Genomic DNA, 71,054 nt, shown 5'->3' on the forward strand with positions numbered 1-71,054 from the left:
CGACCGGGAGACTCATGGCCGGCGCACAATTGGCCCAGCGTCGTCCAGGGTAGGGGAGGGAATGGCCGGCAGGGATGTAGCTCAGTTGATAGAGCATGGCGTTTCCCACGGGGGGCCAGTAAAAAAAATATATGTATTCACTAACTGTAAGTCGCTCTGGATAAGAGCGTCTGCTAAATGACTAAAATGTAAATGTAAAATGTATGTAAACGGAGCTCAATTGATTCCATTGTTACTGCCAATGACTACTATAATTTACATTTTAGTCATTTAGCAGACGCTCTTATCCAGAGCGACTGGATCCCTCATGATCTTATTTTACTACATGTAATAGTGCCGCGCTATAATAACTTGTACACCCATCCCCCACGTCGACATACTTCGCCCGCATTCCTCTCTGCAATGGGGCCTAGACTGGGCATGCGTTGATTTTCCAGTCGTTCATGGGGGATGAACGTGTAGAGGGGGGCGCTCTTGTATCACTGTTGCTGTAGTGAAGGCCGTTCCTTGGCGATACAATCACACGAGAAGGGAGGGGGGGGCGGTGAGAGGAAAAAAAGCTAACAGGCTAGGTCGCTCTTTGTTTCTGGCTAGCTTTGTAAATCGAAAGGACCTACCGGCGAAGGGTGATTTCAATGTGAGTCAGATTCAACAGTTTTATTTTTAAGACTTCGTCGATGGTATCCTTATTAAGATTATTGATAAGTAATTTCAGTTTCTAATACCTTTCGTTTATCGTTGGGTTGGAAGGAACAGTAGTCAGGACCGACATTATCAGTCTGTCTGCAGACAGTGGCGGCAGAGTGAAATGAATGAATTGTGTTTTTGGTAAATGTATCTATCTAGCTAGAGCGGGGGTACGGGATGCAGGTTGGATCAATCAACTAAATGATTATTTAACTTTTACTCTCTCGCTGCATTTCCCAAGTCAGCAAAATAACCAAATTCTCACCATACATTTTGTTACGACAGCATGGTCGGCTAGTAGAGACCGTACCATTAGCGAACGTTAGCCAACTGTCTGGCAGTGTTTCTTTGTGTTTTAGTTTTCATTGTATACCCATTTTTTTATGTTGCTAGAAAACAATGTATGAAATGTAGCCCATCACATGAGTGAATGGTTTCTGACCTATGTTGTAAACGGAACTAACGGAGGTTGTTTTACTACTAGCTAGCTTTCTAGCCAAGTCAAGCGATGCTAACTACACTGTACATCACATTAGCTTAGCATCCGTTAACTGCTGGTTGTTTTTTTTACGCTGGTTAATTAGCTAGCTTCTATATATACATATATTTAGCAAGTAGTTTCTTTATTTGTAACTACCTAACGAAGTTTTTAATTAACTAACGTTACCCAGTTAGCTACCGTAATTAAATTGCTACGATAACCAACTGCAACCGGCAACTACGTCTCGCTAGTTAGCTAAATATCCGTGTTTTGCTTCAGCTAGCTTAAGCCAAGTCGCCGGTTGCGTGTTTATAGTACCAAGCTACTGTCTCACCAAAGAGCATGCATCACTCCTTGGACATGACTGTTCAAACTCTAGTGAGGAGGAACGACAATAGATCCACTCTCAATCATTGAAATAGCTAGCTATAACGTTACTCTCACTAACATGAATGTCCTGGCCAAGTCGACAGCTGCGGTCATGATGTTGACAACTTTACCCACACATCATGGTTGATGTTTACCTTAAAGTTGTTTCCTCTGTCGGGAGTGTATGGTATAATAATATAATGTATGGTGGTTCTTTGTATGCATGCAGCATCATCTGAATTACCTCGTCTGTGTAAGGTTTCCAAGCAAGAACTCTCCTCATTCTGTCAATCACCACACACTGGCAAAATATATTTAGTCATTAGAGCATATTTCTGTCAAACATCTATGTGCAATTATTAATCATATTAAATATATAATTTATTTGTGATATGGGTTGTATTATCAAAGGCAGACCACTCTTTATGTAATCATCGAGAGGTCTTTAGGTAGGCCTGTACCAACTGAAGATAAACAGAACATTGGTGTCTTTAAACAAAGCAAATGCTTCGTAACGAACAGGTGTAGACTAACAGTGAAATGCTTAATTATGGGCCCTTCCCAACAATGCATAGAGAAAAAATAATAAAAATAATAACATGAGGAATAGCCTAAATACACAATGAGTAAGGATAACTTGGCTATATACATGGGGTACCAGTACCGAGTCGACATGCAGGGGTACGAGGAAATTGAGGTAGATGGCTATGTACATATAGGTAGGGGTAAAGTGACTAGGCAACAGGATAGATGATAAGCAGCAGTTTATGTGATGAGTCAAAAGAGTTAGTGCTAAAAGGGGTCAATGCAGATAGTCTGTGTAGCTATTTGGTTAACTATTTAGCAGTCTTATGGCTTGTAGGTATAGAGGTCCTGGAATTCCGGGAGGTCGGTCCCAATTATGTAATACTGGGCCGTACATACTACCCTATGTAGCACCTTGCATTTGGATGCCAAGCGATGATGCAGCCAGTCAAGATGCTCTCAATGGTGCAGCTGTATAACTTTTTGAGGATCTGAGGGCCCTTGCCAAATCTTTTCAGCCTCCTGAGGGGGAAGAGGCGTTGTCGTGCCTTCTTCGGGACTGTGTTGATGTGTTAGGACCATGTTAATTATGGAGTTGTGCACGGCTGAACAGTGAGTACAGAAGGGGACTAAGCACTCACCCCTGAGGGGCCCCGTGTTGAGTCAGCGTGGCGGATGTGTTGTTGCCTACGCTCACACTTTTGTGTTACGTTGAGAATGCTTGGGCTAATAACTTGACAAAATGAGCCACCTTGTGACTGAAGCAGAAACTGGCTTTCAAATCAACTAACTCAGGAGATGTGTGGGCTGTGTTTTCAGGTAATACCAGTCTAGTGTCTTATTTTCTACTTATTGTCTATTCCTACTTGTGTATATTTGTGCCAGTCATGCATATTAAAGCAAAAACATACAATCAAATAACTACAAAAAGGCTACCATCTTGAGAATTTGATCTTGTTATTGGGTCATTTGGGCACATCCGAGAACCCAAAGCTCAGAGAACACAGTCAATTTTTGGATGATGGCTACATAGAGATTGTCTGGTACGCACTTGGGCTGGGAATTGTCAGGGACCTCACGATACTTAGTTGCCGATACAATATTTATTGTGATTCTATAGACCCTTTTACAGTACACGACATACTGGCGTTACGCACAGATGCGCGCAACTCTTGGTGGCAGTAAGAAAACCAGCGCCATTTGCACCCATTCAACATAGCTGAGATTTACTTTTTTATTACTTCTGGGAAAAAATACTTTTTGTGGTTCTCATACGCTTACAATTATGTTTTGATTCTTGGTTGAACTGTCGCTAATGTTATATTTGATTGTGGTCTTTGCAAAATAACTATTTTGGATGCATCAGTTGTTAGCTAGAATGCTAACGCTCATTGGTAAATGCTGTAGCAAAAGCTAGCCAAAGAGCCATTTTACTGCTTGACGTTGAAATGTTTAAGTATAATGCAGTTGATTTCCGATAATGACACAAACATTATATTGAGAAGGATATTCATACGAGCCTTAAAATCCAATTATAATCCAAAAGTAGTGTGAAATGCACTCATAAGCAACATGTAAATAGAGGCTTTTTTGCTGGCATTCTATAAGAAATCCCCCTTGTTCTGCCACCAACTTGCGCACATCGACCTTGTGCGGCAATGTTTGCGATTCGATTTTCCAAACATATTGCTCACCATATGTCTGCTGCAGAGGGACAAGAGTCATGAGAAAACACCTTTTTTGGTCGGTCATGCGAATAAAAGTGCTGAAAACAAATTGGCTCCCTATTTAAAAAGATAATGGAGAACAAGCTATGAAGGAAAAATACTGGAGTTTTGGTGCAGGTACAGCCAACTAAAGCAAAAAATATTGCGATATTGTCAAAACAATACGACCCCCCCTTCACCCCAATCACTAGTAGCACTCAATTTTACTCCTCACTGCTGGGTTGGTTTGTTGTAAGTACTGGTCACTAACCCATCTGTCATTTGTCCTCTCTGCAGAGTGGAGCTTGGTGCTTTCACGTTCTCAGACTCAGCTGAGAGATGTCCACCCCGGACCCCCCCATGGGAGGGACGCCCCGGCCGGGCCCCTCCCCAGGACCAGGGCCTTCTCCAGGAGCCATGATGGGCCCCAGCCCTTCCCCGGGCTCTGCTCATAGCATGATGGGACCCAGCCCAGGTCCCCCAGCCTCTGGACACCCCCACCCTCAACAGGGGCCCTCAGGATATCCTCAGGAGAACATGCACCAGATGCACAAAGTAAGACAGAAAATGGGCATATCCATAACTGTAATGTATATAAAATGTCTGCAATGGTCTGCTGTACCATTTTATGATAATTGTATTGCATTATTCTATTCTTCCTTTACTGTACATAAGAAATGTATGTGCTATCTAAGTAGGACATGCTTATGTCAATGTGTTGATGTGTGTTGTCTTTTCGCAGCCTATGGAAGGCATGCATGAGAAGGGCATGCCTGACGACCCTCGCTACGGACCGATGAAGGGCATGGGAATGAGACCAGGTGGAGGCCACATCGGAATGGGACCCCCTCCTAGCCCCATGGACCAACATTCCCAAGGTACCATACCATGGTGTACTGAATAGATTAGATTGCATGGAGGATAGAGGAAACATTGACTCGGTTATTGAAGGAGCTTAACACAAAAGGTTAACTTATTAGCTTTCCATATGATCTTAAAATTGTGATTATGATTTTAGGCTTAAGCACAATTGTCTTTAAAGCCAATTCCCCGAAAAGAGGAACTGTGAACGCTAACTTGTGTATACGCATGTGCACTTGCACTTGTACTTGTACTGTGAACTCAACCAGCCACTTTCTCCTCTTTCGCTTCTGTTGTTTTGTTGGGTAGCGTGAGCAGCAGACGCTCAGTGGAGGGGCGGGGCATGAAGCTTCCTCTTTCAGACAATGAAGGTGGCAGCTGTCTGCTACAAAAACAGTCAGCCACCAAGGAGAGAGAGACAGAGGGGCTGTTGAAATACTGTAACACAGGGGAGGGTGTTTTTCTGTTGACTCTTCTATCCTGTATTGACTGGTGACAGAGGGCGAGGCTCAGCTGTAATGTGTGCATGTCTGTTAGAGACTGTGATTTGTAAAGTGTTTGTATCGCCAGTCCAGCTCATAATCATAATACCAGTCTGCATTTTGGTTTTGGCTAATATTTGGCAATTTGGCTAACATTTCTTCTGGTCTATTAGCATCCATTTTCAATGTATCTAGCCATTTTATTAGTCATTCAAATCAGTTTCCCACTGTTCTCAATTAAAGGGACAGTCATGCCCTACCATTCCCAGGGAAGAAGACTTTTCTCACCTGTGCTGTTGTCTCTCCTTCCTAGGCTACCCCTCTCCACTGGGGGGTTCTGAGCACTCTCCCAGCCCTGTGCCAGCCAATGGCCCTCCCCCCGGCCCCATGATGCCCTCCGGCCCAGGAGGTGTCCCCATGGAGGGCAGTGACCCCCAGGCCATGGGCCAGCAGAACCGCGGTGGTGTCCCAGGTCCGAGTGGTGTTTCTGGGCCAGGCGGGGTTGGTCCGGGTGGACCCACCCCCTTCAACCAAAACCAGCTGCACCAGCTCAGGGCCCAGATCATGGCCTACAAGATGCTGGCTCGCAGCCAGCCCCTGCCAGACCACCTGCAGATGGCCGTGCAGGGCAAGAGGCCCATGCCAGGGATGCAGCAGCCAGGGATGCCCAATATGCCCCCTTCCTCTGGGCCCGGAGCAGGGCCTGGGGCGGGGCCCGGACAGCCACCAGCACACTACAACAGACCTCTTGGTGAGTGGGGTGGGCACATGCAAGGTTATGCTACACTGCCTGTCAATGAGTTTTGCAACCCTATGAATTATACATAAATGCACATAATTACGGTCAATCACACACAAATGCTGTCCTTCTCAAACAAATAAAATAAATAATTTGAATGCTGAACAGGGACCCCTGGTGGTGAAACTTGAACACATGCTCTCGGTTCAGGCACCATTTTCTACATTAACTAGACTTCAGTAGACATGAATGGCCAGGCAGTGTCTGATCATATCTAATGTCCCCTGTCATCTTGCAGGAATGGTAGGCCCCAACATGCCTCCTCCAGGACCCTCAGGTGTTCCCCCTGGTATGCAGGGCCAGCCCACCAACGGACCCCCTAAACAATGGCCCGAAGGTGAGCCTCATCTTGACCCCTGGGCAGTGATTCACCTGTGTGTGAGAGGGCACTAGTCTGTAGTGTTTCTAGCCATGTTCTTCTCTTTCCTGTGCTGATAATTTCACCAGACCTATCACAAGAAATACACACACATTAGACAGATAATCAGTACACCAAAACACTGTGGAATGGTAGAACTAATAACTCCTTCAATGCCATATGTTCTAGGGCCCATGGTGAATGCTGCTGCTCCATCCAGTGCCCCCCAGAAGCTGATTCCCCCTCAGCCCACTGGCAGACCCTCCCCTGCTCCCCCCTCCGTGCCCCCGGCTGCCTCCCCGGTCATGCCCCCTCAGACCCAGTCCCCTGGGCAGCCCTCCCAGCCCCCACCCATGGTGCTGCACCAGAAACAGAACCGCATCACACCCATCCAGAAGCCCCGTGGCCTGGACCCAGTGGAGATCCTCCAGGAGAGAGAGTACAGGCTGCAGGCTCGTATCACCCACCGTATCCAGGAGCTGGAGCATCTACCAGGGTCTCTGGCCGGAGACCTGCGCACCAAAGCCAACATCGAGCTCAAAGCCTTGAGGCTGCTAAATTTCCAGAGACAGCTGCGTCAGGAGGTGGTGGTTTGTATGCGTCGTGACACGGCCCTGGAGACAGCCCTCAACGCTAAGGCCTACAAGCGCAGCAAGCGCCAGTCCCTCCGCGAGGCCCGCATCACAGAGAAACTGGAGAAGCAACAGAAGATCGAACAGGAGCGCAAACGACGACAGAAACACCAGGTACACAGAGGGGTCGGGACTAAAATTCAACACCTAGATGTCAGGTGATCCTCACATCCTTGTAAGACCTCCAGTGCTTTGCGTTGTATTGTATAGACACTCATATTCTGATGTTTTTGTATAGGAATACCTTAACAGCATCCTGCAGCATGCTAAAGACTTCAAGGAGTACCACCGCTCCATCACAGCCAAGCTCCAGAAGGCCACCAAAGCCGTGGCCACATACCACGCCAACACTGAGCGCGAGCAGAAGAAAGAGAACGAGCGCATTGAGAAGGAGAGGATGAGGAGGCTGATGGTGAGGGACTACACAGCTGCACGGTTACACATGCACTGTTAAATAGCCGTATATCTAGTCTCACACCCAGTGCCTCTAACACCTGTCGTCAATGTGTGTGTCCTTCCCTAGGCTGAAGATGAGGAGGGCTACCGTAAACTCATTGACCAGAAGAAAGACAAGCGTCTGGCCTACCTTCTGCAGCAGACGGACGAGTATGTGGCCAACCTCACCGATCTGGTCAGAGCCCACAAGGCTGATCAGGCCCTCAAGGACAAGAAGAAAAAGAAGAAGAAGAAGAAAAAGAAGAAGGTGAAGAATGAGGCCAAGGACAAATGTTGAAAGTGCATCTTTCTGAAGTTCCATTTGTTGTATTGTGTTACCTTGTTTTTTACTGCGATATGCAGCCCCTTGTTGAGCCTATGATGCAATATGATAAACTGATGTCCATGTTCCCTAGAAGCCAGAGAGTGCAGAGGGCCAGCCTCCTGCCCTGGGACCCGATGGAGAGGTGAGTTGTTGCTCAGAACTGGGTTTGGGATAGAAACAATATTTTGAGATCAGTGACAGATTTGGTCTGATAAAATCCATACAATAATTTCCCCCCAAACGTTCTTACAAAGTCACCTTCTCTGCCATTAGTTCATGAAGAACAGTACAATGAACGAATGTAAGCCCCATCACCTCAACATTTAGCTAATAGGACCTTCGTTTTAATGTCCGGTAAAAGGCCATTTGCCTCATGATGTGTTGATAAGAAACTGAAAGGTATCATTGTTTCCAGGCTCCCTGCAGCAGGGTTGTACTGTTTTTCACAAGGCCACAGGAATACTTGTTTAATTGACCATGAAATGGTCATATTGGCAGGTAGTATATCACACAGTTTCCAGTCAATTTCTCACTCACTCCCTCTTCCACTCTCAGCCTCTGGATGAGACCAGTCAGATGAGTGACCTACCTGTGAAGGTGATCCATGTAGACAGTGGGAAGATCCTGACGGGTCTGGACGCGCCCCGGGCTGGCCAGCTGGACACCTGGCTGGAGATGAACCCTGGGTCAGTTAAAACACAGCTAGCTAGGAGACACACTTGTTTACCCAGACACCTAGATTGTGGGAATAATGACACGAGAGCCTGATGAATATGAAATACCATTTTCCTTTTGTATAATGTTCATCCTATTCCAATCTAAATGCCTTTCACACTATTGCATAGCCATAAGTACATAAACACTGTCATCTCAAAACAATGGCATCACAACTAATCATTTTAACCTTTCTCCTGCAGGTATGAAGTGGCTCCTCGTTCAGACAGTGAGGACAGTGGCTCAGAGGAAGAGGAGGTATGTGGCTTACAGAGACCACAATGCTCTCTCCTAACCCCCCACTATCCCCTCTAATATATGTATATCGTATTCCTCTAGTCGCTTTAAATAAATGTAAGCAGACCGCCGTGGAAGAGACCTTGCGTGTGGAGTCTGTGTTCAGAGGCGTACCACTCTTGCCTTGGGCTATCAGAAACTAGGCCAATTGCCAAGCTCAAACTAATGTAACCCTTTCTCTGCATTGTGTAATATAAAGCTTATATTAATGTAAATGAAAACATATTGTGCTGTAAATATCTTTACTGAAACAGAGATATTTTCCAGATTAATCTTAATCCTGACCAGTTCATGGGACAAGCCGTGTTCTAGTCTCCATAAAGCATATTTTATTCAGATGAGATAACATGTCTTTTGACTTGACCTTGGCTGAGACAATTTGAGCCAGGCTGTGTGGCGTCTGTATCTGAGTAATCCTCTTGCTCCGTACCCCTCAGGAGGAAGAGGAGGAGCCCCAGCCCTCCCAGGCTCCCACCGAGGAGAAAAAGAAGATACCAGACCCTGACACAGAGGACGTGTCCGAGGTCGACGTCCGCTACATCATCGAGGGAGCCAAGCAGGATGTGGATGATGAGTATAACAGTGCAGAGGCGGCGTTCGCCCGAGGTCTGCAGTCTTACTACGCTGTGGCCCACGCCGTCACTGAGACGGTGGACAAACAGTCCACACTGCTGGTCAACGGGCAGCTCAAACATTACCAGGTACCCAGTCTACCCACATCATCACAATAACATGATTTCCCATACTCGATGCATGCTGTAGTGTTTCATTACCTTTTCACAGTGCTTACAAGAAGTAACGTGTCAAAAAAGAAGATGACGTATTACCAGAGCCATGCACACGTGATAACAATGTGAGACAGTAGAATGACTGGTTTGTGTCCCTTTCTCCTCTAAGATCAAGGGCTTGGAGTGGCTGGTGTCTCTCTACAACAACAACCTGAACGGGATCCTGGCTGATGAGATGGGTCTGGGCAAGACCATCCAGACCATCGGCCTCATCACATACCTCATGGAGCACAAGCGCATCAACGGCCCCTTCCTCATCATCGTGCCCCTTTCGTGAGTGCCTCTCCTTTCCGCTCTAGTCACTTCACAACTCCATTATGGACCTGGACTGCTGCAGCATTTCTGTAGTTTCAATCGAGATGTTCACCTGTGATTTTAAAAGTCTGAAAGGGCTGTTATGGGTATTTTCCACGGTCATGGATATATTTGCCTTGTGCCGTGTCAGTGCGACTTGAGGTGGACAGAGCAAATATATGTTTATCAATTTATCTCCCGTCTTTGTTTTCAGGACTCTGTCCAACTGGGTGTACGAGTTTGATAAGTGGGCTCCAACTGTGGTAAAAGTATCTTACAAAGTGAGTAGCCCCTTTCAAAGCCTCTTCCAGGGTGAAGTTTGTTTGACAATGTCGTAGTAGGTGCTCTGCATGGACGTGAATATTCTTTGATTATAGTGTACTGTAGATGTAAAGTTGATGTGTTTTCTGGTATGTCTCTGTGTAGGGCTCTCCACAAGCTCGCCGCGCATTCCTACCCATCCTGCGCAGCGGCAAGTTCAACGTGCTGCTCACCACCTACGAGTACATCATCAAAGACAAGCAAGTGCTGGCTAAGGTAGGGACCCACTTCTTCAAATCATCCTGAGCAATAGTACACAAATACATTGACTCGTGCCTTAGAAATGGCCCTAGTCAGACAGGTAAACCTATGGAAACCTCAATTTCATCTTCTAACGCCACTGTACTCGTTCCCTCTCAGCTGCGCTGGAAGTACATGATAGTGGACGAGGGCCACCGTATGAAAAACCACCACTGTAAGCTGACTGTGGTTCTGAACACCCACTACCTGGCCCCGCGGCGTCTTCTGCTGACCGGCACCCCGCTGCAGAACAAGCTGCCGGAGCTCTGGGCTCTGCTCAACTTCCTGCTGCCGACCATCTTCAAGTCCTGCACAACCTTCGAGCAGTGGTTCAATGCCCCCTTCGCCATGACCGGAGAGAAGGTGAGTTAGTCAGGGCTCTGGAGTGGTGTGTTTTGGAGACATTGGGGTCATCATGGCTGGACTCTTACCCCGCTCTCTCTCGACCCTAGGTGGATCTGAACGAGGAAGAGACCATCCTGATTATCCGTCGTTTGCACAAAGTGCTCCGCCCCTTCCTGCTGCGCAGACTGAAGAAGGAAGTGGAGTCCCAGCTGCCTGAGAAGGTCTGACTCCTCTCAATCACTTGGACAATAAACATCAATCAATCGATCCTTTCAGTCATTTAAACTCATATCAGTCCAATCAATGCAATGTTTTAACCTGTTCTCTCCCTGTGTGTGTGTTCCCAGGTGGAGTATGTGATCAAGTGTGACATGTCGGCCCTGCAGAGAGTGCTGTACAGACACATGCAGGCTAAGGGAGTGCTGCTCACCGACGGCTCTGAGAAAGACAAGAAGGTAAGGAGGAGTGGAGAACCCCCTCATTGCTCTCCATATGCCCCCTAACAACTGACTGGGGGTCAGTTATACTGGGCTGTTTAGATGGGTACTACAGGATGACTAAGTGCACTTTTATCTTTTATTGTGTGTTTCAGGGTAAAGGAGGCACGAAGACCCTGATGAACACCATCATGCAGCTGAGGAAGATCTGTAACCATCCCTACATGTTCCAGCAGATCGAGGTACAGTGCAAGGCCCTACCTCAACCCTTCCATGAATTGAGAAGAGATGTTGACTGAAGTATAAGATTGTGGTTGAAGCTTTTCATTTTAACCGAATAGTTGTGACTCGTCTGTTCACAGGAGTCCTTCTCTGAGCATTTGGGATTCACTGGAGGCGTAGTGTCGGGGTAAGCAAAGCATCTGCTAATATTACATGTTGATGCTTCACGGTGTTGTGGTTGACCTTACTATGTGTGGTGTGTTTCCTCATCACCCCTCTGTTCTTGTCCCCTGCTCCCTCCAGACCTGACCTGTACCGCGCCGCTGGGAAGTTTGAGCTGCTAGACCGTATCCTGCCCAAGCTGAGGGTCACCAACCACAAGGTCCTGCTCTTCTGTCAGATGACTTCCACCATGACCATCATGGAGGACTACTTTGGCTGGCGCAACTTTAAGTACCTGCGTCTGGACGGTGAGAGGCAGGAACAGGAGAGTTATTTAGCTTGGTGCTGGGAAAATGAATTCAAGACAAATTCCAGAAGTATTTTGTACTATGAGAAATACAGTACTATGTGTAGGATTTGTTTTGTACTTACACTATGCAGTTTACTAGAACACAATGGCTCAACTTTGTGATGTGGGGAGGCTGATGTACGATCACAAGCTGAGCTCATGTTATTTGCATATTTGCAGTATGAAACTGTATGCACTCACTAACTGTAAGTCGCTCTGGATAAGAGCGTCGGCTAAATGACTAAAATGTAAATATCCCTCCTACTGTTGTCCTGTGGAAACTCGTAACTAACACCATTGGTCTTTGTCTCCATAGGAACCACCAAGGCTGAGGATCGTGGGATGCTTTTGAAGACCTTCAATGACCCAGCCTCTCAGTACTTTGTGTTCCTGCTCAGCACCAGGGCCGGAGGGCTGGGCCTCAACCTGCAGTCTGCTGACACCGTGGTCATCTTTGACTCAGACTGGAACCCACATCAGGTACAGCTCATTACCCTCTACTGTTCACTGTAGTATTATGATCTAGAAATCTCACTGGAGTTATTGATATAGATGTACATTTAGAAAACAGCTAGGATTAGTGGCTATTTAGGTGATTTTGTTAGGTAACATAGCCAACTCCCATGTCCTGCCCTCCCCCTAACTCCAGTCTCTCACACCTCTCTTTCTCTCTCCCTCCCCTGTACAGGACCTGCAGGCCCAGGACAGAGCCCACCGTATTGGGCAGCGGAACGAGGTGCGTGTGTTGCGTCTCTGCACCGTTCAAAGTGTGGAGGAGAAGATCCTGGCGGCAGCCAAGTACAAGCTGAACGTGGACCAGAAGGTCATCCAGGCCGGCATGTTCGACCAGAAGTCGTCAAGTCACGAGCGCCGTGCCTTCCTGCAGGCCATCCTGGAGCATGAGGAACAGGACGAGGTCGGGGCCCCGGGGGGCTGGCGCGCTGGGGGGGCGTTGGTGGGTGTGATCATGACCGTCCACCACACTACCAACCACCCACACGCCACCCTACCGTTTAATCTCTTTCTTTACTTTGTTCCCTCCTTCTCCCTACCTTTTACATTTTAGTCATTTAGCAGACGCTCTTATCCAGAGCGACTTACAGTTAGTGAGTGCATACGTTTTTCATACTGGCCCCCCGTGGGAAACGAACACACAACCCTGGCGTTGCAAGCGCCATGCTCTACCAACTGAGCTACAGGGGACTAAAATACCTTCTGGATTTAGGGGCGGTTCCTTTTTTTAGGTTTGCCCTCTTTTTCTCCTTTTCCTGCTTTGTCTTAAAAAAAAAATGTGTAACCATATTTGTTTTATTTAATGAAGCTCCTTTTCAATAACATAGTAGCCTTTTCTGACTTTTTAAACACATTTTCCCCAATACCTAGCTGGATGTCTGTTCTATCTATACTTGACAGTTAGTAGGAGCAGCAGTTTATTGGTATAAGTATGCATCACACCTATTGTAGGATATTCACTCCAATACATGACATCTGCTACATGTTACATTGCACTTTATATGATACTTACGTAACTGATAAGCATTCAAGAATTCTAGTTCAGAGACGTGGCTCTGAGGCACCACTAATAGCCCTCTGCCCTGTGCTCACCCTTTCTATTGTCTACAGGAGGAGGACGAGGTGCCTGATGACGAGACCGTCAACCAGATGATTGCCAGGAGCGAGGAGGAGTTTGACCAGTTCATGGTCAGTCCCAAAATTCTTCAAGATTTACAGTAATGTAGTCTGAGTCTTGCTTGAGGCAACTGGAGGCTTGACTGTCAATCTCCAGACTGAAGACTGCCCTGTAGACTTTGACACAACCTCAACCGTTTTTCTCTTTTCTTACACTGTACCTCCCCCTCTCCCCTCCAGCGAATGGACCTGGACCGGCGCCGTGAGGACGCCCGCAACCCCAAGAGGAAGCCCCGTTTGATGGAGGATGACGAGCTGCCCACCTGGATCATAAAGGATGATGCCGAGGTGGAGAGGCTCACCTGTGAGGAGGAGGAGGAGAAGATATTTGGTCGCGGCTCTCGCCAGCGCAAGGAGGTGGACTACAGCGACTCACTCACAGAGAAGCAGTGGCTCAAGGTCAGCTATCCAACTGTTGTAGTTGTAGCTAATAATTGAATGTCCTATGACTGAAATATATGGTCTATGACCTGTAATGCAGATGTGTGGTTCCCCCTCCCACAGGCCATAGAGGACGGTAATCTGGAGGACCTGGAGGAGGAGGTGCGTCACAAGAAGACGACCCGGAAGCGCAAGCGAGACCGTGACGACATGCCCGGCCCTGCCACACCCAGCTCCAGTGGTGGTGGCGGCGGTCGCAGCCGTGACAAGGACGAAGAGGTCAAGAAGGCCAAGAAACGCGGACGCCCCCCGGCTGAAAAACTGTCCCCTAACCCCCCCTCCCTCACCAAGAAGATGAAGAAGGTGGTGGACACTGTCATCAAGTACAAGGACGGGTGAGTTGGTGGGCTCCTATGTCTGGATGACAACTCAGTGAATGTCAGCACATGCAACATACACAAACACACTGACAACCTACTTTGTCATGTAATGGTCAGAGTAGAGCATGTTGAGGTGGACTAAGCCCTGAGTTTCCCTGTTCCCCTATTTCACAGAAGCAATGGGCGCCAGCTGAGTGAAGTCTTCATCCAGCTGCCCTCCCGCAAGGAGCTGCCCGAGTACTACGAGCTCATCCGCAAGCCTGTTGACTTCAGGAAGATTAAGGTATGGCGCTAACCCATTAATATATCGGTTATAAGACCAGGGTATCGCATTCAGTAAAACTGTGCATATGGGAGGTTAGGGGACTTATAAGTCACATCTAGCTGTCCAGTCCTGATCTTCTCTATCCTGTGTTGTGCTGGTCTGATTTCATATTCTGATGTCCTCTCTTCTGTTCCCCTCCAGGAGAGGATCCGCAACCATAAGTACCGCAGCCTGAATGACCTGGAGAAGGATGTGATGCTGCTTTGTAGCAATGCCCAGACCTTCAACCTGGAGGGCTCTCTGGTGAGTGTCTGGCAACATGGAGAGAGTGAGGGGAGGGGGGACCATTGTTGTTGAGCATGATAAGATAACGCTGTGGGGGGGCTGGAGTATGGAGGGCCTGTTTTACAGATCCGAGGAGACTTGTCACAACCTTTATGGTGAATCGAATGGAACCTCTCATATTCTGAAGAAATGTCACAGTAGCCTGTGCACCTGCTGCTGACATCTTATATATTTCTCTGTGGCGTCGCTCACCCCCCAGATCTATGAGGACTCCATCGTGCTGCAGTCAGTCTTTACCAGCGTCAGGCAGAAGATCGAAAAGGAGAAGGAGGAGGAGAGCGAGGGAGAGGACAGTGAGGAAGATGAGGAGGAGGTGGACGAAGGCTCTGAGTCTGAATGTGAGTGTTACAGTATTTACATATGCACTTAGTGTCATAGTCCACTGTTAAAAGGGCAATCTGCCATTCAAACAACAACGCGTCCCAGCCTCCCCCCGACAGTGTCTGGTAAATAGCTGACTGATGGGGCTGTTGAAACCACTCTCAAGACTGAGCTAAGGATGCAAGGAGTGTTTGTTTACAATCACATTGTTTACAAAGGAGTAAAACAAGATTATATTTTGGGTTCTGGTGGGATGTGACAATTTAACTAAGCTCATGAGGCATTTATAACTTATATTCTTCAAGAATCAATGGGTGTATATCATTAATTTAAAAGTCCAAAAATAGATGTAGCAATCACAGATTGCCCCTTTAAACTATTGAATAATATGTTGAACTAATGTCCTTTTTAAAGAATTGTATACTCATGGATTTCTATCCATGCTTCTCTTTCTTTCTCTCTCTCCCTCTCTTTCAGCTCGTTCAGTGAAGGTGAAGATAAAGCTGGGGAGGAAGGAGAAGGAGGGCAGAGGGAAGGGCCAGCGCCGGAGGGGCCGTGGCTCCCGGGCCAAACCTGTGGTGAGCGATGACGACAGCGAGGAGGAACAGGAAGAGGTAAGACACACACACACACACACATTGAGACACTACTTAAACTGTCAATTTCAGCTTGCATTCAAAGCTGTCTACTGTCCTGACTGAGGTTGTGACCTCTGCTAAGCTCTTTGCACTGAAGGATGTCTAGCAACACTGATTAATGTGTTATGTAACTCAGACCAGCTGTATTTTATTTTAATTGTCTTAAACACTTACAATTTTAATTGGCAGTTTTCAGAAATGTTTTCTTAAGTGTCTACAGTAGACTATACTGGTGATCAACAAGCTGTGTTGTATTGGGTTGAAGGATTAAGTGTTCTGTCTTCGTTCTTCTGTTCCAGGCGGGTTCGGCCAGCGGCAGTGAGGAGGACTGAACTGAACCACTCCTGTTCTGCGAGGACCAACGGCCCACTGAGACCCTCGACTGGAACTTATATATTTTACCTAGATTCTATAGCAGGGTGGCAAGCCAGTGGAGAGGGGCCTACTTTTACCTAGATGAGCTGATTTTTAGTGAGACAAATGTATTCCATAATTAAAATACACCATCAATAAAAAATATAAAAAAGTATTTAAAAAAATTACCACTTACATATTTAAGCAGGCAATCCTAGTATGAATAGCAGGACTGTATGTATTTTTGCCTTGTTGATTTCTCCTGAAAGTGATCAAGGTGGACAGGGTTTGATTAGCAGACTGATCGTGGACCACAGGGAGAGTTTGCAGACTTTTTAAGTGAGTTTGTTTTGTCGTCGTTTCCTTTGAGATGGAGCTGTGTGTGACCGGAGTCGCTGTGGTTTCTAAGTCCCTTGAATGCATGTCGTCTGGTCTGTGGAAATGCACCTGGGTGTGTTGTTCTATTATATCGCTGTTTAATTTAAGAATATAAGTGAGATGACGGTACGTTCCCCCTTAGGCCTTCCTCCGGCTACGAGTGAGAAGGGAAGGGCGGGACTCTCCCGCGTCTGTGTCACTGGATTCCAAAAAGTACAATAAAGGCATCTCGTAATGAAACTTTCCTCACTTATGTTGTCTTTGTTCACATTATGCGCTACACATGATTGATTTCTGTAGCCTAAATGTGCTGAATAGAATGAACTTTTAAGCCATCTTTGACTAATTGTAGTTATCTTGTATATACAGTAGATGGCCCTCTCACCTTGACCAGATGCCAGTACTGAATGCCTCTGGATGAAAAGCCATAGGTTGAAGATTTAGGTGTTTTGTTGATGTTCAGGTTGATGGTTTTGTCCTTGAGTCTGAACTGTAAACATGCTGACCACTAAATGAATGCTGCTTTGCTATGATAAGCTGAATTATATAAATTATATATTTTAGGCTACAGTGGTTTTAAAGGCTTGTAGCACTCAAGGTTGTATTTCAAACAGTGTTACTCTGGGCATGTGTGAGATTCTCCCAGGGCTTCCATGCCTCTGATCTCAGATATACACCACAGTTTCTTCCTCCACAGGTTACTCACTGACCCTGCTGTTTCCGCCTGCTCCCTCTCATACTGCTTTGTTCCAGCCATGGGCTCATGCCATAACACCTGGACAAACAGTGGAACATTTTTGAATGGATCTGCTGTAGACTAATTTTAACTGACTCTAAAGAGCTACCGTCACCCCATTAACCATGATGGCAGAAATTCTGACTGCGCTGAGACCAACCTCTGACTAGCCTTATTTTCATGTGTATATGGGTTAACATGGCCAGTTTTTATTTATTTTATTTTTTACATTGTCATTTAGCAGAAATACATTCAAATAAGAAAGCTTATTTGCTAGGAAGGGTGAAGTCGAGGTGAAATCTGGAAAAGAATGTGAGGGTTGAAACCAGGACAGAACAGATCATTGTCCAGGATTTAATTTACAGCTGGCTCCCCACAGGGGTGGAAGAACCAAGTAACCAATGGAACAGTTCCTCTCACTGCACTGTAGGCAGGCAGGCAGAGGAGATGGTCTGTTATGAACAAGAGTGCACCTCTTATGGATGGGTGTGTCATGGACGTGAGCTGTCTTGAGGGGTTGAGTGGAGGGCAAGGCGGAGGGGCTGCAACCAGTGGTTATATGTTTCAACATGTATTTACACAAGTTGTCTCACATTGTCATATCTCCAAGACTTGTGACATACGAGAGAAAGGTGGATATCAAGTTTCCACAGAAGTGACCTTGAGTGTCAGACATAAACTCTCATTTGAGGACAATGTTGTAATTTTACTGTATATCATTCAGTATCCACCCAACTTATCTCTGCCTTATCCAATTGTCCAAGGGCAGAACATTGTAAAACAATTCTAAAAGAGGTATGCTTCCCTCCCATTAGAAATAAAACCATGTTTTGCATTGAGATATGATTAGAGCCATATGTTTTCTGGTGTTTGACAGTTAAGTCCTGGCAATTAAATAATGGCAGTCCTCCCAGTTGGTTGGTGATGGATTCCCCTGTAGTCCACAGACGGATGTTTTGCTAGGTGAAGGCCTCGACGTGAAACATCAGACTAGGCTACATGCCAAGAATCTAGTGCTGTCCTCATTTTAACTTTATAGTGCAAGACACTCGATGTCTACACGGCATATGCTTTCCAGCTCTGTCAGGATGGATCACTGGGCCAACAGGCTCTACTGCAGCTGGAAGAACCTGATCTCTCATGTCTCCTCTCCTTTGAGGGAGAAAGGACTCTCATTCCCAGCCAACCCACTGGGCACAAACTAGTTGAATCAACATTGTTCCAATGTAATTTGTCAATGTGTTGTGATGTGGAAAATACATTGGATTTGAAAAAGTCATCAAAACTGTTGTTTTGAGGGTGAAATTTCAATCACAGGATTATGTCATCATGGTAACCAAATTCCAACAGACCAACCTTGTATAAAATATGTAGAATACCTTTAAAACAACGTCAGATCTTCAAAGTTATGTCCACTATTAGAAGAAAAAGAAAAAAATAGGCTGGGCAGCACCTCCTACTGGAGAATTTATATATCTACAGTTACCCTTTGGTCTCCCATCCAGGGTTTTAACCAAGCCCTGCTTCGCTATATTATTTATCACTGACTACTACCGATGTGCTATCATGAGAATGATTGTTGAGGGATCTCCACCTGAAAAATGAAATACACTGAACAGAAATATAAATGCAACATGCAACAATTTCTAGGATTTTACAGTTCATATAAGGAAACCAGTCAATTTAAATAAATTAATTAGGCCCTAATCTATAGATTTCACATGACTGGAAATACAGATATGCATCTGTTGGTCACAGATACCTTTAAAAAAAGGTAGGCGCGTGTATCAGAAAACCAGTCAGTATCTGGTGTGACCACCATTTGCCTCATGCAGCGCAACACATCTCCTTCGCATAGAGTTGATCAGGCTGTAGATTGTGGCCTGTGGAATGTTGTCCCACTCCTCTTCAATGGCTGTGCCAAGTTGCTGGATATTGGTGGGAACTGGAACATGCTGTCGTACACGTCGATCCAGAGCATCCTAAACATGCTCAATGGGTGACATGTCTGGTGAGTATGCAGGCCATGGAAGAACTGTGGCATTGTGTTGTGTGACAAAACTGCACATCTTCTGTCAGGTGGAAGGATTATCTTGGCAAAGGAGAAATGCTCACTAACAGGGATGTAAACAAATTTGAGAGAAATAAGCTTTTTGTGTGTATGGAACATTTCTGGGATCTTTTATTTCAGCTCATGAAACATGGGACCAACACTTTACATGTTGCGTTTGTATATTTATTCAGTATAGATTCACTGTTGCTATCGAAGTCATTTCAAAGGGTAGGTTTAACAGAGCAAATTAAATGTGACCATACTTTATCACTCATATAACATCATTGATGCTGTTTAGGCCTATATAGCATTTGCAATGTTATCAACAGTTATTGTTTCAATTCAACCCAGAATTCAACAAAAAATAGACAGTACAATGGGCCTAGGGTTTCAAGCTCTGGTTGATTTCAAATGTAATGATATTTTGTGATATTGAATTGTGTTCGGTTGTCAATGCACTCAAATATCAACATTTGAAGGAGATGTATCTTTTGCTTGGATAGCTCCATCTGTGCCACTGGTTTAGTCTGGCTTTATTTCCAGTTTGTCTGCAAATTAATAATTGATATGTTGGATTCACGTCTCCATCTTAACCAAAAATCTAAGTGTGTGAATCTGACAATTTTCCTGTCCTGCTAAGCATTCAAAATGTAACTAATACATTTTGGGTGTCAGGGAAAATGTATGGAGTAAAAACTACATTATTTTCTTTAGGAATGTAGTGAAGTAAAAGTTGTCAAAAATATAAATAGTAAACTAAAGTACAGATACCCCCAAAAATGACTAAAGTAGTACTTTAAAGCATTTCTTCTTAAGTACTTTACACCACTGTTGTCCTCGTTGTTTACATAGGCTGCAGTGGGAGGGACTGAACATGGTGAGATGCTGTGGGGGGTGGAGAGATGGGTTAGTTGGCAGTGGGGATGGTTCACTTTCTGGTTTCAGGTGAAAATAGGATAGGGTGAAATGCTCACCTTACCTGTACTCTGAATTAGTGGCTTAGTTCCTGCTCTTGAAGGACTGTGTTATAGGAAGCTGAATAGAATAGCTGATATCTGAAGAATGCTTTTCCCTGCAATGAGACATATCTGCTTAATCAGCATTCCAGTAGCGGGAGCACTGAGGGCAGCACAATTAGTGACAGTCTCATTAGGCACTTCTGTGGTTCTCCTTTACACAGTTTCGGAAGCTTTCATTCCCCATGGCGGGCTATTCAAGGGCCGGTCACTGAGAGGACTGTGTAAAGGAGAGGACTGTGTAAAGGAGAGGACTGTGTAAACTGTGACTGTCAACTCCTATTAATGGTCTCAAATGTAGGTTAGCTTTCTCAGAATCCATGTGAAGGAAATACATCTCAATCCTGGTGTAAAAAACAATTAGCAATGATTATTTTGTAAGGTATTGTAACATGAAATTGAATTGTTACTCTTTCATCTTGATGTAGTGTAGTATGATCCAAATCTGTCTGACATAATCTTGATTACATCTGTGTTACCACTCCCTAATACTAAATAAAACACCATTACATCTGTGTTACCACTCCCTAATACTAAATAAAACACCATTGCTTCAGAAGGAGAGGATAATAGCTGTGTAATTTGCTGTTGGCATTATCATCAAAGCCTTGGCTTCTCCTGCTATCTTACAGTGGGGGAAAAAGTATTTAGTCAGCCACCAATTGTGCAAGTTCTCCCACTTAAAAAGATGAGAGAGGCCTGTGATTTTCATCATAGGTACACGTCAACTACAGTGGTGAAAAAAAGTATTTAGTCAGCCACCAATTGTGCAAGTTCTCCCACTTAAAAAGATGAGAGATGCCTGTAATTTTCATCATAGGTACACGTCAACTATGTCAGACAAATTGAGAAAAACAATTCCAGAAAATCACATTGTAGGATTTTTAATGAATATATTTGCAAATTATGTTGGAAAATAAGTATTTGGTCACCTACAAACAAGCAAGATTTCTGGCTCTCACAGACCTGTAACTTCTTCTTTAAGAGGCTCCTCTGTCCTCCACTCGTTACCTGTATTAATGGCACCTGTTTGAACTTGTTATCAGTATAACAGACACCTGTCCACAACCTCAAACAGTCACACTCCAAACTCCACTATGGCCAAGACCAAAGAGCTGTCAAAGGACACCAGAAACAAAATTGTAGACCTTCACCAGGCTGGGAAGACTGAATCTGCAATAGGTAAGCAGCTTGGTTTGAAGAAATCAACTGTGGGAGCAATTATTAGGAAATGGAAGACATACAAGACCACTGATAATCTCCCTCGATCTGGGGCTCCACGCAAGATCTCACCCCGTGGGGTCAAAATGATCACAAGAACGATGAGCAAAAATCCCAGAACCACACGGGGGGACATAGTGAATGACCTGCAGAGAGCTGGGACCAAAGTAACAAAGCCTACCATCAGTAACACACTACGCCGCCAGGGACTCAAATCTTGCAGTGCCAGACGTGTCCCCCTGGTTAAGCCAGTACATGTCCAGGCCCGTCTGAAGTTTGCTAGAGTGCATTTGGATGATCCAGAAGAGGATTGGGAGAATGTCATATGGTCAGATGAAACCAAAATATAACTTTTTGGTAAAAACTCAACTCGTCGTGTTTGGAGGACAAAGAATGCTGAGTTGCATCCAAAGAACACCATACCTACTGTGAAGCATGGGGGTGGAAGCATCATGCTTTGGGGCTGTTTTTCAGCAAAGTGACCAGGACGACTGATCCGTGTAAAGGAAAGAATGAATGGGGCCATGTATCGTGAGATTTTGAGTGAAAACCTCCTTCCATCAGCAAGGGCATTGAAGATGAAACGTGGCTGGGTCTTTCAGCATGACAATGATCCCAAACACACCGCCCGGGCAACGAAGGAGTGGCTTCGTAAGAAGCATTTCAAGGTCCTGGAGTGGCCTAGCCAGTCTCCAGATCTCAACCCCATAGAAAATCTTTGGAGAGAGTTGAAAGTCTGTGTTGCCCAGCGACAGCCCCAAAACATCACTGCTCTAGAGGAGATCTGCATGGAGGAATGGGCCAAAATACCAGCAACAGTGTGTGAAAACCTTGTGAAGACAAACAGAAAACGTTTGACCTGTGTCATTGCCAACAAAGGGTATATAACAAACTATTGAGAAACTTTTGTTATTGACCAAATACTTATTTTCCACCATAATTTGCAAATAAATTCATTAAAAATCCTACAATGTGATTTTCTGGGAAAAAAATTCTCATTTTGTCTGCCATAGTTGACGTGTACCTATGATGAAAATTACAGGCCTCTCTCATCTTTTTAAGTGGGAGAACTTGCACAATTGGTGGCTGACTAAATACTTTTTTCCCCCACTGTATTTCCAGCTACTGTGTGTAACTAGATCCTCAAATCTGATATGAAGCCACTATTAGATTACAGTTTTTAGCTTGTTCAATATTGTCCGAAATAGGACAGGGAGCTTTAGTCAGTTACTGGTTGGCAGAGACATGGCAGGATGTCATACTAATACTGGTCGGGTAGCAGACCCATGAGAACTAGAACAGTTTGACTACTTGTTTTGCTATTATGTGTGTTGTCACGTGTTACCGCTCTGACCATGAGGGAAAAACACAGTCGTTTGGCTGTGGCGTTTTTGTGTTTTGTATAAGAGATGGTGCGTCATTGCACACTGATGGACATTGGATAGATCAATATCAAAATAGATAGAGCAAGTACAAACTAGAAGAGAATTAGCCGTCAAGGCCATCATGATAGACCTGATCACATGTTCTGTGCTTATTGTCTGAGGGAAGTTCTGCAACCAAATTGTTTGTCTGGAATCAATTAGATTCTTCACTTGAAAGTTATATTTCATTCAAACCCCATCTGAATTTAGGAATTAAGTGTGGTGTTGGCTTGCTGAATTAAATGCTAGAGCTTTGTGTCTACCCACACAACACGGTTTGTTGCATTTTGTTCATTTTGTGTTGTTGAGGTTAGTTCATGGGAACTGTAATAGTTTTGTTTGTTGAATAATCTATGCCCTTGTGTCAAAGGACTCTCTCTGTATTCCTGTTACATGCTCCTGAAACCCTGGTTCAAGGCTATATGCCATCACGCTTTCTCTATTTTCAAACTTTGTCTTGTACTTGCTTGACACGTGCCTGCGTATCTTCACAGGACTTGAGAACAATTGAGAATTTGAAGTCAGACCTTTGGTCATGTGCAGCTCATAAATTCCTTTTGGAAGGTGAGGTTCAACCCTCTTTGTTATTGAAGACAGGAAAATTAGCTGATAATATCATTATTATATACCTCATTAATGGCTTTATGGCAGGTTCACTAACATCCTATTTATTTTTATTTATCTTTTCCCCCACTCAGTTCTGTTGTATTTCATAGGGACAACCTCGAGGGACCCCAACAGCCTATGTCATTTTCTGTTTGTGTCGAGGAACCCCAACAGCCTGTCATTTTCTGTTTGTGTCTGGATTGAGCTGAGTTATGAAAATGTATAGTTTTATCAAAATGTCACAAGTTAGTTTTACTGAGATATGTAGAACCTATCACTATTAAGAATCACATTTATAGTTACCACTTTTACCAACTCCACGGAAAAGCAAGCAAACATGTTTTGACCAAAACTTCTGAGAATCTTTATCTATTGTTTTGACCAGGGAGATTCTGCTTTTGAATACTTAGAAGCGACTGTCAGAATGGTCTTATAGACAAATATTGGTATGTCTAGGCCCGCCTCTTGTGTGTGTGTGTGTGTGTGTGTGTGTGTGTGTGTATGTGTGTGTGTATGTGTGTGTGTATGTGTGTGTGTGTGTGTGTGTGTGTGTGTGTGTGTGTGTGTGTGTGTTCGTGCCTGGAGCTTCAAGAATGAACTCAAAATACACACACACGCACACACAAAGGGTTAAACCGTAGTAAAATAGATCGTATGAAGACACGCCTCTCGATAGTGTGGCTCTGTATTCCAGAGATCACACCACTCCAAACCCCGCCCTACGCTTCTTGGGCTCCTCCCGTTCCCGCCCACTCCTGGACCACATTGAAATTGGTCTGATGTTGCCAAACATTATTACACTGTCAGGAGCATCCTTGCCTAACCTCTCGTTCCAAGCGCATCTGAATCCAGAACATAAGAGCAGAGGAACGGAATAGCTTGGAAGCAGTGACTTTAAAATAAAACAATCGTTTTAACTTGGTAAAGGAGTAACATATCATAGACATTGTTATAGCTGTATCATAATACCTTATTGAAAGTCAGAGTAAAGTGTAAATCATTTTAACAATTTGTCTGCACACTATGTGGCGGCTGCTGTGCGTGCTGTTGGTGTTCCTGGCTTGCTGTTTTGTCCAAACAAGTAAGTATCTTCTATTCTAACATAGGTCTACTCTAGTGTATTGTCAACTTCTGAATAATTCCCAATTAATTTGGCTTATTTGTTATTTGTACCATTAATGCATAGTGGCAAAGTAAGTCTATTTTTAAACATAGTCTACCTTCTTGTAAAATATTAAGTCTATCGTAAATGGCAATTTTGGATCGATTTGAAATGTTTAAATAGCCCCCTCTCTGACATCGCCTGATGCATCACGATGGGGGAGGGGGCTAGTTATTTGTAGAATGTAGGTCAAATTTGTGTTGCATCTTGAAGAAGCTGCGATAAAATTTTGCTAAACAAATAGTTTATTATCACAACACAATGCGTGGGCGATTTTATTTTATTAGTGCACTCCCATTTACCCTTAGATACATTTACATTATAAAAAATGTTCGGCCCATTTGTATGAATGAACTACATTCACTGCCTCTGATTCGTTGTTGGCCATCCGTGGCCAATCAGATTTGAGAATGTGCAAAAAGACGTTTCGTAAAGCCGGTTGTTGAATAGGAGCCGGGCGAGGCATTTTACAGTTTTGCATTATTGTACAATATTTTTTTGGGAAGACAATTATTTTGTTAGTAGGCTATTGTTATTTTAAAGCTATAGTCCTTCATTGCTATTTCAATTTTAGGACTTATAAATTAAAGGGATACTTCGGGATTTTGACAATGAGGCCTTTTACTTCCCCAGAGTCCGATTAACTCTGGATACCATGTGGCCAGTATGAAGGAAGTTAGAGGTAGTTTAGCGAGCCAATGCTAACTAGCATTAGCGTAATGACTGGAAGTCTATGGGTATCTACCTAATTATACTCATTGATTCTGGAAGAATATCTACATACCTAATGAGCTTAGTTCAACTATTGTACCCCCATCAGAACTCAAAATAGTTTTTTCCTCCAATATTTGTAAACAACATAGGCTAAATGTAAACAAATCCTGTATAGCCTCAAAACACAGTTAAAATTAGAATTCTGATATCATGGATGGTCAGTCCTTGCATCCATACTCTAGCTCTGTCTATGAATTTGAGAGAGGTAAAATTTCTTCAGGCCCATCCCTCAGCGTTTTACCAAAAACAGAGGTGGGGTGCTTTAAAGTGCAAAAATCTTCCAAATTCAGGTACAGTAGTTTCCAAATGAATTATTGTATAATTAGGCTACATAGCAAGGCTGCAATAAACTAAATGTGTTCTCCTCAACTGATGCAATAACCAGTCACATTGCAATCTAGACCCTCTGTTGTTCCCTCACATTTTTAACATTTCATTCTCCCCTCACGTTTTTGACCCTTTCATGATGTATTGATGGCCCTATGGCATCATTGTGGTGGGGCCCCCTGAGAATTAAAGGAATCCCTCTTGCCCACCTCCAAAAAGCATGACTTTCATGTATTTCTCTTGAGGCAACATTCCAACGTATTGGTTCAACACCATCTGCCCTGTATGCAATAACTTCCAGTGTTAGTGTTGGGGCCAGTATGGAAATGTTTGGAAAAAAGTGCCAGGAACGTGTTATAACTGGCTCTCACACTCCTATCCATTGACACAACAGAGTTGTGTTGTTGTGAGAGCATCAGCAGTCTGAAACGGTCTGCGCTCATTCTCACACTATCCATTGCCTTATCAGGTGGAGCGGACATCCCTCATGTTGCGCCATCTGTAACATGCTGATATATTGAGAATGTGACATCGAATGGTGACATCGAATGGGAGACTCACACTGGGAACTTGATTCAAACTCTTTGCAAATAATTAGAAAGAATACCGTTTTTGCCTTGACATTTTCTGAGGGCCTAAATGGAGAATACTGAGCGATAAATACAAGTAGTTGCAGAATGACATGCCCCATCTAAAAAAAATCTGTTCCATCATCTATTTAGAAAGTGGTACTGATTAACACTGTAAGCCTCAGCAAATCACTTTAACATACTGTCTGTGAACCATGTCCATGCCTTCTAATTGTCACATTAAGAGATTTTGACTTTATTAGCCAGCTTCAGCGCCTCATCAAACAGTGGGCAGAGCTGTTTCCTCTCATCCAGCTTGTCCTGATAGGGGACGATAGATCAATTAAACACACCACACATCAGAGGACAGACAAAACAAACAAGTATGCCACGTTTCGTTTATCCCCAAGGTTAATCAGTAAACCTTGTCAGTCTGAGCCTTTGATGGACTGAACTTTAAGCCTAACCAAATGTTATAGAAGGCAGGGCATTTGACTGCATCTGACCATCATTTCTCTCTGGGAATGAGGACAGGTGGATATGATAAAGAGAGAGACGTTGATAGTTTTGAATTAGAGTTTGCAGGTATTAAGCCAATATACTCAACTGGCCATAGAGGGTAAAGGAAAGTGGCATATTTTGTTCATTGTGTGATTTACCAGAACGCAAACTGTTTTCCAAGGGATGACAGTGTGAAATTTGATCACATCTGGGTATTCGCTTATGTTCTCTCTCAGTTGTGCGGGTATTCATTCAGGTGTTGTTTTGCTCTTATTTTGTGGCTTGTCTTGTTCACTCACAAGGGGACTCTATAGATAAGACAACCAGGTTAGATAAGATTAAAGTCACTAATGATAAAAACCTTTAAAGAAAGGGAGTCCACATGGAAGAGGGTCCACCACTACAGCCGCCCATAGTACACTCTTACATGGGGACAGCTGGGTCCAGAACTGGAATAGCGGTAATCTGTTGTGTAGCTGTGGAGACATGGTGAATGAGGACATTGACTTCTCATGTTCATAGTGTTTGTTCACAGAGTTATATCTGTGCTAGATGGCCGCATTTAATTTCCATCAACTTTCCCAGATCTGCTGTTGACATCTGTTGAATAGAACGGACCGAAAAGCAACAGAACTGTGCTGTCACAGTTTAAGACCAACATATCTCAGTAAAAGAAATGTAGGCCAAACTATGAGCCTTCTCTTAAATGAGCATAAATTGTTCAATCTTTCCAAATTCCCTTATTTACATCCTTGAAGTAACATGGTACTGCAATTCAGTAGGTATTATTGTTCCTGAATCCAAAACAGTTGGTGAGTAACTAAAGGTTCACCTCACCCAGGAACAGAAAACTGTCCTGTTTTGGTCAGTGAAAAGAGCACCTAGCCCACTATTGTCTCTAGTGTTATTATCATGCGAACCTTCCGCTTGACCCAATCAGCTACCAGTGGTGTGATTCAAGCTCCTCCCTCTGGTCAAGCTCCACCCTCTGGCTCGTATCAGAAACAGGTGTCCATCCAGTGTTTTGAGGCCTAAGTGCAGGATAAGGAATTCCCAGGGGTACCTGGACTCTGCTGTGAGTGCTCTCTGTGGCCAGGGGCACTGATGTACAGTACAGTGTCTTAATTGGTTCTTCCAGTTCACTAACTAGGGTGATTTAGATAGGGGGTTAGGTGGAGAGCTGTAGGTGGTCTAGAATGTCTTTGTTTGATGGATGAACAGCATTCAGAACTGCATGGAGGATAATTCAGATGTTAAGGAGAACATAACATCAGCCAGTACTGTATGTCTACGGTCTCTTTTCATTTGTCTTCAGTCACCACCACCCAAATACTGACAAAAATCTACGTTCTCCACTACCAATGGCAGGTGTAAATATTAGTGTGTGTGTGTGAATGTGTGTGCATGTGTGTGTGCATGTGTCAGTGTGTTTGAGTTGTAGATTCTCCACATTCCTCCTCTATAGGCAGGTTGGAATTTGCATGTGTATGTGTCTGTACATGTGTAAGTGTGTATGTTGAAAGGGAGAGGGTCATAATGGGCCTCTCTCTCCCATCCCCCTGCTTCTTTGTCAATGTGTTACCAGCATCCCAGCCATAGCCCACTGAACAGCCAGCCCCTCCCCCACTCACTGTCACATATGAATGCACGCTGGGAAACGAGACCCACCAGACACAACCTGCTCTGGCACTTCTGTTTTTACTCTATACATTCTGATTTATGGTCTTTTCAAGTATTTGCCTCAGATAACATCCACAGAGTTACAGAAAACAGACACTTTTTCCTTTTCCTGTGGTTTACTGTGGTGTCAGGAAACAGGTGTTCAAAGAATGTGTTGTGTTCTTGACTGACCTTACAGTATGTAGATGATAAAGCACAGCAGAGAATTACCACTGGTGGTCCTATCCTGCTAAGGCTTTGCAGTGCTATTGGCTTGCCATGCAACCCCTCTCGGGAAAGCGTCTGATTTGTGTGCTATGCCAGTTACCCAGAAATAAATAGAACAGCATTTGGTTTCATTCATGAGAGCTTTATTGTCCCATTATACAATGTTTCTGGGGTTGTAAATGTTAGTCAGTTAAATGCTCCATAAATCCCATTTCGATTTTTAGATTTTGTTGTTCACCAGAATGAATAGTCATTGACTGACCATGTGTGTACGTCTATTTTTCCCTCATAGATGCAGAGACAACATGCGGGACCAGGCAGTTCCTGTGTGGGAACGGGAAGTGCATTACATTGAGATGGGTGTGTGACGACACAGATGACTGTGGAGACGGCACTGACGAGCTCCCCAGAACCTGCTGTGAGTAACACATACCGCCATAGCTAATTGGAATACAATAGAGTAATGAACCACACTTATAGTTCAACATCTTTTTCAGTTTCAGTCACTGATGGTTGTTCTCTCTTTTCTGTTGCACCTGTAGTGGCCAGAACATGCAGACCCACAGAGTTTAGCTGTGGTGGCCGTCTGAACCAGTGTGTTCCCAGTACCTGGCTCTGTGACGGCAAAGCAGACTGTGAGAATGGAGCTGATGAGGAGAGCTGTGGTGAGTGGTCCTGTCTTCTCCACTCTCTGTTGTACCCTTCTCCCCTAACTCACCTCCTAACATTTCCCCTTCTCTCATCTACTCTCTCTTTTCCCTCTCAGTCCCATACTTTCCCAACTGATATAAGCCTGACAAATGAGGCTCCACTCTAACACACCTGTCTCTGTTCCTCCCACAGCGCCCAAGCACTGCACAGATAACGAGTTCCGCTGCAGTAACGGCCAGTGTGTGTCGGCCTCCTTTGTGTGTGATGAGGAGTTGGACTGTGATGACGGGAGCGACGAGGTTTCCTGCCCACCCGCCACCTGTAGCTTCACCTCCTTCCAGTGCAACAACTCTGTGTGTGTGCCGCGCCTGTGGGCCTGCGACGGAGACGTCGACTGCTCGGATGGCTCCGACGAGTGGCCGCAGAACTGTGGGACGCGGGCCCCTGAGGGTGCCACCAAGCCCTGCTCCACTCGGGAGTTCCACTGTGGCAGCGGGGAGTGTATCCACAGCAGCTGGAAATGTGACGGAGGGTTCGACTGCCTGGATCGCTCTGACGAGACCAACTGTAGTGAGTACATTCTCTCTCTCTTATTACCGTTTTATTACTGTTGTTAGCTATATTTGGTTTAATATTCTCTGTTTCAAGGTTATATGTAAGTTGCATATGGATTTAAGTTGCATATGGATTTCTCACTGACCTCTCCTTCTCTCCATAGGCCGCCTCACTTGCCGCCCCGATGAGTTCCAATGTGGTGATGGCACCTGTATCCACGGCAGCCGCCAATGTAACCGCCAGTACGACTGCAGAGACTTGAGTGATGAAATAGGCTGTGTCAATGGTAGGCTCCTGCCCCACCTTAAGCTACTAACTCTGCTTCTACTACTGTGACCTACTGGAATGGTAGGACTACCTTTGTGTTATACTCACACTCTCCTCTCCTCCACAGTGAGCCATTGCAAGGGCCCCACCAGGTTTAAGTGCCGTAGTGGGGAGTGCATCAGCATGGAGAAGGTGTGTGACAAGCAGCGCGACTGCAGGGACTGGTCAGATGAGCCTCTCAGAGAGTGTGGTGAGCGTGAAGATGGAACATGTACTTAGGGGGAATATTGTTTGGCCTGTGGTTAGCTTCTCACGTAAAATTAGTTGGATGGAAACCCTGGGAATGCTATCTAGCTGTGGTTGCTGAGAAAAAGGAGGAGTTGTGGACTGGTGTGGTGAACTGTCACTTTTCTCTCCTCCCTGCAGACTCAAACGAGTGCCTGTACAACAATGGCGGCTGCTCACACATCTGCAATGACCTGAAGATCGGCTATGAGTGCCAATGCCCCAGCGGCTACTACCTGACGGACAAGAAACGCTGTGAAGGTAAAACTCCTTACCGCTATACCTGCATGTGTGTCCACAGAGCCCAAAAGGTTGGCTCAATCGGCAGCCATATTGGATCTGATGTCTGTGCCAATGTGGACTTCAGACTGTACATCCTTTAGGACTAGTGCCAGGCCATGTGGCCATTGATGCCTTTGCCTTAGTTCAATCCTGTATGGCAGTGAAAAGCTGGTGATAGTGGGGTGAGAAGGTCTCTGTCCTGACTGGGCCACTTCCCTGTGGAGCCATGATGACTCAGTGCTGTTACTGTCACACCACCTTTGTCTGACCCTACGCAACTGTTTACCTTATCCAACACTGTGCCAGTTACACAGACGTCATATGTGACATCTGTCCTGTACCTCTTCCCACAGATATCGATGAGTGTGCCAGCCCAGACATCTGCAGCCAGATCTGTGTCAATCACATGGGCAGCTACAAGTGCGAGTGTGAGGAGGGCTACCAGGTCGACCCAGCCACCAAAGCCTGCAAGGCCATCGGTAAGTATCGGACCTAAGAAAGACTGAATGCTTACTTTGCTGAAGTTTATTTTTATATTGTCATGGGTCATGCATTGCAGTAATTGGAACGATACTCTCTCGTCTGATCACACAGGCACTGTAGCCTATCTGTTCTTCACCAATCGCCATGAGGTGAGGAAGATGACACTGGACAAGAGTGAGTACACCCGTGTCATCCCCCGCCTGAAGAACGCAGTGGCTCTGGACATGAACATAGTTGCCAAGGAGATTTACTGGTCTGACCTCTCCCAGAAGAAGATCTACTGGTGAGCAAAGCTTCCATGTTTTCTTTATCCATAGAGCCCTGTTGTAGGCCTATTGCTCCCAGTGATATCTTAATAATAATAATATGCCATTTAGCAGACGCTTTTATCCAAAGCGACTTACAGTCATGCGTGCATACATTTTTGTGTATGGGTGGTCCCGGGGATCGAACCCACTACCTTGGCGTTACAAGCGCCGTGCTCTACCAGCTGAGCTACAGAGGACCATATCTTGATGATGATGATAATTAGAAGGATATATTTTCTCTCTATTTTCCACCCTTCTCCTACAATCCAGCACCTCCATGGACTTGGCTGCAGACACAGCTCAGCACAGAGTTGTGATTGGCAGCGACATCGAGGCTCCTGAAGGTATCGCCTTTGACTGGGTCCACGGCAACATCTACTGGACCGATAGTATCCGCAGCAGCATCTCCGTGTCAACCGCCAATGGGAGCCGCCGCAAGACTCTCTTCCAGAATGACCTGGCCAAGCCCCGCGCTATCGTGGTCGACCCCCACAGCAAGTAGGTCCCACACTGGCTTCAGCAATGAGCATAATAACTGAAACATTGAGTCTACACAGGATATTTATTGAATGATGACATGCTTCAATAAATGTGCTCTCCTGCCCTCCTAGCTTCATGTACTGGACTGACTGGGGAACTCCAGCCAAGATTGAGAAGGGAGGTCTGAACGGAGGAGACCGTGCTGCTCTGGTCACAGACGACATTGTGTGGCCCAATGGAATCACCCTTGGTGAGCCCTTTCATAACTTCCTACCTTTGTTTGTGTGGGTGCGCATGCATAACTGTGTGTGTGTTTCTGCATGGTCACTCTGGTCTGACTAGTTTCTCTTGTCCTCTCGCCTGGTCAGACCTGCTGAACCAGCGGCTGTACTGGGTGGACTCCAAGCTGCACACCCTCTCCAGTATTGACGTCCAGGGTGGCGGCCGAAGGACACTCATTATAGATGAACACAGGCTAGCCCATCCCCTAGGCATCACTGTGTTTGAGGTGAGCGCCAAAATCATAACTTTAACTTTCAAATGAGGCACTATGAAAATTAAGTCTGAAAACAACCATATATTCCATATGTTTATGCAGAGATAAGAAATGTTATAATGGAGTATTGTGTGTGTAGGAAAGAGTGTTTTGGACAGATGTCAGCAATAATGCCATTCTGAGTGCCAACCGTGTGACGGGCAGGGACATCAAGCCTGTGGCAGAGCACCTGGCATCCCCAGAGGACATTGTGTTGTACCACAACCTCAAACAGCCAACTGGTATGTATCAAGTCTCTCAGCTTTTAATATTCCCATTGTTAGTTAGATCAGTAGTTTGTATATGCAAGAGTAGCCATGGAGTTAGGCACTAATGTGTTTTGGCATGATGGTTGCACCTCAGGGATGCATTTTATTCAAAGTGTTATTTTTGTGTCTGGAGCCTCAGACTACTACAATTAAGTTACACTGCTGCAGTAGCATAGCAATAGCAATGTGCTTTTTATTGAGACAAACCAGTACCCAGACTTAATCCCCTCCTCCCCTCTGCCCCACTCCAGGCAGGGACTGGTGCAAGGTGGCCAACGGAGGCTGTGAGTTCATGTGTCTGGCAGCCCCCCAGGTGGGCATACATTCCCCCAAGTACACCTGTGCATGCCCTGACAACATGCTGCTGGCCAAAGACATGAGGAAATGTGTACCAGGTATATATCTAGCTAGCACCCTAAGCCTCTCTATGTAGTATAACACAGGGGAAATATATAATCCCTTGCTTCCTGTATAATCTCTAACCTAAGTGTTTTCTGTGTATTCACCAGCTGCACCAACACCTGCAGCTCCAGTCAAGCCCAATGTTCCAGCCACCAACCCCCCACCCCCACCGGCACCCGCCCGCACCTCCCCTGCACCTCCAGCCCGCGCCACCACTAAGGCCCCCATCATCACTACCACAGTTACACCTGCACCTCCCCGCACTACCAAGCCTGTGCCACGCAACCCCCAGCCTGCCCAGCCAGATAAACCCAGGATCCCCCAGGCCCATACTACCACAGTGCCTCAAGTCACCACTCAGGGTAAGCATGAGTTGAATGTGTGCTCTCACTAAATGCAGTAGTTATCAGCAATGAATATATATTTTTAAAAATTAAACTTTCCTGGAACGTCGTACTTTGACAGGATGTATCATTGATCTAAATGTTTCTTGTTTTTCCCTTCAGACTTCCGCCATGAATTTGCTGCTCTACCCACAGTCCCTTCAACCCCTGCAGCTTTATACATTGCTCTGCCTATAGGTAAGTTGCTTTAACATCACTGACTTAGACACACAGTTAGTTAGAATTATTCTTACACAACAGTGATGTTAAAACCCCACTTTAGCATCAACAAATCCCCTCTAACCCCTCTCTCTCTCTCTGTCTCTCAGCCATTGTGTGTCTGGTGGCCTTTGGTGCCGCGCTGCTGTGGAGGAACTACAGGCTGAAGAACACTAACACCATTCACTTTGAAAACCCAGTCTACCAGAAGACCACTGAAGACCAGGTGCACATATGCAGGAGCCACAGTCCAGATGGCTACTCCTACCCACCGGTAAGAGGCCAATCTGTCATACACAGTCAATCTCAATGTCACTTGGAGTATGCTAGTGTTTTTGAAGTATTAGCATAGGGATATGTAGCCTATGGTATGTTGTAGCTGTAGTTCAGTGACCTAATGTATTCATCTTTGTTTCCTTCCCCTCAGAGACAGATTGTGAGTCTTGATGATGAGGCTTGACAGTCGTACTGACGTTCCCTGCCAACACAAACGCTTTAAGAGGAGAGAGCAGAGGAGTAAGAGAGACATGTTATATAAGCTACCTGGACAATCTTATTTTTTTTTTTACCTCACAACCTCAAAGACATAAGAAGCCAGAGAAAGTGTCATACCGCTGACCAAATCACTGTGTGCTCAAAGACAAATGGAACCTCTGGATAGAAAAGCAGGAAGAGGAGGAAGATTTCCCATCCAGACTTTCTTGCCCATTTGTGCACAATCCAGAGCCATAAGAGACCATCAACTCATCTCCACCAAGCTTGGGTTTTATTGGCCCATTATACACTATAGTATTTTTTCTCAGAGACAATTTGTCTGAACTGTGAAATATCTTACAAATGGAGGACTCTCCAGAAGTTGAACCATGAAAGAACAGTAATGTAATTGTAATATTTGAGTGTTTTGTGAAGAAGTGCCCTTGATATATGAGATGACTGCAACTTTATTGAACACCACTTAGAAATGAGAAAGTTCTCTCTTTCTTGCTACGTAGAATTCAGAAATGAGGGATTGTAAATAACGTAGGTATTTATTGACAAAATGTTGAGAAATAATGAGCGGATCATATCTTGCACTATGTCTAGACTAATTTCTTTGTTCCTAAATTGTTTTAATAACAAAATCAGACTGAGCCACTTGTTGAAATGAAACCCTTTGATACTGAATGTCGTCTTGAATTCTATACATGTGCCAATTTAACCGCTATATCATCACCAGACAGGGATAAAGTCAAATCATAGCTTTTTATACCAATCGTCCACATTGCCTCACTAGTGGAGCACTATCCAAATGGACGGTTAGACACACTAACGCTTATACTGTATGTCTATGTGCCTTGGTAACACTATTGCTGTGGGAACATTCCATTTCCCTTTTATGGTGTTTAATTGCAAGCCAAGAGAGTAGATTTAGGACAGTCTGTCCGAGATGTATCTTTCTCATTTTCTCCCTTGTCTAACTTTCTGTCACCCCCTCCTTCTCAAGCTTCCCGTTCTCTCAGCCCAACCGCGTGAGAGCAGTATATAATTGTGTAATTCTTCCATGACAGAAAGCCTTAAAACATTGGGTCATGGGACCATGTGACCATTGGAGCCATGTTCATTTGACTGTGTCATGCAACAGTAGTACACAGACTACACTCTTAGAAAAAAGGGTGCTATTTAGAACCTTAAAGGGTTCTTCAGCTGTCCCCATAGGAGAACCCTTTGAATAACCCTTTTTGGTTCCACGTAGAACCCTTTTGGGTTCCATGTAGAACCCTTTCCACAGAGGGTTATACATGGAACCCAAAAGGGTTCTACCTTGAACCAAAAAGGGTTCTACTATGGGGACAGCTGAACCCTTTTTTTAAGAGTGTAGCATCTTCATGTCTTCATTCAGGTTCAGAAACATAAGTTGCCTTTTAATGGTTTTCACAGCATTGTTTACTGGAGAGAGTTTTATGTAGATTTATTTGACTAAGTAAAAACTGATTATGACAGTTCTAGGTATTGGAATAGAAGCCGTCCAAGTGCATTATATATCATGCTGATAACCTTTTAACCAGATGATTTATTCAAATACTAAGGATGGTGCTGAGGTGGCTTTAGGCCACAATGTTTCACATGTCTTTCTCTGAGATCAGAGTGAAATTGTGTCTAACTGTTTACAATTAAATGTGTTTGACATTGAGGATGTGACAGTGTTACAGGCATTACACAGAGAGCGAGTTTGGGGTAATTACATATGGCCTAAGCCTAACAAAGACATTATTGTTGAGTCAGTGAAAGTGTTTGTTTATGTTTATGAAAGTTTTTTTTATGTGGGGTTGGGGCTAAAGAGATTGTTTAATTCAATAGCCATATGAAACAAATCCAGAAATGTGTGTTAACTAACATCAACAGTGCAGATCATGAATATATAAATATTATATGTTTATCATGTATATGTAAATATTTGTAAATTCTTCTGGTCATGATGTCCCAGTGTAGAATTTGTACACCGTTAAACCTTTGATGTACATAAATAAATGCTTATATTTATTTTAGAATCATTACACTCTGATTGGTACTTTGCGTATGCCTGAAGTTTTTGTCTGACAAGCCTTTTTGTGTGATGGGTGTTAACATTTGTAATTAATTAACTGATGTGTTATACATACACAAAATACATATTACAAGTTAGCTGTGTTAATTGTGTTTACTGCCTCTGGTTTTCCATAATTAATCAATATTGAGATGCTTTGGCAGTTTCAAAATAGTCACCTTTCACATAGATCTATTATATATTTTTTATCATTTCATCATATTTTTTGAATTAATTTGAGAATAAAATATTTTCAGAATTCAATTTCTTTATCCTTTTAGATAATAAGGGCACTACCAGTGGCCATTACATCAGCAGAATGACAGTCTGTTGAATAACACAACAGTTCTGTAATTCCTGGCAGAAGCATGGAAGATATAATGTATTTATTTATGAAATTGAATGATTGTAAATACACAAATCACAGAGCTGTTTTATATTTCCGGACTATGTTGATTTATTGTGTTTAATTATATGGACTCAGACCACTGAACTTTAGTGTGAGCTTGTTTTAGTCTTCAATAAAGAAAAAGGAGCACTCTGTTTCGGCATAGATCTGATTATTTATTGACGGGACATAGGCCTACTTTTTGTTCAAGCTGGAATGAAGTGTGTATGGGTACTTTCTTTCCATATGTAGACTGCAATATCTCATCTTCATGTCATATTGCCACGAGCTTTCTGGTCTACAAAGTCACAATGACACCAGTTTATGTCAAAGCTACTGCACAAGAACACTTCAAGAGAACACTTTTCATAGCACAAATCTCCAACTGAAACAATTTAGCAGATTGTGTGGCAGCCTTAAAAAACAGTGTCCAAGAATAACATGAACAGCATCCAATAAATAAATTAGGTCTCAGGCTCTATGGCTCAGGTCAAACCGTCCATGTGTCCTGGCAGCAGGCCCCCTACTGCAGACAAAGTTCAAGGCTTTGAAGGGGAGATAAATGATAACATACCAAGAAAACACACATTCACACACACATACACACACACACACACACACACACACACACACACACAGTCACGTCCGTACTTATGCATATACAGTAAATACATAACAAACATACAAACACATACAAACACACATAAACCTCCATTCCATTCAGGATGTGACTCTGGCTGCCATTGAGGAAAATGAGGAGAGTATCCATCCTTTTTAGACTGTCATGGGTGCTAACTTACCTTGGACACTAGATTATCATGTTACAGTAGGACAATACTGCACACACTTAAAGACACAGTAGATGTTGGGTTTGGATCACTGGCTGAATAATGTTAACCAGCTGTCAGTAACTAGGACACTTATTCAACTGGATATTTGGCCTCCTTTTGTTTGATTACTTTACTTGTGACATTCATCCAAACAAATAACTGCTCCCCCCGAATATGACTTCATTTGCTAACACAGTGTCCTAGACTGGTTGTTTTTGTTGGCATGAGGCATTTTTCAAGCAAAGAACCTAGGGTTGTCCTTAATCATTAACATATCAACATGAGTTTAGTACAGCTGAACTGGAGCTGGAGTTTATTAGAGGTACAGCAGAGTGTAAAACTGTAACAAACTATCAATATGGGCAGTATTCTTTATACTGGTATTCAAACAGATTGGTGTAATAAACAGTTTATATCGTCAGTGGACTTAATATGCAGTACATCCTATCTATATGGAAACATATTACCCATACTATCTCATTTTAAGTAAACATTACAGAAGAGATAAATGGTGAGGCCATCCTTATGTATTTTGTGTACAATGAATATCTGCCAATATTCTATGCAGAGGTTGGACGTATTCACTTTTCCCAGAAGGGGAAGCAGTGGGTGGAAATGAGGACATAGGCCAGGGAAGGACACTGCTTGCTTCTGAACCCTGTTGATGTTTTGTCCATTGTTTACCTATTTCAGTGACTCTACATCTTTAGGTGAGCCCTCCTGCGTAACGATGACATGATACAGTATGTCATTCTACACATCAGAGAGCTTTGATTAGTAGTTTTGCTTCCAGCAAAATTCTTCATCCCATCTTGATCTATTTTCTTCAGATGAAGACAATCTTCATCTAATTTTTAACTCCAATTAATACCAGGTCAGGTGAGAAAAACTCCTGGGCCTACGAGGTACGCTATAATGAAAGAATACATAACTGACAAAGTTGGTCAAAGTGTGGTTGGGTTGATCCACCAATTCGGTGCCTTTTGAGATGTGTAACTTCGTAAAAAAATTAAATTGTTTGATTTCACCTAATTTTAACATTCTGCCATAAAGAGCACATGTTCAACTTAATAAAAAACAAGTTTTCCCAACATTAATGGGTTTTTTAAAGCTTATTTCTGTTTGTAAAGTGCTTTCATGTGATTTTGTGTGTTTTAATGTTTTTTTATGGTTCAATAAAAAAAGGACTATAGTAAGTGCCTATTAAGTGCGAAATAAAGTAACAGGGTTGACCGTAACAGGGTTGACGATTTCATCTTAAATTAGCCATACATCCCCTTGTGACAGGGGAAATGGAAGCTTGTTGTGTGCCACAGGGAGGGGCAAATGAATGCAAGCATCAGAATTTTGTTTTACATTGTTAAAACATTTCTAGCTTGTTTATCTATGGGTAACAGGATTGACATGTTATGCTCGACCCACTCAGTTTTTTCCACAAAACACCAGAAAATGGCCAAAAAGAGTAGAACCAACTGACCTTCTTTTACGTTATGATTTGACTATTAGATGTTGAATGGTTCTTTAGATAATTTTTTAAAGTAATAGTTTCACCATATTAAAACGAGAGATCAGTTCACGTAATAGGGTTGACCTTAAAATGAGGGACAGTGTTTTTTTTTCTATTTGTATTATTATTAATCACTAATCACATTAAATAAATATTAATCTTCAGAAATGACTTTGTCAAAGCAGCAAAATAACAATTTACAGTGATGGTGAAAACTTTCTCCATGTGGTCTATGTTAAAGGGCACTTCAATGAATATATCAGGCTTTAAACATTTAATATTGGTGCACAGTTTCTACTGAAAACGTAAAAGGGACGCAAAAAGGCACTCATTTCGTGCAACGACCCAGTTATACTGATGTCCCTTGGCTATCACCTCAGACCTCAAACAAACACCTTCCTCCATTCTGAATCCCACTGCAGCCACACTCCCTAGAGCCCTCCAATACCTGGTCGACTATTCAAGACATGACCCAGGGAAGGAGGTGGATGAAGCTACTTAAAGTCAATCATCATTCCAGAAACATTATCTTTATCTCAGGCACTATTGTTTGCTTTTGGTGGGATTTGTTATTATCTGACAGACTCGTTTGACAGTGGTGATAAACTACATAGATTGGCAAAGAATTGCAGTGTAAACTTAACTGATGTTTTATTGGGGGGCCCAGGGAGATGAAGACATGACTCAGAGTAGCTAAGTACAAAGAGCAAACAGCAAAGAGAACATGAATGATAATTGATGCCATGTAACACCAGATACAAGATTGTTGTTTGAAAGGATGTGAGTAAAGACCAATTCAGAGGTCAGAGCCACAGGAATGTTGAGGTGACAAACAGAATATACTGAGAGAATTAGGACATAACGTATATATATATATATATATATATATATATATATATATATATATATATATATATATATATATACGTATTTATAACCTTTATTTAACTAGGCAAATCAGTTAAGAACACATTCTTATTTACAATGAAGGCCTACCAAAAGGCAAAAAGGCCTCCTGCGGGGACGGGGGCTGGGATTAAAAATAAAAAATATAAGACAAAACATACATCACGACAAGAGAGACACCACAACACTAAATTAAGAGAGACCTAAAACAACAACAACATAGCATGGTGTGGAGACGAAACAGATTCACGGAAGATGGTGAAGCGGATGATGAAGTGGAATCCGAATCCAATGGCGGTAGAATCAAGGAGAATTGGAGTATTGTTCAAAAGAATGGAAAACGGAGCAAAGTAGGGTACAGTGATGAGAATGACCCTTCGTATCTAGTAGGAGTACAGTTTGTTAATAAGGAGCAGCCGAGCAGAGTACCAATCTTGAAGAAACCATTTTAGTTATCCAAACTGGTGGAGAGAGTGCTGGGTAAAGTGAAGGATGTGAGGATCATGAGAGGCGGGCTTGTTTAGATTTTTTGTGATTTTGCGGATCAGAAGGAACATGCGTTGTGTCTTAATTGATTTGATATGTTTGCAGTGTTGTGTGTGTCGCTTCGGAACAGGGCACCCCTTAGTTTCGGTCCCTTATGTAGGTTATGTCCGGCGTTTCGTGGGAAGTTGATTTGGAAGAGATTAAAAATATTCCTGGAGTGATTGAAGCACGTCGGATGAATCGAGTGGTGAATGGGGGAAAAGTGAAGGGTTTATCTGTTCTTTAGTTTTTTGAAATGGAGTCTCTCCCTAATGAAGTGTGGTTAGGGTATATTAACTACAGAGTTAGAGCATTTACCCCAAGAACAATGCAGTGTGAACATTGTAAAGCTTTTGGTCATGTAGAAAGTGTTTGCAGAAGGGAGAAGCCGAGATGTACAAGATGTGGAAAAGATCATAAATGTATTATGTGTTATAAAAGTGAAGAAAATGTGACATGTTGTAATTGTGGTGGGAATCATGAAGCCACATCTTCTGAATGCCCCACAAGGGTAAAGGAGAATGAGGTGGCCAAAGTCAGGGTTGTACCGAACATTTCATATGCAGAAGCTGTGAAAAGGGTTGAGAGTTTGAATGTTGCACAAGTAGAGTCCATGGTAGTGGATAGGCCTTCACTGCAGGCTGCAGGGGTTGTCTTACTTCAAGAGGATCCTGACATTTTAAAGGTTAAAAAGCTGGACGTTGTGGCCTTTATCACAATGGTGATAAATAGCACTGCCAAGGTGGAGAAAAGATCTAGGAAGATTGAAATCATTGTGACTGCGGTGGAGCGGTTCCTGGGGCTGAAAGATTTCACAGCAAAGGAGTTACATAGAATATGAGCAAAAGCCGTACCACCTTCTCAGGTACTAGAGCCTGAGAAGGGAGATATGGAGAACTAAAAGAAGGAAGAAGTGGGAGTTTTGTTTGTTTTGGCAATGTACTATTTTTATTAGGGTGGATTGTTAAAATTTTAATTTTTGGTTTCAAACTGTCCAGTTGGTGGCGGCAATACAACTTTTGGATGTAGTCCGCCATAAAACCCACAGAAGAAGAAGAAGAAGAAGAAGAAGAAGAAGAAGAAGAAGAAGAAGAAGAAGAAGAAGACAAAGAAGAAGAAGAAGAAGAAGAAGAAGAAGAAGAAGAAGAAGAAGAACAACAACAACAACAACAACAACAACAACAACAACGTAGCAACACCACATGACAACAACATGGTAGCAACACAACATGGCAGCTGCACAACATGGTAGCAGCACAAAACATGGTACAAACATTATTGGGCACAGACAACAGCACAAAGGCAAGAAGGTAGAGACAACAATACATCATGCGAAGCAGCCACAGCTGTCAGTAAGAGTGCCCATGATTGAGTCTTTGAATGAAGAGATGGAGATAAAACTGTCCAGTTTGACTGTTTTTTGCAGCTCGTTCCAGTTGCTAGAACATTACATTGATGAAGTATAAAAAATGAATAGTTGTCTCGATAATTCCAATTGAAAACAGGATGAGTAAACTGGTGTCTTTGACCTGTTCTTTCTGAGTCAGATAATTGGAATAATCAATTCCATTACTGTTTTTAAAATACATTAATCAGTATTGTGTAAATCATTCTCCCAGTTGACATTATCTCCTGTACTTTCACTGTCTGGGCACCTTATGATCTTTTAAAAACCATAGGGATGGAGCAGCATGGTGCATATGGGCCTATACATATTTACATTTTGTGTTAGAGCGCCCCCAGCTGTGCTACTGAGTCACATTCCAAAAACATAATTGTGATGGGCTACTACACCATACTACACACACAGACAACACAAAAACATTAGATGCTTACAGAGTAGATTACCATTATATCTGACACACATTGCTACTATGTTGGAGATTATTACTCAACATAAATTATACTAATATTCATACTAACACAAAAGGCAAGGCCATCAATGCTCTCAAACTAGGACCCTTAATTTGAATTGGCAATATATTTCTAAGAAATATTTGCAAATCAATATTTTGTATATATACAAAACTGCATTTTATATTGGCAACAAATATATTTGCTGATAGGAATGCTACCAAAAAGAATTTACTGAAACTGGTTACAAATGACAGAGTCACCCATGATTCACCAAATTATATTTTTGAAGGAGGAAACAAAGTACTTTAAGCATATGTTTTAGTTTCAGTTGCCTCCATCTCCTCTAACTGAAGCTAATTGTAGAGATTTTTTTTCTATTGATAATGTAAAATTAACAGCCAAAGACTCATGTGAAGGTGAAATTACAGAGGAGGAACTTCTGGATGCAATTAAAGACTTTAAGTCCGGGAAAACTCCAGGGTTGGATGACATACCAGACGAGGTATACAAACCTTTTTTGATATACTCAGAGGACCGTTATTAGCATGTTTTAACCACTCCTATGTAAATGGTAGATTATCAGACACTCAAGAAGAAGGTCTGATTTCATTATTACTGAAACAGGATACAAGTGGAAAATATAAAGATCCAGTCCATTAAAAAAATTGGAGGCCCCTTACACTTCAGTGTTGTGATGCAAAAATTATAGCAAAATGTATAGCGCATAGAATTAAAAAGGTATTGTCGGACATTATTCATTCTAATCAGACAGGTTTTTTACATGGAAGATACATTGGAGATAATATAAAGCAAGTACTGGAAACAATAGAACACTATGGAAATCTGGGAAACCAGGCCTGCTATTCATAGCAGACTTCGAAAAGGCATTTGATAAAGTAAGACTGGGGTTTATATATAAATGCTTGGAGCATTTCAATTTTGGAGAATCTCTTATATCATGTATAGTAACCCTAGGTGTAAAATAGTAAAGAATGGCTATTTCTCAGAAAGTTTTAAACTGTCAAGAGGAGTGAAACAAGATTGTCCCCTATCGGCATATCTATTTATTATGGCCATCGAGATGTTAGCTATTAAAATCAGATCCAACAATAATATCAAGGGATTAAAAATCCAGGGCTTAAAAACAAAGGTGTCATTGTACGCTGATGATTCATGTTTTCTTTTAAATCCACAACTTGAATCCGTCCACAGCCTCATTGTCACGATCGTTATTAGAGGCAGACCAAGGCGCAGCGTGATAGGCGTACATCTTTTAATGAGTACTTTACACCAACAACAAAACGATACGTGAAGTCTAAAGGTTCACCAACACAAACCTATACAGAACAAGATCCCACAATCAACTGTGCAAAACAGGCTGCCTAAGTATGGTTCCCAATCAGAGACAACGAGCAACAGCTGCCTCTGATCGGGAACCACCCTGGCCAACATAGATCTAAACGATCTAGACAGAAACCAAGGAACAACTAAACATAGGAACTAACACCCTGGCTCAACATTAAAGAGTCCCCAGAGCCAGGGCGTGACACTCATAGAGGATCTAGATACATTTTCTAACCTCTCTTGATTACAACCAAATTATGATAAATGTACTATATTACGTATTGGATCACTAAAAAATAATTTTTTTACATTACCATGTAGTTTACCAATAAAATGGTCTGATGGTGATGTGGATATACTCGGAATACATATCCCAAATGAAATAAATGATCTCACTCTAATACATTTTAATAGAAAGTTAGCAAAAATAGATAAGATCTTGCTACCATGGAAAGGTAAATACCTGTCAATTTGTGGAAAAATCACCCTGATTAACTCTTTAGTATTATTCCAGTTTACCTATTTGCTTATGGTCTTGCCTACGCCTAGCGAACAGTTTTTGAAATTATATGTGAAAAAAATATTCCATTTTATTTGGATCGGCAAGCCAGACAAAATTAAACGGGCCTATTTATATAATGAATATGAATTCGGAGGACAGAAATGATTAAATATTAAAGCATTAGATCTATCACTAAAAGCTTCAGTCATACAAAAGTTATACTTATTGGTTCTCTAGCAAATTAGTAAGATTGTCTCACCCAATGTTCAAGAATGGCATTTTTCCCTTTATGCAGATTACAACCTCTCACTTTCAGTTATTTGAAAAGGAAATCATCTCCCAAATATCACTATTTCTAAAACAAGCCATAGAAAGTTGGTTGCAATTTCAATTTAATCCTCCAGAAACGAAAGAACAAATAATGCAACAAATATTGTGGTTAAACTCAAATATACTAATTGATAAAAAACTTTTTTTTTTTTACAAAACGTTTATAAAAGGTATAATCTTCGTAAATTATATCATCGGTAGGACTGGTGGAGTTATGTCGCACATGCAGCTAACAAAAACATATGGAAATGTCTACTCTACCCAAAATTACAACCAAATAATTGCAGCATTACCGCAAAAATGGAAGAGGAAAGTGGAAGGGGGAAAAAGTAAGGCTGTCTGTCGGCCTTGCATTAAAGAACATAATTGGTTAAAGAAAACTGTGATAAATAAAAAAGTATACCAGTTTCATTTAAGGACCAAAGGATTGACAGCCGTCCCATATAGATTGCAAAATAGTTGGGAAGAGATTTTTGACGTACCGATCCAATGGCATAGTGTTTATGAACTGATACGCAAAACGACGCCAGATTCAAAACTTATAATTTATCAATTTAAATTATTATATAAAATTCTTGCTACCAATAGAATGTTATTTATATGGGGGATACAATCTTCCCAGCTCTGCAGATTTTGCTGCGAAGAGACAGAATCATTCGATCATTTGTTTTGGTACTGTCCATTTGTAGCTTGTTTTTGGACACAGGTCCAGGAATGGCTAAAGGATTGCAATATTTACCTGGAGCTAACCCTGCAGATAGCATTACTGGGTGATCTGAAAAGTCATAGTCAATCGATGAATAATATAATAATACTTTTAGCAAAAAAAATTATTTTCAATTTACAATCTGTAGAAACAATGAGAATAGAAAGGTTCAGAACTTTTGTAAAACATCACAGTACAGTTGAAAAATATATGGCAAATAGAAATCCAATATGGATGGTGTTAAGAGATAGATGGGTGGTGTTGAATGGAGCTGAAGGATGGGATGAATAACAACTAACAACAACTAATAACAACAAGATAACTAATAATGTAAGCATACTGTGTCCATAATAAGTGTATAGGTTATAGGTTGAGAGCTTTTGTGAAAGAGCACAGTTAGAAAGATATGGCATATAGAAGCAAACCGGCTGGACATCATGAAAATGATCGGAGAGGTTGAGGGTAGAGGAAGTTCAGGAGTAAAAACAAACAAAATAGAATTATTGTAAAATTGACTGTGTCCATAAAATGTATATATATGTATAAACTGGAAGTAGAGGCCTAAGCATTGTTGTTCACTAGTTTACTCCAATTAGGGAGGGGTGGTGGGGTTGGAAAGTAATAAAGGGAAATATTTTTTTTTAAAGGATATGTATATGTTTATGTATATGTAAATGTATGTATGTGTGTATGTGTATGTATGTGTGTATATATATATATATATATATATATATATATATATATATATTTGCGAGAAAAAAACATATGGGGGATTGGAAGTGATGCAGACAATTACATTGATGGAAGTTACAATCTATCTGCAATATTAAAGCTGATCTACCCCCCTCCCCAAAAATAAAATAAAATGCTGGTAAAATTTACATATTTTCTAAACCTATGATTGGTTGATCCTCGTTTGGAACTCTGACCCTCTTCTCAGGAAACCACGTGGTAGTTCTATACACGCTGCTGTGGATAATCTCATCATGAGCACATTTCCCTGAATGTCTTTTTCCGATAAATATTATCCAGTTCACAAGTAATCATGTCAGGCAAATCGGATTTCAAGATTAATTCTAAATTTGCAGAGAAATATGAGAAATATAGACAAAAAGAAGAGTTACAAAGGCGTAAGTGTGACTTCCCAAGCTTGTTAGCTAGCTAGCTAGCTAGATGGCTAGCTAGCCAGCCGTTTAGCTCATGTTAGCTAAAGTTATCCTTCTTTTCAACTTGCTTGCTAACTTTTGATCACATTCTCACTTGAAAGTAATCTTATTCTGTAACGTATTTAACTTATCTAATTATACGTTCAGAAGTTAACTTAGCCACCGTTACATTTTTGGTTATGACTAGGTCGCTAGCATGTTCAGATAGCTAGAAATCTAGTTGTCTTGTTTTCCTGGGGGAATGCTTGCATTTCATTGAATGGCTTGTCATGTTCAACATTGATTTATTTCAGTGAAAGACAAATATGGCGACCAAGCTGACGAGAGTGAGTCTGGTTCTGGTTCAGAGTCAGATGATGATAGCGAGGTGGTAAGTACTATTACTGTAGCTAATTAGCCTAGCTATATAACGTCAAGTTCACAATGCCAACACTGCCATGGTGTTCTATTTATGGTTTGTCAGTGTTTTTGGCCCTACCTTTGTGTCCTTGACCTGTATATTTGTAATTCCAATGCAGGCTAATGTGTGTCTTCTTAGGAACTTGACCCCAAAGTTGAAAGGGACTTCTACAGAACATTGTCTCTGCTGAAGAAGAAAGATCCTAAGATCTATCAGACTGATGCAAAGTTCTACACAGTGGAAGGTATGTCATCAGTCAGCGGTTCTTGTTGCTGCAACTGATTATGGTATGACACTTTCATTCTGTGTTGCTTGTTTGTTTTAAGAGGTGTCTTTCATGTCTCAACTTTTCTTTCTTAATCAGATGCATCCATTGCTGATGATGCCGTGCCTTCAACTTCAAAGAAAACTGAGAAGCCAATGTATCTGAAAGACTATGAGCGAAAAGTTATCTTGGAAAGGGGAGGGTGAGTGAGTTGCAGTTTTCCTACTGTGCATATCTTTCTTTGTCTCATTATGGGCAAATGGTTTGATAATAACAATTTGTCTCATTCCCAGTAAATATGAGGATGAGGAGGATGAGGAGAGTGATGATGAAGAGGCTGCAAAGAGGAGAGAGGTATGTTATGATACATTTACATGGAGGTATGTCATGAGAAGTAATTTATTGTTTGCCTTTGATTTCTTTGACAGAGAGCTGCATCTCCAAGTTACATCCAGGAGCAGAGAGAATTGAAAGAGAGGTAAGGGTTCAATTCTCTCTTAATCACTGTGCCCTTAGTCCTAAAGAACAACTTTTATTTATTTGTGTCGTTTATACCTGTCTTTGTAACATAAACACTGTCATGCTTCCTCCAGCTTCCGTAAGTTCATACAGGACAGTGATGAGGAGGGCAGTGAAGCGGAGAATGACTTTCAGCTGCTGAAGAGGAGGACCAAAACACAGGAAGAGAAGGTCAGCGTGGGAACCGGAGCCCGACTTTGTCTTATCTTACAGTATAAAGCTACGCAGAGATAAACGTTCTATTCTAACCTGTTATATCTTTCTACCCAACAGGATAAAGAGGAAGATGATTATGTGGACTGGCTGAAAGGCCAGGCAGAGCTGGAGGGCCAAGAAGAGGTGCAGGACATGGTGAGTGATGGAGAGACTGTTGGATTAGAGGGCTAGAGAGAGACTGTGACTGAAGTATGTGCTGTGTGTTGAGACAGAAATACCTGAGGGACTATTGGAACGACCCAGAGCTGGATGAGAAGGAGTGTTTCCTTAGGGACTTTGTCCTGAATAAGGGCTACATGGAGAAAGATGACGAGGACAGGTGACAGTTATTTTATGTCTATACATTTGTCTGTTTTTTTGTTTTGCTCATGAATGCTTTCCTTTGTAATCATAGAGCAGTGCTCAGCACCACTCTGACTGTGTACTAATCTGGCATGGCTGTGTGCAGGATCCCCAGCTATGACGAGGTGGTGAATGATGACGTGGAGGACTCAGAAGAGGATGGGGAGTCGTTCTTGGAGCGCCAGGAGGACTTTGAAAGACACTACAACTTCCGCTTTGAGGAGCCTGATGCCCAGAAGGTGGACTTTCCTGTCTGTCTACACACACATGTCTGTTTGTGTGGTGTAGTGTATGTACCCTGGTCTCATATAGTCTCTTATTGTTCCTTACAGATCAAGACTTACCCCCGTACCATTGCCACCTCTGTCCGCTCCAAAGACGAGCGCAGGAAGCTCAAAAGGGAGGAAGTGAAGGATAGGAAGAAAAAGGTCAGACTCACATTACTCTCCATCTTTTAGTTCATCTTATCCATCAATCCATCCCTTCCTCATTTCCCCCACTCTCCCAACTAACCCACATGTCACTCTTCTGGCCCCTGCAGGAGAAGGAGCAGAAGCATGAGCAGCTGAAGCAGCTGAAGAATCTGAAGCGTAATGAGATTATGGAGAAGCTGCGGCGGCTGCAGGAGCTGACAGGCAACGAGCAGCTGGCCTTCAGTAAGGTGGACCTAGAGGGAGACTTTGACCCCCAGCAGCATGACCAGCTCATGCAGGTGACCACTCACACGCCTCAAGAAAGGAAACATATTTTAAATAAAAAGACACTTATCTTATTGTCTCTCCCTCTATTTTTCTTTTTTCAGAAATTCTTTGGTGATGAATATTATGGAGAGGAAGAGGGGGAGAAGCCCCAGTTTGAAGTTGAAGAGCTAGAGGGTGGTAAGTCACTCGTTGCTGACTTTATTCTCTCAAGTAGAATCGAATACCTTAGAATCAGTGGCATTGTAATAAGGGAGCTTTCTCTGTCCTGCAGAACACTGGAACTGGGACACATGGACAGGAGAGGGTGGAGATGAGGAATATGGTGGTGACGAGGAGGAGCATGAAGGAGAAGAGTATGACCAGCCAAACTGTGAAGATCCAGATTTTATTGTGAGTTCCTCTAATATGATCATCACTTCAGCATTGCCTGCAGACCTTCAAAAACGCATTTAGGGGAGGCTAGTCAGAAATAAAGGTCTTGTTGATGATGGAGATGGTCAGGCTGTGACTCACTCATCTGAACTCTCACTCGACCAGATGGATGCGGACTATGATCCCAGTCAGCCAAGCACCTCCAAGAAGCAGAAGAAAAAGGAGAAGAGGAAGATGAAGAAGGAGGATGCCCCGCTGATGGGAAAGAAGAGAAAGAAGTCTCATTTTGCTGAGGTCATCACCCAAAACAAGCCTGTGTTTGACCCCCGTGAGTCTCAGGAGGTTCAGCACCATGAACCTTGGGTTATTTTCCATACCCTTTTAGATTCTGTTCGATATAGTATACAGATATTGAGACTGAATGCTCTTTCATGCATCCATCCTTTGTGTGTTTCAGAGGAGAAGTCATTTGAGCAGTACCTGGACGAGTACTATAAGCTAGACTATGAGGACATCATAGACGACATCCCCTGCAGGTTTCGCTACAGGCAAGTCCTGGCCAATGACTTTGGCCTGTCCACTGACGAGGTGAGACGGGGAGCTCTAGTTCGTACTAGGTTGTCTCGGGGTTGGGGTCAATTCCAGTCAATTCAGGAAGTACACAAAAATTCCAATTATTTTCCATCCTTTTCAATGAGGAAAATGTTGAATTTGGTAAACTTTTTTGAGGTGACTGGAATTGAAATAGAATTGACCACAACCCTGGGTTGTGTTATAGTGTTGTACTGTACAGACCCTGAGTCCTGCACTGATGAACTGAGATGTGACTGACCTGGTATTGCCACCCTCCGGGGATGGCTCTGACCAGGGCATGACTTCAGTTAATCTTCTCTCTGAGCAGACGAGGATGAGGAGACAGAACGCTAGAAAGGGCAATGCTTGTATGCACTGCGTTATCAACTTGCATGGAGCCTTATCTGCACAAATTAGGTTTGAAGTAATTTCTGTGGATTTAGCGTCTTTGTTTAAAGTGGCTGTATGAATATGTTACTATTACAGAAAGTAACTTGTGCCTCCCTCCTCAGATCCTGGGAGCAGATGAGAAAGAGCTGAACCGCTGGGCCTCGCTAAAGAAGACCTGCATGTTCAGGTACTGAACCTGGTCTCAAAACAGTAGGCCTTTACTAATCAGCTACCTATGGGGGAAAATGGCCTTTCAGATTAGTCCTTTTATATTTTTTTCTTCATCTCTTTTTCAGGTCTGATAAGGAGGAGATGAGTGATTTGCAGAACTACAAAATCAAATCACGAAATGTGAACAAAAAGAAAGAAGTCTTGAACTCTTTCTATGCTGAGTGAGTATTCTACCAAATGCAGATTGGCAGAATATGTTCTCCAATAAATCTGAAAACGGAATCATCATCACTGACCAATTTGTGCTCATCTTTTCTTGCAGGGAGGACAAAGAACAAGCAGAGGGCAAGACCAAGGTGGGTAAGAAGAGAAGAGACAGGATGAAGAATGCAGAGAAGGATGACAAGGATCTGGAGGATGATGATGAGGCTGGACCCAGTCAGGAAAGCTCTGCATTGGACTCTGCTGAGGGGACGTTAGTCCAGGCACTGAGAGAGGCAGGAGACCAGGCAGAGGAAGAGGAGTTCCTGGTACCAAAATCCAAGAAGATGAAACTGGAGGAGGAAACAGTTGCTACCACTCAGGAGACTGCCAACACAAGGACTGAAAGGCCAAAATTGCCCAAGAAGAAACACAGGCACCCAGGAAGCCGCCTCATGTCGGGGAAGGGGCCCTTCAGGGTGAAAATGGGTGGGCGAGAGTTCAGCGGGCAGAGACTGAGGGCCTATGGACTGAATCCCAAGAGGCTGCACTTCAGACAGCTTGGCAGGCAGAAACGAAAAGCTCAAGAGAAGACTGAGAAGCAAGGAGTGAGGGAGAGATCGGCACCATTATGATTTATTTCCCCTTATATTTTTGTGGTTTGCGGAGTACGGTTGGTAAAGTGACAAATTGCACAATATAAATGGACCAGAGAACAGTATGGTTCTTAATAAATCAAAGTTGAATGAGCTTACAATAGCATTGGCACTGATACAGTGAGGGGGAAAAGTATTTGATCCCCTGCTGTTTGCCCACTGACAAAGACATGATCAATCTATAATTTTAATGGTAGGTTTATTTGAACAGTGAGAGACAGAATAACAACAGAAAAACACGTCAAACATTTTTATAAATGTATTTGCATTTTAATGAGGGAAATAAGTATTTGACCCCTCTGCAAAACATGTAGTACTTGGTGGCAAAACCCTTGTTGGCAATCACAGAGGTCAGACGTTTCTTGTAGTTGGCCATCAGGTTTGCACACATCTCAGGAGGGATTTTGTCCCACTCCTCTTTGCATATCTTCTCCAAGTCATTAAGTTTTCGAGCCTGACGTTTGGCAACTTGAACCTTCAGCTCCCTCCACAGATTTTCAATGGGATTAAGGTCTGGAGACTGGCTAGGCCACTCCAGGACCTTAATGTGCTTCTTCTTGAGTCACTCCTTTGTTGCCTTGGCCGTGTGTTTTGGGTCATTGTCATGCTGGAATACCCATCCACGACCCATTTTCAATGCCCTGGCTGAGGGAAGGAAGTTCTCACCCAAGATTTGATGGTACATGGCCCCGTCCATCGTCCCTTTGATGCGGTGAAGTTGTCCTGTCCCCTTAGCAGAAAAACACCCCCAAAGCATAATGTTTCCACCTCCATGTTTGACGGTGGGGATGGTGTTCTTGGGGTCATAGGCTGCATTCCTCCTCCTCCAAACACGGCGAGTTGAGTTGATGGAAAAGAGCTTGATTTTGGTCTCATCTGACCACAACACTTTCACCCAGTTCTCCTTTGAATCATTCAGATATTCATTGGCAAACTTCAGACGGGCCTGTATATTTGCTTTCTTGAGCAGGGGGACCTTGAGGGCGCTGCAGGATTTCAGTCCTTCACGGCGTAGTGTGTTACCAATTGTTTTCTTGGTGACTATGGTCCCAGCTGCCTTGAGACCATTGACAATATCCTCCCGTGTAGTTCTGGGCTGATTCCTCACTGTTCTCATGATCATTGCAACTCCACGAGGTGAGATCTTGCATGGAGCCCCAGGCCGAGGGAGATTGACAGTTATTTTGTGTTTCTTCCATTTGCGAATAATCGCACCAACTGTTGTCACCTTCTCACCAAGCTGCTTAATGATGGTCTTGAAGCCCATTCCAGCCTTGTGTAGGTCTACAATCTTGTCCCTGACATCCTTGGAGAGCTCTTTGGTCTTGGCCATGGTGGAGAGTTTGGAATCTGATTGATCGCTTCTGTGGACAGGTGTCTTTTATACAGGTAACAAACTGAGATTAGGAGCACTCCCTTTAAGAGTGTGCTCCTAATCTCAGCTCGTTACCTGTATAAAAGACACCTGGGAGCCAGAAATCTTTCTGATTGAGAGGGGGTCAAATACTTATTTCCCTAATTTAAAATGCAAATCAATTTATAACATTTTTTACATGCATTTTTCTGGATTTTTTTGTTATTCTGTCTCTCACTGTTCAAATAAACCTACCATTAAAATTATAGACTGATCATTTCTTTGTCATTGGGCAAACGTACAAAATCAGCAGGGGATCAAATACTTTTTTCCCTCACTGTAGTTGCTAGTTTCTGCTATTTTACTGAGCGCCCCTCCAGGTTAACTGTGCTTTCAATTGTATATTTTAATATATTTTGTATTTTATTCCTGGAAACTATCGGATAAGCTTGAACAACTCTTGGAACAATTGTGATTTACTTGACTGTATTTCGCAAACTGCAACACAATTGTAATACATTTTGTGTACGCCTACTGTCTGTTGTTTTTGGTCTACCTGTTCTTGAGAAAAAAAATGGTTCCCTAAAATGAACACATTTTGTCCAGAAATAACCTCTTCGGATTGAAAGGGGATTAGCCTACCTATTTCACCACACAACCGAAGTTCCATCAAAGAGAGAATGGATACTTTAAATCATTGGTTCCCAACCAGGGGTACTATGACCCATAGGGGTACTTGAGAAGAATAGACCATAGGCCTACTGGTAAAATGCAAATGAGGGGGTACTCTGGGCAGAGCAAAATTCAGTTGGCGGTCCAGTAACCGAACAAGTTTGGGAACCACTGCAGTGTACGTGGTTCGTGTAATGGAAATGAAACTCCGTGGGTCCATCAGGTTCCGTGGTGTAAAATAAATCTAGCACTCATGACATTGGCGCCCCATGTGGATATAGCCAATCAGAACGCTGGATATTTGTGGCGCTTTCTATTAATTTGATATTTTCAATTGTAGGCATCTACTTAATATATGTTATATTGGGTATGTGAATAAATACTTTACATTTCTCCTGTAATTGAGGTTTTTGTTTAGAAACAAAAATTCCATCAGGCACTTTCTCTGGTACCTCATATGTAAGCGCGCGCGTTCGCTGGACAACTTTGAATTACGGAAACGAGTGAAGTGAACCAAAACTCTCAGTGAACTGTTTACATTCGGCAAAACACGGTAAGTCAGTGCTCGTTATTGTACAACTTTCTAAACGTATCTATTGTTAGAAATTGCGTAATTCAAATCTGGTATTGGAATAAGAATCAAGAGATCTTCAATCCAAGCTTAATTTATTATATGCAAAATGTATGTATGATAAGTATGAAGGTTCGTATATAGGGGTCCGCTGAAATACCACGCAGGGCACTCAGAGAACTGAACTATTGTTTACAGGTTATTTCTCAAATACTCTGACAGAGAGTTCCCACCTCTTCTGTTGGCCAATCAGAGTAAAGGACTGAGTGTGGTTTAGATTTTACTCAGCCAATCCGTTGGCGCACGGGTTAGTCCCACCCCTTGGCGCTCCACCTTCCCAGGCATAAGTTTATCATAACAACCTGTAGAGTCAGCACCCAAAAGACTGTACGTTCCTACATCCAAGGACGGTTCACAGACAACGGTTCACAGACAACAAAGAGGCAGTGTTCGTATCTGTAAGAAATACAAGTCTTATCTGTCCTTCCCCTAACGTTCCACACATGAATCACAGCCTGTTATGTGAAACAATTTATATCAGTATAGTACAAACCTATGCTCCTCATTAATGCATTCCTTCTAAGTTATTCATCACATACAGATCCAATTATGAGAAAAATAGAACCCAACACTATTTAAGATGTTAGTGACAGTCGTTGTCAGAGGGTCTGGACATTAAAGTTGACTGCTAATGTTTTCAAGCAAGAGCCTCTGCAACTAACGTTAGCTAGACATTGCATTGGATTTTGTTGACCGTAGCCAGCAAACCATTTAAGTGGTGTTGATGCACTAGTCAGTCTACTCTAGAACATGCAGTAATTTATTAAAGTGTATTTCTACTAACATTTTCCACAGAAAATACGTCTCACCATGTCTCAGAGCAACGGGTTTCAGGACTGTATGGACACGGGAGAGGCGATGGTCCAAATACTGAAAAGCAGCAAAGCTGACGATAAATTAAGAATAGTGAGAGAAAAACAGCAGTGTTTCTTTGAGCAACACTGGGACACGAAGAAAACCATCACACAGATGTTAAACGGTAAGGGAAAATAATCAAATTGTAGATCTTGTCATATGATAACATACTTTATTTCCATGCTGTCAAAATATTTGTCCCAAGCCTAATCTTTATCGCCATTGTCCTCAGATGTAGTTCAGTGTGAGGACAAGGCGAGCAAGAAGCTGCTGGACATGGAGGAGCAGAAGAGCCGAGCCAGGTAGAGCGGGAGCTGGACAGCCTGGAGCAGGAGCTGCAGCAGTGTACAGAAAAAAGCCAGGACATGGACACAGAACTACAGTATCCTTCACCCAGTCATGCTGTCTCTACACAGAACAAGTCCTTCATGTACTGCAATTGGTGCTCTCAAAAGCGCACATGAATGCTGTGTTACCCAGATAATACATATAGGGAGCAGTCCCATTCTACCTTGAGGTTGTCTATAGCAGCAGGCTGACCAGGCTGCCATCCATTGTTGAAAGTATTTTGAGTTTTCAGTTTATATGCCATACAGTGAGTACGTTTACATGCACACTAATAATTTATGATTATGGCAGTAGGCCGAGTATGGCAATAGTCATGTTAACACCTTACTCTGCTTATCTTATTCGGCGTAAGGTGAAAATTGAAGTAAGCATACGCCGATTAACCTGCAAAAGTCTAAGCCGTTGGAGGGGGCTCTAAGCTAACATATGGAATTATTGTAAGATGGTCATACCATGGATCATTTAGCTATTTGATTTAGAATTTTAGGACCCCTTTAGGTATCCCCAAAAATTAAAAATACATATTTGATCAAATATTGAATTTGGCCTTTACTACTATAGCCCACAGAAACGCATTGAATAACGCATTCATAAATGGCAAAAAAGACAGTCAAAAAATAAATCATAAGGATTGGAAATAAGGTTTGGAAGTGTCTGTCCTATATCTAGGAGATATAAGAAAGCTCAGGAAATATTGTTGTTTTATTGGACACATATTTAACCCCTTATTTTTGTTGGCACAAAACTACCTCCATACTTCCATTTGTTTATATGGGTTACCTTCAGAAGAGCAAAACGGTGAACACCATCGTGAGAGTCTCCCCTTTCCATAGTGGGGTCATATTAGTTCGTTTGATTGAGATGCAGCCCATGCTTAAACTGACGGGTTTTGATGGGGATTTTTTTATTATGTTACTTAGCTTGACGCACAGGTGCATCTATAGACCCTTATTAAAACACCTGGTTTTATGAGCAATCTTTCGAATTATAAGGACATTTAAACAGGCGATCCACAGGTGAATTTTATCTGCGCATGTGCCAGCAGAGCAAGCCTCCTTTATGCATGAGTTAAGTGAGTTCGGAAAAACTGAAAGTTCAGTGGGGGAAAAAAGTATTTAGTCAGCCACCAATTGTGCAAGTTCTCCCACTTAAAAAGATGAGAGGCCTGTAATTCTCATCATAGGTACACGTCAATTATGACAGACAAAATGAGATTTTTTTTCTCCAGAAAATGACATTGTAGGATTTTTTATGAATTTATTTGCAAATTATGGTGGAAAATAAGTACAGTGGGGAGAACAAGTATTTGATACACTGCCGATTTTGCAGGTTTTCCTACTTACAAAGCATGTAGAGGTCTGTAATTTTTATCATAGGTACACTTCAACTGTGAGAGACGGAATCTAAAACAAAAATCCAGAAAATCACATTGTATGATTTTAAAGTTATTAATATTTGGTACAGAAACCTTTGTTTGCAATTACAGAGATCATACGTTTCCTGTAGATCTTGACCAGGTTTGCACACACTGCAGCAGGGATTTTGGCCCACTCCTCCATACAGACCTTCTCTTCTCCAGTTTCGGGGCTGTCGCTGGGCAATACGGACTTTCAGCTCCCTCCAAAGACTTTCTATTGGGTTCAGGTCTGGAGACTGGCTAGGCCACTCCAGGACCTTGAGATGCTTCTTACGGAGCCACTCCTTAGTTGCCCTGGCTGTGTGTTTCGGGTCATTGTCATGCTGGAAGACCCAGCCACGACCCATCTTCAATGCTCTTACTGAGGGAAGGAGGTTGTTGGCCAAGATCTCGCGATACATGGCCCCATCCATCCTCCCCTCAATACGGTGCAGTCGTCCTGTACCCTTTGCAGAAAAGCATCCCCAAAGAATGATGTTTCCACCTCCATGCTTCACGGTTGGGATGGTGTTCTTGGGGTTGTACTCATCCTTCTTCTTCCTCCAAACACGGCGAGTGGAGTTTAGATCAAAAAGCTCTATTTATGTCTCATCAGACCACATGACCTTCTCCCATTCCTGCTCTGGATCATCCAGATGGTCATTGGCAAACTTCAGACGGGCCTGGACATGCGCTGGCTTGAGCAGGGGGACCTTGCGTGCGCTGCAGGATTTTAATCCATGACGGCGTAGTGTGTTACTAATGGTTTTCTTTGAGACTGTAGTCCCAGCTCTCTTCAGGTCATTGACCAGGTCCTGCCGTGATGTTCTGGGCTGATCCCTCACCTTCCTCATGATCATTGATGCCCCACGAGGTGAGATCTTGCATGGAGCCCCAGACCGAAGGTGATTGACCGTCATCTTGAACTTCTTCCATTTTATAATAATTGCGCCAACAGTTGTTGCCTTCTCACCAAGCTGCTTGCCTATTGTCCTGTAGCCCATCCCAGCCTTGTGCAGGTCTACAATTTTATCCCTGATGTCCTTACACAGCTCTCTGGTCTTGGCCATTGTGGAGAGGTTGGAGTCTGTTTGATTGAGTGTGTGGACAGGTGTCTTTTATACAGGTAACGAGTTCAAACAGGTGCAGTTAATACAGGTAATGAGTGGAGAACAGGAGGGCTTCTTAAAGAAAAACTAACAGGTCTGTGAGAGCCGGAATTCTTACTGGTTGGTAGGTGATCAAATACTTATGTCATGCAATAAAATGCAAATTAATTACTTAAAAATCATACAATGTGATTTTCTGGATTTTTGTTTTAGATTCCATCTCTCACAGTTGAAGTGTACCTATGTATATGTGTATCAAATACTTGTCTCCAGTCTCCAGACCTGAACCCAATAGAAAATCTTTGGAGGGAGCTGAAAGTCCGTATTGCCCAGCGACAGCCCCGAAACTGGAGAAGAGAAGGTCTGTATGGAGGAGTGGGCCAAAATCCCTGCTGCAGTGTGTGCAAACCTGGTCAAGATCTACAGGAAACGTATGATCTCTGTAATTGCAAACAAAGGTTTCTGTACCAAATATTAATAACTTTAAAATCATACAATGTGATTTTCTGGATTTTTGTTTTAGATTCCATCTCTCACAGTTGAAGTGTACCTATGATAAAAATTACAGACCTCTACATGCTTTGTAAGTAGGAAAACCTGCAAAATCGGCAGTGTATCAAATACTTGTTCTCCCCACTGTATTTGGTCAATAACAAAAGTTTCTCAATACTTTGTTATATACCCTTTGTTGGCAATGACACAGGTCAAACGTTTTCTGTAAGTCTTCACAAGGTTTTCACACACTGTTGCTGGTATTTTGGCCCATTCCTCCATGCAGATCTCCTCTAGAGCAGTGATGTTTTGGGGCTGTCGCTGGGCAACACAGACTTTCAACTCCCTCCAAAGATTTTCTATGGGGTTGAGATCTGGAGACTGGATAGGCCACTCCAGGACCTTGAAATGCTTCTTACGAAGCCACTCCTTCGTTGCCCGGGCGGTGTGTTTGGGATCATTGTCATGCTGAAAGACCCAGCCACGTTTCATCTTCAATGCCCTTGCTGATGGAAGGAGGTTTTCACTCAAAATGTCACGATACATGGCCCCATTCATTCTTTCCTTTACACGGATCAGTCGTCCTGGTCCCTTTGCAGAAAAACAGCCCCAAAGCATGATGTTTCCACCCCCATGCTTCACAGTAGGTATGGTGTTCTTTGGATGCAACTCAGCATTCTTTGTCCTCCAAACACGACGAGTTGAGTTTTTACCAAAAAGTTATATTTTGGTTTCATCTGACCATATGACATTCTCCCAATCCTCTTCTGGATCATCCAAATGCACTCTAGCAAACTTCAGACGGGCCTGGACATGTACTGGCTTAAGCAGGGGGACACGTCTGGCATTGCAGGATTTGAGTCCCTGGCGGCATAGTGTGTTACTGATGGTAGGCTTTGTTACTTTGGTCCCAGCTCTCTGCAGGTCATTCACTAGGTCCCCCCGTGTGGTTCTGGGATTTTTGCTCACCGTTCTTGTGGTCATTTTGACCCCACGGGGTGAGATCTTGCGTGGAGCCCCAGATGGAGGGAAATTATCAGTGGTCTTTCCTAGTAATTGCTCCCACAGTTGATTTCTTCAAACCAAGCTGCTTACCTATTGCAGATTTAGTCTTCCCAGCCTGGTGCAGGTCTACAATTTTGTTTCTGGTGTCCTTTGACAGCTCTTTGGTCTTGGCCATAGTGGAGTTTGGAGTGTGACTGTTTGAGGTTGTGGACAGGTGTCTTTTATACTGATAACAAGTTCAAACAGGTGCCATTAATACAGGTAACGAGTGGAGGACAGAGGAGCCTCTTAAAGAAGAAGTTACAGGTCTGTGAGAGCCAGAAATCTTGCTTGTTTGTAGGTGACCAAATACTTATTTTCCACCATAATTTGCAAATAAATTCATAAAAAATCCTACAATGTGATTTTCTGGATTTTCTTTTCTCAATTTGTCTGTCATAGTTGACGTGTACCTATGATGAAAATTACAGGCCTCTCTCATCTTTTTAAGTGGGAGAACTTGCACAATTGGTGGCTGACTAAATACTTTTTTCCCCCACTGTATGCATCTTAGAAATAGTTTTCACATACAAACTTTATTTCCCAGCTCAGAATCAAATACGTTTCCCAAAAATCATTTTGTCGCTATGGTAGAATGTTTATTTAGAAATGCGATTTTCTCCATTTATCAAAGTCCCATCAGGTAGCCTGTGTAGATGAGTCCATGTAAACAGGATTATTATGGAAATCGTTCTTCTTGCAAAGCATGTAAACATTTAAATTGAACTATTATATTAACTGGACCATTCACAATAATCATATTATTGTGTGCATGTAACCGTAGTGACTATCTGAGAAGAGATGTTGACTGATTGATTTGATTTGTGTCAGTCATATGCTATTGTTGATTGTATAAAACTCCACTATTTTAGGAGGCTAGGATTTCTGTGGGAGATTCTCAATTGGGAAAAGTCTGTCTTCTCCTCGACGACTCCGTCCTCCTCTCTTCCGTGACCTGGAAACCAATAAGTGATCGAGTCAGTGGTCTAGGAGAGTTTCATTTTGTTGTTAGGCGAACGGAGGAGTATGCTCACCTCCTCGATTACCTACTTCGGCAGAGGATGCACAAGAGTATCATCCCGATGACTAGCGAGGAAGGGTGTTAAAATCTGCCACAACCCCTTTGAATCAGCTGTTTTCTCGAAAGAGAAATGCATGCACACATTTAAAAACGATACACTACTTTTATCTATGAAATGTCTTGCACAACTAGCTAAATGTGTTTTTATCACGTTACACTTATTTTGGAATTCCACCCCTGTAAACATAATTTGCCTGATGAAGCACGAGTGGACAAGGAGTCAACTGGTCCTGTGTGGCTCAGTTGGTAGAGCATGGCGCTTGCAACGCCAGGGTTGTGGGTTCGATTCCCACGGGGAACCAGTATGGAAAAAAGTATGAAAAATGTATGCACTCACTATTGTAAATCGCGCTGGATTAAAGTGTCTGCTAACTGACTAAAATGTAAATTTAATACAAGCACATTTGTTTCCACGTTTCCTCGCCTCCGCTCCTCGATTTCCTTTGACCTTTTTTAAAATCAGGTAAGGAGAGGCTGGCGTTGAGGGGTCGTGCACATCTAGTTGAGATTCTCCCCATGTTGGTTTCCTTGACCTGTTCCTCAGGTTCCTGCAGAAGGAGCTGGAGAATCTGCGTGACTCAGAGCAGGAGCTGCAGACCCTGCAGCAGGAGGTTGATGATGACACCACTGAGGTCATCCCATCAGCCATGTGAGTGGGACTAACAGTCAAACTGAAATAATCCCTCCAACACAACACCACACAAGCCCACCACACTAAACCCTGATAGTCGGTGAGCATTGATCTCACATGACATAAACTGTTCATTCTGCAGATACGTGGCCCAGTTGTACCACAAGGTGACCAAGATCAAGTGGGAGTATGACACGGAGCCACACATTCTGAGAGGAGGTATTTGTCACTGCATAACTGTTTTTCCAATACCCTTTGACAACAGTCACAAATGTGGAATTCTTGTTTAATGGCTGGTTGATGTGGGTTCTGGTTGCGTTAACTAATGTTTGACTGTACTTTATACCCTTGCAGTGCACTATGGAGCTGACCTGGCCACACCCATCAACATAGACACCTCTGTGCGGTCTCGGTGTTCAGTCAGTGATGAGCTGTGGAACTTTGTCGGCACTGAATGGTAGAAGAGAAAGTTGCCACATCTGTCCAGTTGTTGTTTGTCCTGTAGTTGGATTTTCTGTTGTATTTATGTATTGTGTGTTGTAATACATTTGTTTTATACTAAGATTGTATTCCTTATATTTTGTTATAATGAATAAAGCAGTTTTCCTAAACATCACATTCCCTAGAATACTTATTTGGATAGTAACCTATAATCCTAGCTTTTATTTTTTATCTACTTTCACCATAGACATTATGATTTTTATTAAGACAATATTTTCTGCCAATAGGTGTCATTGCAAGCCCACTGCTTTTTGATACGGTACTGAAATTACTGTATTGAAAAGTTGGGGGCTGCTCACCTTTTTAATGCAATAAATGTCCAATGTGAAGGTGTGCTTATGCAACAGACAGTTTTCTGGACTGCATTGCAACAGTAAAACAAACATTAACTTTTTTTTGCTAACTTTGTTGTGAGATTTTCTGGAATGGTAACTGTTATTCATGGTAAATGTTATTCCTCCATGGGCTTTCCATGTCTAAGGCAAGGGGTATGCACAATTGACTAGTGTTTCTGAGGTTTTGGTTGAATAAAAATATAATTGGAACTGCTGCAGTAATAATGTGTTGCTGTTATTTATTGTCAACCCGTTGCATTTTCCTAATGAACATCGGTGAGCCTAAAAGCCCAAGGGATAAAATAATTGGCAGGGCAGAAAGCCTGATATGAGTTATTGTGGAGATTATCTCATTTTAGAGCAACTGTATTTATTGAATTTGTGGCCAGCCCAAACTTGACCCACTTTTGCTGACAAAGTGAGTTGAACCATTCTTTCTAGTCTAGAATGGAAAAAGTATGTTTTTTGCTCACTTACAATTGATGCAAACCTTACCATTACTCTTCATTGCACGTCCCACACGTTTTGTAAATGAGTCATATTTTATTGTCATTGCTTAGGTTTCTGCCAGTGTAGCATGTGGTGAGTAGTTGGTTTGATACAAGGCGGGGGACAGGTTTCGTTTGGATCTCAACTCGTGTAACCTCGTCAGCTGGTGGTTTCTTGTTTATAATCTTACTGGAAACGGGGCATCAAGTATATTGTCCCCAATGACTGCTGCCTTCTCTCTCTGTTGCCACAAGCGCATGCCGCCTTCTTGGGTGGTTGCTTGTGGTATGGATTTGGTGCACTGTGGGCCAAGTGGGGGCTTTGTCTTGTGTGTTTACTTCAATAACTTCAGCATCAATCAGACATTTACATTTTATTGTGACATACAGTACATTGTTTCTTTGGCATCTGTCTCTGCTCTATCGTGGGAAAGTACACCTTGGTATATATATTTTTTGTAGACTGTTCCATCTTCTCAAATTAATTAAGTTGCTTATCAGTATTTATGCACTTTTCAGTGTTGAAGTATATGGTATGTGATGACTATATAGGTCAACACCTTTTATCACTGGTGGATGATGGGAGGGTAAGCTTCCTGTGAAAGATCTGAAACATCTCACTCACCACATTGACACTTTAATATTCTCACACGAGGTCTCTGGCTTCACAAAGATATGGTGAGAGGAAATGACTAGATTCAATGTTATTTATATGGATGTTTGTTCTGCAAAACAATGGCAAAAAATTATGTTTTTGTAGATATTGTTCACATACATGTATTTATTGTTTGAATGTACATATAAAACATTGGCAGTGGCCTCATACATTTAGTTTAGTTCAGAATAAACAAAATACAGAAACTATAGTTCATTTTATTTACACAATATCCTGTATAGTACGGTATGACAGAAATATATATATTTTCATTTGTACATTTATATACAATGTGAAAACAGATTTGAATTACTTGCTTTTCAAACATCACTGCTGTCACAATGAAACTTTATACATGGAACCCCAAGCATTTGTGTTTTGTCTTTGACTAATTTCTATTAACCACTGTTTACAGAAGATAGACTTAACACTTAATTTCATAAGATGGATTTTCTCCAGCTTGTACTGTTTTTGTGAACAGGCTGTGGTTTGCATATGATTTCCATACTTTGAGTCCACAAAACCAGAGTCGTCAATAAGCCTAATCTGTTCTTTTTATTGCTCACAATCATGTCTGCTGCTACATGTGTTTTAGAGACCTCCAAAGATGTGCAAACCAGAAGAGGCATCCATGTGACATTCTCTGTGTGTCTTTAAGCCACCAAGCCTCTAATGTTGGTCTGGGGACCTCTACCCAGAATTCCAGCTGACCCGAGATCAGATGACAAAAATGACATGGTTCTGACCGCAGTTTTGGGTGTGGATGCTTCCTTTTTTAACTACATGTCATTATGTTTGTATTATGAGAGAGAGAGAGAGAGAGAGGGGATGAGCCTTAGCATGTCTCAATCAAATGTATACTTTAATTATGTGTATGACTCAAAATAAAATGTACTGAATGAGTTTTCAATTTGTGTATAATAAAAAAACATGAATAACGTTAATTTTTGCAGCTGCTGGTTGAGTGGTTCTCTTTAACTACCGGTAAATGGTGAATTCAAAATACTGCTACAAATATGAATCCATCCCTTCAGGAGGGTTTTTCTGCAGTTTGGATTATCGAAGATTTTTTACGTATTAAAGATATACTGTATCTCAGCAGACGAGAAAATGAATTTTACAGTATGAGAACAGCATATTAATCTGTTAAATGCTTGGCACTGAAGAGTAAAAACCAACAAGGTATTTATTTCTCTAACGCTGTGACTGAGGTTTGACTTGCTTACAATAGACCGACCAGTCTTTAAGCGGAAACCTCCAGCTTATCTGTCCAGGAGGAAAATGCCAGGCCAGGGGAGGAAGGCCAAACAATGGTGGGTTCCGCTGACGTTCTCTACCATTGAGGTGAGAGGAGGAGTATTACTTCCTCTCTGCTTCTAGTTCCATTTACAACCCATACGTAACATGTAGTAGTCTCACAGCTGTAAGATGGGGCCGTAGAGCGGTCCAGTTAAGGGGGTATCCAAAACTCTGCTCTTACTGTAATTGGACCAAACTCCATTATTACTTTTGAGTCACATTGGGCCGTCATGGACAAGTCATGTCTTTGACATCCTGGGGTAGATGGCTTTAATAGTGGAAGGGGTGAAGTTGGCAGAGGAGGGCGCCTCAGTCTTACTGGTACTACACTCCAGGAAGGGCACCCCTATCTTCTTCACCTGGCCATCCTTGGTGAGGAGGCAGCGTCGACACAGCAGCCTCAGGATGGCCCTCCTCATGTCCTTACTGGTCAGGGTATAGATGATGGGGTTGAGGAGAGAGTTGAACATGGCGATGCCCAGGAAGTAGTCCGCCTTGAAGAGCACCTGGCAGCTCCGTGCCGGGCAGCAGAAGTCCAGCAGGAGGAGGATGAAGAGAGGCAGCCAGCAGACGATGAAGACGCCCAGCACGATGGTGACGGTCTTCAGCAGGGCCATGTACTTCTGGGACTTGCGGGCCAGGCCTTTGCGCTGCGGGCCAGAGCCCAGGTGCTTTGTGTTGGACTTGACAGTGCAGAAGATGCGCACATAAAGCACCACGATGGCCAGCAGCACAGCGGTGAACACGGTGATGAAGAAGAGGATGTAGCTTTTGGCGAAGAGCGGCAGGACGGTGGAGCACTGGTCCAGACGGCCCATACAGTTCCAGCCCAGGACGGGCAGCACCCCCAGGAACACTGACAGAACCCAGCTGGCCCCGATCAGGGCAAACATCCGGCCTCGCTTGGCCCCACGGTAGGGCTTCATCCTCACCATGGTGACGTGGCGCTCAATGGCGATGGCCAGGAGGCTGATGACGGAGGCGGCCAGCGTTATGAAGACTCCCCCCTCCCTCAGGAACCACAGCACAGGGGTCATCTTTAACGTGTTGGCCCCTGAAGTCACAATGTTCACCATGTAGGTGAATCCTGCTAGTAGGTCTGAGAGTGTTAGGTTGCCTAACAGATAGTACATGGGCAGGTGGAATTTCTTATTCTTCCAGATAGCCAACAGCACCACAGCATTCTCCAGCACTATGAGCAAGCAGATCAGCAGAAAGGCTATGGCCTCTGGCTTTAGTCCATCCTTGTACTTGTTCTCCTTCAGTTTGCCTGTGTAGTTGTAGTGATCTCTGATGACAGCATTGCTCTGGTACTGGCAGAACATCCGGAGCAGGTACCCTGGAACCACAGTGGGGGCAGCAACAGCGGCGTAAGCAGCATGCGATGGTTCCATTGGTATTCGGAGAATGTTGCTTTCTTTTTAGCTGACAAGATGCTTTCCACTCTGCATCACATAGTTCTTAGGCAGTCCATAATTCAATATGTTGGAATTGGGGAATGTATATTCCTTAGGACATCTATCTTTGAATGTTGTTTCTGACAGATCAGTCCATTTTTTTTAAATGTAGTATAAGGTAATAAGAATCTTCAAAGTGATAGCAATATCCAAAACTGTGCAATGCCTGGACAATCCACTGGAAACCTGGAAACAAAATAACAGCATTGAAATACAGTATAATAGCCTATTTATCAGTACCAACACACACGTAAAAGGGGGGGGGGGGGGGGGGTACATTCTTCATTTTAGTAATTTAGAAGACGCTTTTATCCAGAGCAACTTACAGTTAGTGAGTGCATACATTTTTTTTTCTTTCATTAATCTTGTAATTAACAGTACCTGTCTTTACATTTTAGTCATTTAGCAGACGTTTTTATCCAGAGCAACTTACAGTTAGTGAGTGCATAATTTTTTTTTTTCTTTCATACTTTTTCATTAATCTTGTAATTAACAGTACCTGTCTTTACATTTTAGTCATTTAGCAGACGCTCTTATCCAGAGCGACTTACAGTTAGTGAGTGCATACATTTTTCATACTGGCCCCCTGTGGGAAACGAACCCACAAGTCTGGCGTTGCAAGCGCCATGCTCTACCAACTGAGCTACAGGGGTCTTCATTCAAATTCTAATAGAATGTTTTTGAGTATGAAACTAGCAAACACATTACTCCACATGTCTGTTACAAATTAGAAATGACCAAGCTAAGGCGCCATTAAAAATACATAACAACAGAATTCCCAATATTAGTGTTTCGACCTGCAAAGCAGTGCTGGAAATTGATGGTGGCCACACAAAATATTGACACTTTGGGCCCAATTTGGACATTTTCACTTAGGGGTGTACTCACTTTTGTTGCCCGCGGTTTAGACATTAATGGCTGTGTGTTGTGTTATTTTGAGGGGACAGCAAATTTACACTGTTATACAAGCTGTACACTCACTACTTTACATTGTAGCAAAGTGTCATTTCTTCAGAGTTGTCACATGAAAAGATATACTCAAATATTTACAAAAATGTGAGGGGTGTACTCACTTTTGTGAGATACTGTATATACACAGCTACTTCAATGATCTCTTACCCTTGCACATCGACTCGGTACTGGTACTCCCTGTCTATAGCCATGTTATTTTGACTCGTTATTGTTATTCGTTATGCACTGTGTATTTATTCCTTGTCCCACTATTTCTACTTTTTTTTTCATCTTTAACTCTGCATTGTTGCAAAAGGACCCTTGAGTAAGCATTTCACTGTTAGTCTACACCTTTTGTTTACGAAGCATGTGCAAATACTATTTTATTTGAGGCACTGTTGCCTATCTGTTTGAAACATAGCACATGATAAAACACCACTTCAAAATTATTATGGATTGGGTATGCAAATTTATGAATTAAGTTACGTTTTTTAAATAATTATTAGTAATTAACGTTTTTTATTATTGCAGAAAAAGAACAAGACAACACTGAAATATGTTGTTTTCATCAACTTGTCAGTGGGTAAGTATAGGCTACAGGCTTGTATCAAAATTGTGAAACTAAATATCTGGATTTTCGAACACATGGCAGAATTTCTCAAACATAAGACAATTAAACCTGTCCTTGATTTAGCCTAGTTATTATATGACATCAAATTATAGAATTTCGATCAACTGTCTAAAACACCATAATATCTGTTGAATAAATAAATACCAAACAAGCATCATTCAAATATATATAAAAACGAAAAATACCCCTTACAAATATAAGTAGGCTATTACACAAATGTAACTACAAAGACCTACCTTTTAGAAGTTTAGCTTTGCCTGAGAATGTGTTCTTATTTAGCGCAGTTGTCTTGCATGAATACAGTACGCTCTAACTGACGATCAGAAGAGACAGATTGTGATGAGAGAAAATAGACTGGTGCAGGACTCGACTTGAAGTGGGCTGGGCTGGACTCTGCCCTCCAACTCTAAACCTTCCTCTCTACCACTCCTTTACTTGGCTGCTGAAGTCGCAATAACTGTAGGTAAATGAATTGCCCTAGGTGGCTTGGAGATTAAATAGCATTACTCTCTAGTTTACAATTATTGCAGGGATGCAGTGTGCGCCATTTCTTATCTGTTTTGGCTACAGGCAGTGGCACATGCTGGAAGGTATAAAAGTGCATTCTTTCTAGGTCAATGCCATCTGAAATGTTTCTGATCTGTGGTGTGATGACTATACTACTTCCCAACCTGGTCTCAGAGCATTTCATATGATTCTGTACATAAATACTGACACTCCATTTAGTATGATATGTTACTTTTCAAATGGTATGTATTAATTTGTGGATGTCCATCATCCATTTCGTATTATATGTTCTGAATTACAATTTGTATGATATGTTATGAATTTACAAAATGCACAATATGTTATGAATTTTCTAAAACGTATTATATGTTATGAAATCCAATTTGTTGTGACTAATGTTAGCTAGGTGGCTAGGAGGCTAATGCTAACATTAGCTAGCTGGCTAATGTTAGCTAGGGGTTAGGGTTAAGGTTAGGTTAAGGGTTAAGGTTAGGGGAAGGGTTAGCTAAAGGGGTTAGGGTTAGGGTTAGGGGAAGGGTTAGCTAACATGCTAAGTAGTTGCAAAGTAGCTAAAAAGTAGCAAGTAGTTGAAAAGTTGCTAATTAGCTGAAATGCAAAAGTTTTCCGTGATGAGATTTGAACACGCTACCTTTGGGTTGCTAGATGTTTGCGTTATATGCCCGACCAATCACCCTACTTTAGTTTTTGCCTTAAGTAACCTTCTGTCTCATGTAACCATACCAAACGTAACATATCATACTATACTGAACAAAACTATAAATGCAACATGTAAAGTGTTGATCCCATGTTTCATGAGCTGAAATTAAAGATCCCAGAAATGTAACATACGCACAAAAAGCTTATTTCTCTCAAAGTTTGTGCACAAATTTGTTTACATCCCTGTTAGTGAGCATTTCTCATTTGCCAAGATTATCAATCCACCTGACAGGTGTGGCCTATCAAGAAGCTGATTAAACAGCATGATCATTACACAGGTGCTCCTTGTGCTGGGGACAATAAAAGGCCACTCTAAAATGTGTAATATTGTCACACAACACAATGCCACAGATGTCTCAAGTTTGGTATGCTGACTGCAGGAATGTCCACCAGAGCTGTTGCCAGAGAATTTAATGTTAGTTTCTCTACTATAAGCCGCCTCCAACGTCGTTTTAGATCATTTGGCAGTACGTCCAATGGCCTCACAACTGCAGACCACGTGTAACCATGCCAGCCCAGGATCTCCACATCCGGCTTCTTCACCTGCAGGATCGTCTGAGACCAGCCACCCAGACAGCTGATGAACTGAGGAGTATTTCTGTCTGTAATAAAGCCCTTTTGTGGGGAAAAACTCATTCTGATTGGCTGGGCCTGGCTCCCCAGTGGCTTGGCCTGGCTCCCAGGTGGGTGAGCCTATGCCCTCCCAGACCCACCCATGGCTGCGCCCCTGCCCAGTCATGTGAAATCCATAGATTAGGGCCTAATGAATTTAAATTCACAGATTTCCTTATATGAGCTGTAACTCAGTAAAATCGTTTAAATTGTTGCATGTGCATTTATATTTTTGTTCACTATAATTTGAGTGTCCCGGATTTACATTTACTATGTTACGTCTAGTCTATGAGACCAGGCTGCACTTCCTACAATGATATGGTACTTTTAAAGACTGTCAGTTTTATTGGTTTACTTCTTTACTCTCACTTTGCTTGACTTTTGAAAGAGAAAGATGAAACAGGACTCATGCAGTTGAATAGCAAAACAATTAGATATTTTACAAGAGTCATATAAAAAATGAAACGAAAACAAGATTTTTATGAGGACATTTTTATAAAACTTTTTTCTTTACAAGCATTTTCATTCTGAATAAAAACATGGGCCATGGTTCTTTTTTCATGATTTGGACAATGCTCTCTGACAGTTCCCCCACCTCAACACGTATAGAGTATGTAGACCTTCCTCATAACCGTACGTTTCTGAGGATGAGGAGGATGATGGAAATACAACAATATGTGCACTTTGTGCAGTTATGATGAATTACTACATTAGTATGTGGAAATTACGTAAAGGGATGGTGGGTGGCTGAGTGGCTGGATCCTACTTTCTCTAAACAGGAAGCCGTCTCATTGTGCCTAGAAGGGAGAGGGATTTCCTTGAGAAACACCTATGAAGTCATAGTAAGACGGATTCGACACTGACACTGTGCATTCCAGCTTGACGTGAAACGTCCTTTGGGACCGCAATGCAACCTTACTCATTTCCAGTCAGAAGAGGACTCATAATACACTGTAAACAAATCACGTTTACAAAACAAATTTACATTAGTTTTGTTACTGCATGAGACATGAGAATCGTTTTTAGTGGATTGGGTTTCATTCCTCTGACATGCTCCATCAGCTTCTAGAGGATATATCTATTTAAGCTATTTTTCTCCGTAAGGCTGTTTTATTTAACTGTTGAGGAGGCATACTTCTCACGTCACCTGCTTCTCTGGAGTCAAACTGTTTATTTTCTTGCCCCCGTTAAGTGATTTCCAGTTGGCCCCACAGTAGAGGGGCTGGTGATAAGCCCTGACCTGTCCTGCCTGTCTCAGTTGTCCCCTGGCCTAAGGCCCACCCAGTGGCTGCTTGCTCAGGAGGTGATCCTCTCCATGGGCCTGTCAGCCAACTAGCAGTTAGCCTCCTGCTGTGACACTATCTCACCATATCACCCTCATTAACACACAAAGAGCAGACAGAATTACACCCCACTCAGCCCAGCTGCTTCCCACAGTAGGAATCTACTCAGTCCCCCATTATTCTCCTTCAGGTCTTGTGCCTGTACTCTTTATTAGTCGCCCATCGCCCATAGGGAGTATAATACATACATCAAGTGCTTTGGATTTGGATGATTTATTTCTGTGACGTTGGTCTTGTAATGTGGAAGTCAGTGGGAGTAAAGATAGGCTTTTAATATATCTGTTGTTTGTGTGCTCTGTGTGTTGTTGTCGTTTTAGGGCAGGCATGTCTTGATTGATGAGTCAGAAACCCCCAAAAAGAGAGGGACCGTGTTGATCAGTCTGAAAATTCTACTTGTTTCATAATGATACAGGATAATTTCTCTGCTGAAAAGATATGCATTACTATTTTGTCCATCATGGGATGTGAGAAAGTCAATCAATCAATCAATCAATCAATTTTATTTTATATAGCCCTTCTTACATCAGCTAATATCTCGAA

General features: G+C 42.6%; 5 protein-coding genes across 6 annotated transcripts; 4 read left to right on the top strand and 1 right to left on the bottom strand.

The window, feature by feature from the left end:
• The first annotated feature begins 490 nt into the window (after positions 1-490).
• Positions 491-16,828, top strand: LOC311104451 (transcription activator BRG1-like). Of its 2 annotated transcripts, none has more exons than XM_084146289.1 (31): positions 491-637; positions 4,066-4,323; positions 4,511-4,646; positions 5,425-5,862; positions 6,149-6,247; positions 6,458-7,014; positions 7,139-7,312; positions 7,424-7,603; positions 7,752-7,802; positions 8,216-8,346; positions 8,578-8,632; positions 9,109-9,372; positions 9,569-9,732; positions 9,968-10,034; positions 10,180-10,290; positions 10,435-10,677; positions 10,767-10,880; positions 11,007-11,114; positions 11,252-11,338; positions 11,459-11,505; positions 11,622-11,788; positions 12,146-12,309; positions 12,518-12,784; positions 13,453-13,530; positions 13,699-13,917; positions 14,023-14,294; positions 14,454-14,562; positions 14,746-14,847; positions 15,089-15,227; positions 15,688-15,824; positions 16,148-16,828. In XM_084146289.1, exons 2-31 carry the CDS (start codon positions 4,108-4,110, stop codon positions 16,178-16,180), a joined length of 4,929 nt encoding a protein of 1,642 aa, XP_084002415.1. In that variant the 5' UTR covers positions 491-637; positions 4,066-4,107; the 3' UTR covers positions 16,181-16,828. The 2 variants fall into 2 exon arrangements, with proteins under 2 accessions (XP_084002415.1, XP_084002416.1); XM_084146290.1 differs by having other exon boundaries at positions 7,755-7,802.
• A 7,591-nt stretch (positions 16,829-24,419) lies between these two features.
• On the top strand, positions 24,420-36,523 carry LOC311103533 (low-density lipoprotein receptor-like). Its single transcript, XM_084145108.1, has 18 exons — positions 24,420-24,717; positions 29,149-29,274; positions 29,399-29,521; positions 29,700-30,077; positions 30,226-30,348; positions 30,457-30,579; positions 30,756-30,875; positions 31,250-31,375; positions 31,491-31,662; positions 31,958-32,185; positions 32,299-32,417; positions 32,536-32,675; positions 32,803-32,944; positions 33,223-33,366; positions 33,481-33,735; positions 33,880-33,954; positions 34,086-34,249; positions 34,403-36,523. The coding sequence occupies exons 1-18, from the start codon at positions 24,660-24,662 to the stop codon at positions 34,433-34,435; spliced, it is 2,649 nt and encodes an 882-aa protein (XP_084001234.1). The 5' UTR covers positions 24,420-24,659; the 3' UTR covers positions 34,436-36,523.
• Positions 36,524-46,367: 9,844 nt separating this feature from the next.
• Positions 46,368-53,009, top strand: LOC311104416 (protein KRI1 homolog). Its single transcript, XM_084146246.1, has 19 exons — positions 46,368-46,563; positions 46,893-46,969; positions 47,138-47,243; positions 47,364-47,466; positions 47,558-47,618; positions 47,693-47,742; positions 47,858-47,954; positions 48,057-48,134; positions 48,212-48,318; positions 48,448-48,580; positions 48,674-48,769; positions 48,883-49,053; positions 49,144-49,219; positions 49,314-49,432; positions 49,580-49,742; positions 49,872-50,002; positions 50,500-50,564; positions 50,674-50,769; positions 50,871-53,009. Exons 1-19 carry the CDS (start codon positions 46,479-46,481, stop codon positions 51,382-51,384), a joined length of 2,328 nt encoding a protein of 775 aa, XP_084002372.1. The 5' UTR covers positions 46,368-46,478; the 3' UTR covers positions 51,385-53,009.
• A 7,379-nt stretch (positions 53,010-60,388) lies between these two features.
• On the top strand, positions 60,389-61,479 carry LOC311103919 (kinetochore protein Spc24-like; the record flags this gene model as incomplete). Its single annotated transcript, XM_084145542.1, has 4 exons — positions 60,389-60,405; positions 60,932-61,036; positions 61,161-61,237; positions 61,373-61,479. 4 exons carry the CDS (start codon positions 60,389-60,391, stop codon positions 61,477-61,479), a joined length of 306 nt encoding a protein of 101 aa, XP_084001668.1.
• A 1,625-nt stretch (positions 61,480-63,104) lies between these two features.
• Positions 63,105-67,659, bottom strand: LOC311103373 (sphingosine 1-phosphate receptor 1-like). The gene is made up of 2 exons (XM_084144936.1): positions 67,572-67,659; positions 63,105-65,939 (listed from the first exon to the last, which is right to left on the bottom strand). The coding sequence occupies exon 2, from the start codon at positions 65,688-65,690 to the stop codon at positions 64,536-64,538; it is 1,155 nt and encodes a 384-aa protein (XP_084001062.1). The 5' UTR covers positions 65,691-65,939; positions 67,572-67,659; the 3' UTR covers positions 63,105-64,535.
• Between the last annotated feature and the right edge of the window lie 3,395 nt (positions 67,660-71,054).

Source organism: Coregonus lavaretus, assembly GCF_964263955.1.
Source record: "Coregonus lavaretus genome assembly, chromosome: 28".
In the NCBI taxonomy this organism is placed as follows: domain Eukaryota; kingdom Metazoa; phylum Chordata; class Actinopteri; order Salmoniformes; family Salmonidae; genus Coregonus; species Coregonus lavaretus.

Bases quoted from the DNA above. Each gene is read 5' to 3' on its own strand.
- LOC311103373 (XM_084144936.1), bottom strand. From the start codon at position 65,690: ATGGAACCATCGCATGCTGCTTACGCCGCTGTTGCTGCCCCCACTGTG.
- LOC311104416 (XM_084146246.1), top strand. From the start codon at position 46,479: ATGTCAGGCAAATCGGATTTCAAGATTAATTCTAAATTTGCAGAGAAA. The intron at 50,003-50,499 runs GTGAGACGGGGA...CTCCCTCCTCAG, and splicing joins TTGGCCTGTCCACTGACGAG to ATCCTGGGAGCAGATGAGAA. The intron at 50,565-50,673 runs GTACTGAACCTG...TCTCTTTTTCAG, and splicing joins AAGAAGACCTGCATGTTCAG to GTCTGATAAGGAGGAGATGA.
- LOC311103533 (XM_084145108.1), top strand. From the start codon at position 24,660: ATGTGGCGGCTGCTGTGCGTGCTGTTGGTGTTCCTGGCTTGCTGTTTT. The intron at 32,676-32,802 runs GTGAGCGCCAAA...TTGTGTGTGTAG, and splicing joins TAGGCATCACTGTGTTTGAG to GAAAGAGTGTTTTGGACAGA. The intron at 33,736-33,879 runs GTAAGCATGAGT...TTTTCCCTTCAG, and splicing joins GCCTCAAGTCACCACTCAGG to ACTTCCGCCATGAATTTGCT.
- LOC311104451 (XM_084146289.1), top strand. From the start codon at position 4,108: ATGTCCACCCCGGACCCCCCCATGGGAGGGACGCCCCGGCCGGGCCCC. The intron at 10,881-11,006 runs GTCTGACTCCTC...GTGTGTTCCCAG, and splicing joins AGTCCCAGCTGCCTGAGAAG to GTGGAGTATGTGATCAAGTG. The intron at 11,506-11,621 runs GTAAGCAAAGCA...TGCTCCCTCCAG, and splicing joins ACTGGAGGCGTAGTGTCGGG to ACCTGACCTGTACCGCGCCG.